This window comes from Paroedura picta, chromosome 1 (assembly GCF_049243985.1).
Source record: "Paroedura picta isolate Pp20150507F chromosome 1, Ppicta_v3.0, whole genome shotgun sequence".
NCBI lineage: Eukaryota > Metazoa > Chordata > Lepidosauria > Squamata > Gekkonidae > Paroedura > Paroedura picta.
The window spans coordinates 40,673,547-40,734,494 of NC_135369.1; the positions used below are offsets into that span (position 1 = coordinate 40,673,547).

Consider the following 60,948-nt stretch of genomic DNA (forward strand, 5'->3'; position numbering starts at 1 on the left):
AAGCATAGATCATTTATTATCTAAAAATTAAATAATAATAATAATAATAACAACAACAACAATAACAACAACAACAATCAAAAAAGAAGCAGAACCACATATGTTGCAGAAGAAAAATCATACATGGCTCAGAATCCCAGATGTAAGGGTAGCTCCTTCCCTTCCTTCAATAAAAGTTGGCCATTTGGTAAGCTTTGGAAAAGCTCTAATTTTTCACAGTCCTTTTGTGAACTCCTGGCACAAAAATGTAGAAATGCACCTTATTTTGAATGGGTAATTGTATTCTCATTGGCAGAAAGAACAGATATATGAGTAATAATGAAGCCCTTTGGGAAAGAGAAATGCAGCACCAGCTACAGCAAGGTTATGAGTCTGCATATTTTAAAGTTATTTATTTGAGGCTTAAAACCATTTGAAGGTGAAAGGAGTGCCTTCAATTAACTTTTTTGAACTATTATTATGGTTCCAGATTCTAGATTTACAGCCATTTGTCATCTTTATATGAATCTTTCAAAAGCTTGTCACTGTAGTGACTTGGGAAGATCTTAAAATTACTTGGAGGAAGTGTTTATGAGTAAGAAGGGCATGGTCTCCTGTGTTCTGAGCCTTGTTCAGACTCAATACCACAATGTTTGTAGAAACTTAACTTGTGGAACTGAAATATGGTCTGATGCAAAGATTCTAAAAGGCATTTGGATGAAATCTACTGAATTTTAACTTTTGTTTGGAATCTGGATGCTGCAGAACATCGTAACTGTGATCAGATATCAAGAAGCCAGAGAGTTTTGCAATGAGAACAAATCTCATTTATTCTCAGGCTCATGCACTCCATCAAGTGGTACAGTTAGGTAATTTCAGACTTTGGTCTTATGTGCCCTCCCCTTTCGTAATGAATGGAGAATTCCTGCTGTATGGTGTCTTTTTGTCTCCCACGTCCTCCCAGACAGCTATGCCTCTTTGCACCCTTGGGTCCCCTGGCCTACTGAAAGCAGACGTTTAGATGAATCTGTTTTTCTGATATCATAGTCTCTAACTGCAGCATATGTGTCCCCGGTCACTTTCAAAATGAAGTCATACGGTTGCCACGGGAAGCCAGGGCACATTAACTAGTGCCCTTTTGTGTAGTCTTTCAAGACTCCTCATATAATAACAATGAGTAATGACCCATGTTTGTTGGGAAATAATCTACCCTTTCAGAATCTTCCTCACAATGTACATTTCTCTGGAAAACTACACAGGATGAGCCACTTTCCCCTCTCCTGATCATTGTTCGCAGGTCTAAGTAACATTTGCCACCCGTGTTAACTCAGTCATTTGGAACCAGGCATATCTCCCTTCCCCACTACATCACCAAGATGCATTCACCACGAGCACTCCTCAGACAAGCAGATCTGAACTCTCTCATGACAGTTTGGATTCTGACTTGTCTACCACTCTTAGATGTCCACCCATCATCCAGCAATCCCAATTTCACCAATGAGCAGCTGGAACCTGAAGTATGGCCCAAGTATGGGGAGGGGGGGGGAAGAGGGGGACAAGCAGTCCCTTAAGTAAACTGGGCCCAGATCACATATAGCCTTAAAGGTTAAAATCAGCACCTTGAATCTGATTTGGTACCCCACTGACAACCAATACAGCTACTGCAACACCATCTGGATGTGGGACTTCCAAGGTGTTCTCGCAAGGACCCTAGCAGCTGCATTTTGCACCAGCTGAAACTTCTGGGTCAAAGCCAGGGAAGGCCCGCTTACAGTGAGTTATAGGAATCCAGCATGGAGATGACTGTTGTATGGATCACCATGGCCAGGTATTCCAGGGACAGGTAGGGTGCTGGTAGACTCACCTGGAATAGATGGAAAAATGCCACTTGGGATACTCTAGTGACCTGAGCCTCTGTAGTAAGGAGGCATCCAGGATCACACCCAGATTCCTGGCTGAGTACAAGGTCTTTAGTTGCACTCGATCCAGGCTGGGCAAACACACTTCCTGATCTGGATCTTTCCTACCAAATCGCAGGAGGGGTTGAGTTTCAGACGGCTTTGCCATTGTTCTGCTCCCCTACATGAAATTGATCCTCCGTCTCTTTCTACATGCACTAACCTTTTAGCTTCACTGGATCTGCTCCCATCTGGTCTGTGTTACAGCCAGATGGGCTTCTCCCATAGCAACTGTAACTGGCTATGGATGCTTTCCCTTCCTGGCCTGAAAATCTTTCAGGAGAGGGGTGACTTTTTCCACATGTGGTGGGAATGTAAGAAGGCAATATTGGGAGAATATACTTGAGGAATTTTTTTAAATGTTAAAATCTAATTTTGAAAAGAACAAGAGCCATTTTGTTGATTTTTTTGGAGGCCAGGGTCCATAAGGATCTTAGAGTTTTATTTATGTACACGATTTCCGCAGCTAAAATTGTTTTTGCTTCTAAATGGAGGAGCCGTGATATTCCCTCAACCGAAGAGTGGTTAAGGAAATTGGTGGACTATGCTGAAGTCGCCAAATTGCCTGCCATTTGGAAAGATCCAGATCTTGGAAAATATGTTAAGCAATGGGCATTGTTTTGGAACTATATGAAAAAAGAACTATCCGGACTTTGCGAAGATTTGTAAAATTTAACATAGTAACAGCATTTTTTAAGTATAATGTTATGTCACAGATCTAGGCTTTACTATTTCATGTGTTAGGGTTAGGAGAGAAGTCTTGAATATATATTTGTATTTATTTGTGATTGAGTGTTAGGTCAGTGAATTGATGAATTAGTAATGGGTATGGATATATTTTTTGATATCGCAATAAAATATTTGAATTGCCAAAAAAAAGAAAAGAAAAAAAAGAAAAGAATCTTTCCCTGTCTACCCTTTGCATCTTCTGGTCACTTTTTTTGGCAAGCTCTACATCCCATCTCCTCTCTTGGGGTTGATTTCTGCAGACTAAGCACATGGGAAGAACACAATTTGAGTCAAAAATATCTTTCATTGGGTAATAGCTTTAAAGTGATATAACTGAATACTAGGACTGTGCAAAAGTGAATGCCTTATTGGATAGCTCCAAGTAAATTGCTGCCGTATTGTTGCCATGGAATAGTTCAGCCTTACTGTCTTGTATTGCCATCATTTTGCTCCCCTTTGCTATTCTGTAGCTTGGCTGGGTCAATAAGGTTATTTTCTGATTAAGTATTTCCCCGTCTTTCTCTTCACTTCCATGGGACTCTTATTAAACCTATTCTGGAACTGTGGATACAATTGCTAGCTTAGCTCAGCTCCACCGCATAGCCTGCAGTGCTGCAAGTTCTTTTCAGATTTCTAGTGAGAGCAAGATCAACCACATAGAATCATAGAATCATAGGAAGGGCCTTCCAGGGTTATCTAGTCCAAACCCCTGCACAGTGCAGGAACTCACAACTACCTGCCCACCCAGCCACATGCATCAGGCACAACAACTTATACATCCTCCTCCTCATCGTTATTACTATTTTATACCCCACCCTTCCCTACTGGCTGAGGGTGGGTAACAACAGAAAAATATACAAATAATTTAATTTACATAATTAAAAACAGTTATTATACAAATGTAAGTAAAAGATATATTATTAAAAGCTAATAGACCTAAAAGACCTTACCGAGGGGGCACTAATTTCTATTGGCCGGATTGATGTTTTGTGGCTAGGATTTCTCAAACAGGAAGGCTAGTGTTTCCTCATTGTTACTTTCCTGGCTTCAACCATAGGTCTGGAGATGGGATCAGATTCAAGGTTTTGGTATTAACCTGCAAAGCCTTAAATGTTCTGGGACCAGTGTATTTATAGGTCCAGCTTTTCCACTACACCCTCCCCCCCCCCAAGGATGTTAAGATCATCTAACCCAAACCTGCTTAGAATCCCCAACCCAAAGGATGTGAGGCTGGCCTCACCCAGGGCCAGGTCCTTTTCAGCCTTGGTCCTTGTCTGGTAGAATGTTCTGCCAAGAGAGAGATGGGCCCTGTAAGACACCATCTGTGGCAGGAGAGGAGCCTTCATGCATCACTTCTCACCTTTCGGATCTGCAGAGAGCAAGAGGCCAGGAGCACCTTAAAGGCAAACAGAATTGGTGGAAGGGAGCCTTGATGTTTTCACATACATTCTGTGTAGGAATTGGAGTCTTGCAACTTTTTTCTGTCGTTTGAGACAGGCCTATTTTAATAAACAGCTGCTAGCATAATTTATTTACATGTTCATATAGACCTGTTTGATCAGGCTAACAATGTGTGGTTGAGGTGCTTTTGAGGGATATTGCTTTTTTTTCCTGTTGTTCTTCTGAATCACTGTGGTGGGCTGTTTAAAATGTTCATAGCACTTCCTCCAATGCCACTCCCCCCTCACTCTTTTTCACCACAAGATCTTCTGTGGACTTTTTGGGGGAATGTTCTAAATTCAGTGCTATAGCGCTAAACCAATATAACATTTCAGTGATACAGTGGCACCATTGAGATGCCTTGAGTCTATTGAGTGCTATATTGATTTAGTGCTATAATGCTCAACGTAGAATATTCAACACACAAACATGGTGAAAAAGGTCCAGGGAGGGGAGCAGCATTGTTTCATGTTGTTGTTGTTGTTGTTATGTGCGAAGTCGTGTCCGACCCATCGCGACCCCATGGACAATGATCCTCCAGGCCTTCCTGTCCGCTACCATTCCCCAGAGTCCATTTAGGTTTGCACCTACTGCTTCAGTGACTCCATCCAGCCACCTCATTCTCTGTCGTCCCCTTCTTCTTTTGCCCTCAATCGCTCCCAGCATTAGGCTCTTCTCCAGGGAGTCCTTCCTTCTCATGAGGTGGCCAAAGTATTTGAGTTTCATCTTCAGGATCTGGCCTTCTAAAGAGCAGTCAGGGCTGATCTCCTCTAGGACTGACCGGTTTGTTCGCCTTGCAGTCCAAGGGACTCGCAAGAGTCTTCTCCAGCACCAGAGTTCAAAAGCCTCAATTCTTTGACGCTCGGCCTTCCTTATGGTCCAACTTTCGCAGCCATACATTGCAACTGGGAAGACCATAGCCTTGACTAAACGCACTTTTGTTGACAGGGTGATGTCTCTGCTTTTTAGGATGCTGTCTAGATTTGCCATAGCTTTCCTCCCCAGCAGCAAGCGTCTTTTAATTTCTTTGCTGCAGTCCCCATCTGCAGTGATCTTGGAGCCCAGGAAAATAAAATCTGTCACTATCTCAATTTCTTCCCCATCTATTTGCCAGGAATTGAGAGGGCCGGATGCCATGATCTTTGTTTTCTTGATGTTGAGTTTCAAGCCAACTTTTGCACTCTCCTCCTTCACCCGCATCAACAGGCTCTTTAGTTCCTCTTCACTTTCTGCCATTAGAGTGGTATCATCTGCATATCTGAGGTTGTTGATATTTCTCCCTGCAATTTTGATCCCAATTTGTGACTCCTCTAATCCCGCATTTCTCATTTTTTCATAGACAGGTCATTAACAGAAGGAAATTCACCGTATGAAGGAAATTCACTGTCCCTGTATTGTTTTACTCAAAAGTGGGCCAACAACAAATAACAAATAACATCTGTGAAAATATTGTATCTCTTGAGAATCTTGCCTCACTGGCAGCTAAATTTTGTTTGAAGTAAAATGGCATATAGCAGCTTTTTCTTCCAACTTCCTTTCCAATCTGGTCTGTCAGTGTTCCAAGGGCTCTGATTGGTTGTCACTGGCTCAGTGAACATTTCAACCAGGTTTAAAGGGGATGGGTAGCTTTCAGGAAATGGGCAGGACTTAGAACTTGTCCATCACAACTTGCTATACAATAGACTCAAAAGATTCCCTGCAATCCATTTCTCTGAGCACAACTAAATGTGAGGCTATCCCCATGTTCACTACAGGGATGTGTCTCCATTTCCTTATGTTCAGAAAAGCTATTGAAGACTGCTGCAGGGGCCCTGATTCTGGTTGTGATCACTGCAGGGTAGAGAAACACCTGCCTTTCCCCTGTGCTATTTTTACAACCCAAAATGGTGCTCGGTATGTGTTTGAGTCAGCAAATACACTCCTGAAACTTTTTGAAGTTGTAAAAATGGTATGGGGGAAAGGAGCCCGTTCTCCCTATACCATAGTGGTCCCAAAGCCACATTTGATGTGGTTGATCATGAGTTGTTAGCTCACCAGATCACTGGGATGGGGATTAGGAGGATGGCCTTACAGTGGCTAGTCTCCTTCCTCCAGAACTGGGCATAGAGGGTAGCAGTGGGAAAAGAGTTACCATGCCTCTTTGCATTCCCTTGTGGAGTGCAAAAGGAGCAATATTCTCCCCCAAACATGCACCCTCTGGCCCAGCTGGTCTGGGGCTTTGGGCTGAGTTGTCACCAGTATGCGGATGACATCCAGCTCCAGCTCCAGATGGATGGCCAGCCAGATTCTCAACTGGAAACTTTTGCCAGAGATTTCAAAGCATTGTCTAGATGGCTCAGGCAGAGTTGCCTGAAACTCAACCCCTCCAAGACAGAGGTCCTCTGGCGGGGTGGACAGAGGCAGAACCAGGAAGTACACTTACCCTCCCTGGATGGGGTGCAGCTTATGGCTATAGTGCCCACCAGGAATGTGAGGGTGATCTTTGATGCCTCCCTATCTACAGAGGCTTAGATCACAAAAGTAGCCCGAGTGGCATTTTATCATCTGTGCCAAGTGAGGCTACTAGCAGAACACCTGGCCACCGTGATCCATGCAACGGTCACTTCCAGACTAGACTTCTGACTAATTATCTCTAATTGGTCCAGAATGCAGCTGTTAGGGTCCTCGTGAGGTTATTTTGGAGGGCCCATATCCAGCCTATGTTGAGGTGGCTGCACTGCTTATCAGTTAGCTTCTGGATCAGGTTTAAGGTTTTAGTTCTGACCTTCAAGGCCATCCATCACCTGGGCCCACATACCTGAGGGACCGCTTGTCTCCTTATGCCCCCCGTAGAGCTCTCTACTCTGTGGGCTTGAATCTGCCAGTGGTCCTACTTCCCCAGGAGGCATGCTTGGCCTTGACCAGGGCCAGGGCCTTTTTGGAAGAGCTGAGGGCCCTGATGGAACTATCACAGATGGAGCTCTTCTGCCAGGGATTTAGTTGAGACCAGGCTAGGAAGATTGGGTCCCTTCCCATATAGGCCCTATGTGCCGGTCACCTGGGCAGGAGTAACACCCCAGGATGGTGATTGGGGGCCATGGCTGTGATTGGGTGCATGAGGAAGGAAGGGGAGGATTAATTAGTTTTTTATGGCCAATTGTATAGGATTTAGTATTTTTTTATCTGTTTTTATATGGTTTTATCATTTCATTGTAAACCACCATGAGCTGGCAGGGCCCAGAAGTGGTGGTCAATAAATACAATCATAAATAAATAATTAATAAATAAATAAATTGGAAGGAAATCCTTGATGTGAAACAAGGGACAGCATCATGTCTAACTGTCCCCTATTTGTACATATGTATAATGCTCTCACATGTGATTATCCCACCTCAGGGACCAATTTGGGTAACAAATTCTAGTTTTAAAATAATATATAATCTGGAGCTCCAAAACTGGGAATGATTTCTCAGAATTATAGAAGTTTTATGTTCCTTCAATTCCTTATGTCTTATGTTCCTTCAGTGATGTCATACTAGTCTCTACATGATCCACGTTTGCCTGAGTTCACCATGGGAGAAATCTGAAAAAAATCAATGAATATATCAGGGAAATGGCTCTGCAGCAGTATTTAACAAAAGAAAGTTATTAAAGCCAGCTTGATGTAGTGGTTAGGAGCACTGATTTCTAATCTGGTGAGCCGGATTTGATTCCCTGCTCCTTCTCCACATGCAGCTAGCTGGGTGACCTTGGGCTCGCCACAGCACTGATAAAGCAGAACAGTAATAAAGCAGTAATATCAGGGCTCTCTCAGCCTCACCTACCTTACAGGGTATCTGTTGTGGGGAGAGGAAAGGGAAGGCAAATGTAAGCCACTTTGAAACTCCTTTGAAATGTTGGAAGGGAAGGGAGCATGTGAAGGGTGGGCGCTACTCAAACAAGAGCTATTGCATGCTCAATCAATGACTATTCCAGAAATACGAAAACACTGCAGGAGCTCTAAGAAGCCTATTTGGATGAACAGAGAACTTCAAGAGGAACTAAGAAAGAAAAGGAAAATGTTCAGGAAATGGAGGAAAGGACAGAGCTCTAAAGAAGAGTACCTACAGGTTACTAGGCACTGTAGATCAATCATCAGAAAGGCCAAAGCTGAGAGAGAGCTAAGATTGGCCAGGGAAGCCCATTGTAATAAGAAAAGACTTTTCAGTTACGTGAGGAGCAAACGTAAAGTAAAGGAGGCAATAGGCCCGCTGTTGGGTGCGGATGGACAAACTCTAACGAAAGATGCAGAGAAAGCAGAAAGGCTTAGTGCTTATTTTACATCTGTTTTTTCCCACAGGTCAAAGTGTTTAGGCACATCTAGAGATGGCTGTAGCCAGATAGTGTCTGGGTGGCAGGTTAACATGGATAGAGAGGTTGTCGAGAGGCATTTAGCTGCACTGGATGAGTTCAAATCCCCTGGTCCAGATGAAATGCACCCGAGAGTACTCAAAGAACTTTCCAGAGAACTTGCACAGCCCTTGTCCATCATCTTCGGAACCTCTTTAAGGACTGGAGATGTCCCGGAGGACTGGAAAAGAGCAAACATTATTCCGATCTTCAAAAAAGGGAGGAAGGATGACCCGGGAAACTACAGACCAGTGAGTCTGACCTCTGTTGTGGGGAAGATAATGGAGCAGATATTAAAGGGAGCGATCTGCAAACATCTGGAGGACAATTTGGTGATCCAAGGAAGTCAGCATGGATTTGTCTCCAACAGGTCCTGCCAGACCAACCTAGTTTCCTTTTTTGACCAAGTAACGGGTTTGCTGGATCGGGGAAATTTGGTTGATGTCATTTACTTGGATTTTAGTAAAGCTTTTGACAAGGTTCCCCATGATGTTCTGATGGATAAGTTGAAGGACTGCAATCTGGATTTTCAGATCGTTAGGTGGATAGGGAATTGGTTAGAGAACCGCACTCAAAGAATTGTTGTCAATGGTGTTTCATCAGACTGGAGAGAAGTGAGTAGCGGGGTACCTCAGGGTTCGGTGCTCGGCCCGGTACTTTTTAACATATTTATTAATGATCTAGATGAGGGGGTGGAGGGACTACTCATCAAGTTTGCAGATGACACCAAATTGGGAGGACTGGCAAATACTCCGGAAGATAGAGACAAAGTTCAACGAGATCTGAACACAATGGAAAAATGGGCAAATGAGAACAAGATGCAATTTAATAAAGATAAGTGTAAAGTTCTGCATCTGGGTCAGAAAAATGAAAAGCATGCCTACTGGATGGGGGATACGCTTCTAGGTAACACTGTGTGTGAACGAGACCTTGGGGTACTTGTGGATTGTAAACTAAACATGAGCAGGCAGTGTGATGCAGCGGTAAAAAAGGCAAATAACATTTTGGGCTGTATCAATAGAGGCATCACATCAAAATCACAAGATGTCATAGTCCCATTGTATACGGCACTGGTCAGACCACACCTGGAGTACTGTGTGCAGTTCTGGAGGCCTCACTTCAAGAAGGACATCGATAAAATTGAAAGGGTACAGAGGAGAGCGATGAAGATGATCTGGGGCCAAGGGACCAAGCCCTATGAAGATAGGTTGAGGGACTTGGGAATGTTCAGCCTGGAGAAAAGGAGGTTGAGAGGGGACATGATAGCCCTCTTTAAGTATTTGAAAGGTTGTCACTTGGAGGAGGGCAGGATGCTGTTTCTGCTGGCTGCAGAGGAGAGGACACGCAGTAATGGGTTTAAACTTCAAGTACAACGATATAGGCTAGATATCAGGAAAAGGTTTTTCACAGTCAGAGTAGTTCAGCAGTGGAATAGGCTGCCTAAGGAGGTGGTGAGCGCTCCCTCACTGGAAGTCTTCAAGCAAAGGTTGGATAAACACTTTTCTTGGATGCTTTAGGATGCTTTGGGCTGATCCTGTGTTGAGCAGGGGGTTGGACTAGATGGCCTGTATGGCCCCTTCCAACTCTATGATTCTATGATTCTATGATTCCTTCTGGTAGAGAAAAGCGGCACCAACTCTTCTTCTTCTAAAGAGGAACATATTTTCAAAATTAAGGGATTTGTCAGGAAATTTTTTGCTCTCCCTCTCAGCACTCATTACAACCCAACTAAATGGGAGAACACTCAGCACAACCCTATATTTATCTGCCATATTCTCATAACCAAGATGTGAGGACTCTGTGAGGACTGCTCTTGATCTTCCTGTTAACTAAAGCCAGTTCTGCAGTACTTTCTCTTATCAGAATGTTTCATTATGAGCAATTCCAACTGTCAGCCATCATTTGTGTGAGGAGCAGGCATTGAATGAGGCTGTTGGGTTCACCGGAGTTCCAGTCCCTGCACATCTGTCTTCAGAGACAACTCCTAATCTGGTATGGTCTACTGCCTTTACCTTTCTGAGTTCCTCTGATTGGTCATTGAGAGAATAAATCTTTGAGGAGCTTACAGAAATGCAAAAAATAAAACAAAAAACAAAATTTCCTGCAGTAAGGTGTATATGGTTCCAGCTCAATTCCTTTTGTCAGAGTCTTAAAAAATCAAGATATTATTCAGCAAGTGATCCCTCCCCCAACCCTTCACAGCCAGATCATTTGTTTTTTTTAGTTCCTGTTTTGAAAGTCAGCATGGGATTAATTTTGAGATATGGATAAAAAAGTACAAAGAGGGTAGTTGAGAGGGCAGCTGCAGGCAGGAAGGAGCTTCATCATTTGCAGCTGCATTCAAGACACAATGTTGAGGTTACTTTATTGATAAATTTCAGGCCTGTGCACTTTGAAAATGAGATTGGTTCAAAATGTATTATGGGCTCAAGCACTAATGGCAAATCTGATTAAGGGAGATCTCTTGGAGTAAAACATGGCAACTCTATATGGGCATTAGGGAAGGCATAAATGACAAGCAGAGAACACTAGCCCTTATTTCTTCCACAATCTGAAAGTCTTTATAAAACAAAGATTTCCTTTCATCATCAGGTTCTCTTTGAATCAAATTGACTCTGCAGAAAAGAATGCGAGAGAGGAAAAGGTGGAAAGATGTGTTGAAAGACTGGACAAGAATCTCTACTTTTCTCAAAAATCCAGGACACTTCCGCACATCAAAAAAAAATACCATTACGTCAGCGAAATGGCATAACGCTAAAAAAAATAATAACATGCCTCCGGCCATTCCTCACCTTCTGGCTATTTGCTGCTTTCTCGTGCTTAGAATCATAGAATCATAGAGCTGGAAGGGGCCATATAGGCCATCTAGTCCAACCCCCTGCTCAATGCAGGATCAGCCCAAAGCATCCTAAAGCTTCTTAGCACTCTGGTGGAAGAGAGCAACATGCCTTACATGCAACTCTCCTCTGCCTGTCAGTCAAGCCAGGCAGCCAATCACCTTTTTCCATGTTTTAAAGGGGCTGCAGTACAAGCTATTTTTTTTAAAGTAAAACGTCTCTGCTGAGATGCCTATGCATCTGATCATAGATGCATAGTGCTTTTTTAATGCCACTCGTTTTGGAGTCACGAGCCTTGAATCTTTTAAAAATTAATTTTGAGTCTGATTTTTTTTGGGTGGGGGGACTTTAGAGAGACATGCTATGTCTTTTAACTGGAGGGGGGGGGTGTTGCTTTGCCTGAATGATTTAACATTTATTTGTTGTTCCAGGCAGTTAGCTTCAAAAAAATTTTTTTAATTTTTTAATTTAATTCTCCCTGGAAGAGGGGAGAGGGAGGAGGGTCTGAGGGCAGGAATTGGAGGTGCAGATAGTGCTACTTCAGCTCCACACATTTCCTTGATGTGTGGCTTGCTGCTTGCTCTCCTCTAGGTCATGCTACATAGTTTGGAGAATCCACTTTATGTGATTCCCAGCTAGCACTTTAAAATGGAAGATGTAGCTACTGGTTTGCTGCTTGGATGCTGGATGTTGACAATGTTGTGGAAAACACCAAAAATATGGTGTCTGCAGAAGGAAAGGCACTGTCACAACCAATAACAGGAATTTGTTTCACAGGGGGCAACTCTGCATCACAGTCACATACTGCAAAGGGAACTAGGGGACCTCTAATACAGAAATCAGCCAAGACAAGGCAAAATTGAAATTTAATAAATAATAATAATAATTATTATTATTGTTCTGCACTTTCACCAGACTACAATCCCTAGGATTCCTTGAGTGAATGCCATGACAGTTAAAATACAAAATGGACATAGTGTAGACTGGCCCAGAATATGTTAGCTGTTGAACCATAACTTTATGTGCAAGCTAACAAGCCTCTGGCCTCAGTAAATTTAGCCATTTCTTTATCTTTCACACTGTTTCACTTTTATCACCTTTAAATCCCCTATTTTACAAGCTTGCTTGCCACAAAATAATTATGTGAAATGAGAATAACAGGGGCAGTTAATTTCACATTTCTATAGCAACCATAAAGTGGATTCATTCTTTGCCCAGCGAAGTCTGAGGAGACATCACAGAGCAACAAAAGAGACGGGTTTTCAAATGACAGCTCACTCACTGTATACAATCAGGGCAAATTCTTCAAAAGAGCTCAGTGCCCTCTTTTGCTTTTTGTCATTGTCAGAAATACCAGATCTTATCTCATCCATCATTCTCTAGATCTGAGGGCTGAAATGGGTTTTTTATTGAGTTAGAACAGGACTATCAAACTCACAGACCTGGGCTAACAGCATAAGATCAGGCCAGAGCTCCACCTAGATGAAATGCCAACCCAAACATGATGTCAGATGACCTCCCCTTGCTCTATTTCCTAAATTGCATGACAATTGAACTCCTGATCAAATTGTCTCATTGACTGTTGAAGTTCATTCAAAGTGACTTCACACCTGTGCAATAGCCACTGGCCCTACGGCAGCCCACTGACACCTATTCCTATGCAGGTGGACTAGCTGGGGTTTAGGCCAACAGGGCTTCTGACTGGCTGCTGTAAAACAGGTGGGCTATGTGGTTTTAAAAAGTTGTTTCAGCAATTGCCAAATTGGTGCTGGGAAATTCATGGAGATTTGGGGGTGGAGCCTGAGGAATGGGTTTGGCGAAGGAAGGGACCTCAGCAAAGTATAATGCTTGAGAGTCTAAAGCAACTTTTTCTTGCAGGGAAACTGATCTCTGTAGCCTAGAGATTAGTAGTGATTCTGGGGGATCACCAGGAGCCTCCAGGAGATTGGCAGGCCTAGGAACAGCTGCAGCCACACTTCAAAGATCTCCACAGCATAAGGTAATCTGCTGCTGTCCTTGGACATCGCTTCCCTTTCCAGCTGTTCAGGGGGGAGGGAGAAAGAAATGCCCACTGCCACATGAGCAAGCATAGCTGTGATCTTGCTGATCACTGCTCAAGCCTGGGGCTATAGCAAGTAGGGCAGCCAACCTCCAGCTGGGTCCTGGAAACCACTTAGAATTACAATTGATCTCCAGACTGCTAGGAGCAGATAGCCTTGAGAAAAATTATTTATTTATTTGCTTGTTTGTTTGTTTGTTTATTTATTGCATTTGTATACCACCCTCAAGAGCCTCTTGTGGCACAGAGTGGTAAGCGGCAGAAATGCTGTCTGAAGCTGTCTGCCCCTGAGGTTGGGAGCTCAATCCCAGCAGCCGGCTCAAGGTTGACTCAGCTTTCCATCCTTCCGAGGTCGGTAAAATGAGTACCCAGCTTGCTGGGGGGTAAACGGTCATGACTGGGGAAGGGAATGGCAAACCACCCTGTATTGAGTCTGCCATGAAAACACTGGAAGGCGTCGTCCCAAGGGTCAGACATGATTCGGTGCTTGCACAGGGGATACCTTTACCTTTACCTTTATACCACCCTCGAGAGCCTCTTGTGGTGCAGGGTGGTAAGGCAGCAGAAATGCTGTCTGAAGCTGTCTGCCCATGAGGCTGGGAGTTCAATCCCAGCAGCCGGCTCAAGGTTGACTCAGCCTTCCATCCTTCTGAGGTTGGTAAAATGAGTACCCAGCTTGCTGGTGGGTAAACGGTAATGACTGGGGAAGGTACTGGCAAACCACCCCGTATTGAGTCTGCCATGAAAACGCTACAGGGCCTCACCCCAAGGGTCAGACATGACCCGGTGTTTGCACAGGGGATACCTTTACCTTTTCCTTTATACCACCTCATGTAAGGCTCAGGGTGGTTCACATACAATGTAACAGCACAATACATTGAACTCACTAATCATAATGAATGAATAGTAACAACAATAATAACAATGAACAGAGAAAACCTTTACCCTATAACAGTCTAACAGACTCATGGTTGGTACAATCAGTCACATGAGTTCAGGGAGGGAAGATCGGGTACCAGTAGCTGTTTTTTTAGTTTTGGTAGACCTCAACCAAATGCCTTGTAGAGGAGCTCCCTTTTGCAGGCCGTGCAAAACTGTTTTGGCTCCATCAGGGCCCTGGTCTTTTCTGGGAGCGCATTCCACCAGGTGGGAGCCAGGACAGAAAAGGCTCTGGCCCTGTTTGAGGTCAAACAGACTTCCTTGGGGCCAGGGATGGCGGAGCATAGAGCTCTTTGAGGGACATAGGCAGAGAGGCTGTCCTTCAGGTACACTGGGCCCAGTCCACATATGGCCTTGAAGGTAATTACCAAGACCTTAAGCCTGATCCAGAATTTAACTGGTAGCCAGCACAGTTGTTGGAGGATGGGCCAGATATGGGACCTCCATGGTGTTGTTGTGAGGACCCTGGCTGCTGCATTCTGGACCAGTTGCAGTTTCTGGATCAGGGTAGGTCTGTATAGAGCAAGTTGCAGAAGTCTTGCCTAGAGGTGACTGTTGCGTGGATCACTGTGGCTAGGTGTTCCAGGGCCAAGTAGGGTGCTAGTAGTTTGGCTTGGCTACTCTTGTGACCTGGGCCTCCATGGAAAGGGAAGCATCTAGTATCACACCTAGGTTCCTTGTGGAGTGGGTCACTGAAAGTTGCACTCCATCCAGGTTAGGCAGATGCGCTTCCTCACGTGAACCCTTCTTGGACCCTTCTTGTTCAGCCACAGGACCTCCATCTTTGAAGGGTTGAGCTTCACATGACTCTGCTTGAGCCATCTCATCACTGCTTCCAGGTAGCTGGCTAATACTTCTGCGGGAGAGTCAGGGTGGTCATCCATCAGAACAAAGAGCAGTCACCCACATGTTGGTGACAACCCAGCCTGAATCTCCACGTCAGTTGGGCAAGAAGGTGCATAAATATGTTGAACAGGATTGGAGAGAGGACCGCTGTTTTGGAGGGAAATGCTATAGCATTATACCACAACTTTCCCAAATGTCCCGGACTTTCACAATATGGAGTTGGCAACCCTTCAAGCAAGTCAGTGGGCCTGAAAGTGGAAAGGAGAGAAAAGCCCTGCTCTTCCTGCCAGTTTCCTGTCCTTCCAAGCTCCACTTCAACCTGGAATCAGATTAAATTTGATGCCATCTGCACTTAATGAAAAGCTCTTCCCTTCCCACTAGGGCTGCTAGCTCTGGGTTGGGAAATAGCTGGAGACTTTGGGGGTGAGGCTGGAAGTGGGCAGAATTTAGAACAGGATGGGACTTCAGTGGAGTATAATGCTATGGAGTCCACCCTCCAAAGCAGCCATTTTCTCCAGGGGAACTGAGTTCTTTATTCTGAAGATGAGCTATAATTCCAGGGAATCCCCACATCCTTCCTTGGGACTGGCATCCCTACTTCCCACCCAAACTGCTGCTGGGAACTATGCACTCTGCAAGCCTTTCTCTCCATGGCCAGAGCCTGAGAGCCTCCTCTTGGCCTGGCCTTGGTGATGTAGTCTGGGCTGAGAATAAGCTGAGTGGCACATGCAGTGGCACATCCAGCCCAAACCTGCTGGCTTCCTTTCATCCCAGTGTCTGCAGCTGCTGCTATAGCCCAGTATCAAAGCAAGCCTTCTGGCCTAAATGGAGGAGCACGAGCATTCCTACCTAAGCCATCTGGTTTCCTGTCCTCCCAAGAGCTGCAAGAGCCCAGAAAAACAACAAGCCTGCTGATGCACATGGAGAATGAAGAACCTTCCTCATCCTTTCCAAGCCTTCTGCTTTTTTCTCATCGTGAGCTAGGGTTGCTAAGCACAGCACAACAACTGACAGGAGTCCAAGAGGGAAGGGACATGTGGGATGCATCGTCACTTCTAATGAAAACCTGAAAATGGTTCCATGCTGCTCTGGCAGTGTCCTGGACGCCTGAACTTTGTGGTAACAACAGAGTTTCTGGTGATTCTTAGAATGACCAAAACAAAAAGGAGAGAATATCCTGACCCAAACAAAAGTCAAGAACCTCAAAAGGTAAAAAATAAGCCAATGCAGGGTAGAACACAATTTTTAAAATATAGTACTAATATTTAGTTAAATTAAAAACCCAAGGCTCATAGCATAACATCAAAAAATCAATGCATACATGCATTGACCAATGCTTTATGTAGCATCCTTTGTGTGAAGGTTGGCTACTACAGGACATTTAACTGGACACTGAAAGTATTTACCTTGGCCAGTGCCTGCTGGTGGACCACCTACCCAATGCCCTGCCAGATGCCCTGCCGATCCTGCTCAAAGAAATCTGCATTGGAGCTGAGGCTAGCTCAGCCCTGAGCTGCCAGCCTGCTGCTTCCTCTCCACTCCTGCAAGCTGGCATATAGCCTTCTCCTTCAATGATCACATTGCTCAGGGGGGGAGGAAGCTGAATTATCTGCTACCAGAACTCCTGGACCTGGCCTGGCAATAGGGGAAACTTCAGCACTTGTGCCCAGTTGTAGCTCTGGGTCTGTCTGCACTTCCTGAGTCTGGTCCTGAAGCAACTCTGGGGGGCTCGAGGTCCTGATTCTGCAAGTACAGTCTAGGTTCCAGGTTGAATCCTACAAATACTCACACTGTATGGCCCTTTCCAACTCTTTGATTCTATGATTGTATGATCTTCTCCTCACACGCAGGTTCCCTCTTTATATTTGTGTGTAATATGGCTTCCTTCCCTCACCCCCCACTTCAAGGTCCCTCCCTTGTGTTGCTTTTATTTTCTCTTTCAATTTTACTTGCTATGTGTATTTTTAAAATTTCTCCTTCTGCTACCCTTCACTTTGGTTTCCTTTGTAGGCATATTTTGTTTTCTCTCTGCCCCACTTTCACTACATCTTTTTAAAAAATCCCCTTCTCTCCTGTACTTGAGGTTCTGTGTGTGTGTGTGTGTGTGTGTATGTGTGTGAGAGAGACAGAGATTACACTTCCTCTGCCTCTGTTTTTATTCCCCTGCCTTTTCATCCTATTTGGGCTTTCTCTGTGTTTTATTTTTCTCTCTTCTCTTGGTTTTCTTTGGTCTGTTTCTTTTAAATTTCTCTCCCCCCTCCACCCCTATCCATTATATGCCATTGTCAAATATTTTTATGGGGTTTTACTGTATCTTGTCTGTCATATTGTATCATGGCATGCATCTGGTTGGCATTTTTGATATTCATGATACAGTGCTGACAGCGGATTTATGTAAAGTAGTTTACCTGTGCAAATAGCAGACTGCTGCACTAAAAACACAGTGGGGCTTGCTAAACACTAAAATGCATAATATCGTTATCTCACCGGAACAGTTGAAGTCATCAGACCGTTCCGATTCAAATGTATTTTTATAATTCGGGTGGAAGTTGACAATAACATGACTACATCAAATTCCAAAAATAATTTCTGTTCCTATCTTTCTCTCCCGCGGTATGCATTGCAAAAGGTCCTCTTCTCACCAGCACCAAGTAATAAGTAATCCACGACTTGCATAGATGCCCATTGCATTAAAAAGAACATTCTATGCCCTCATGCTTATCTCTCTCTAGCATTTATTGAGTGGTGATTAAAACATTGTATCTATGAGGAAGCAACATGAAACTATGAGCAAAACCCAAAGAGCTGGGGATGGGGAAGATGTATGGGGAAGAAATTTATGGGCGAAGGGGCCATCCTTCATAGTGGAAAGTTCATCTTAAAGAAAGACAAATGCTGTCTTGGAAATGTTTTTGGGGAGAATAGCGATTGAGGGAATGGTTTAAAATTGCATAATGTTCCCCATTGGAAAGAGAAATGCTGAATACTCGAAATCTCAACCAGGGATGGGAATTACCATTGGCAAGCAAGATCTTGCAACCAGCAGTACTTACCAGTTCCAGAGACCCTCCCCAGTGATACATTGAGGTTTCTGGTGACTCACTGATGTTACTCACCGAGTGCCTGAAAACCAATTATTAAGTTGGGGTCCATACAGTTCTTACTATTTTAATGTTAGGCTTAAATAGTTCAACCCAAAAGAAACTTCTTTCATTAAAGCATTAAAAAGAAAAATGTTTTCAAAGCTTTAGGCTTCACATCCCAGTGTCTCTCTCTGACCGATTATGCATGGGGCGGAATGCCCAGGTTGGCGGAGACGGGGCTGCGGGGCTAATCCCTGATTATGCCTGATATCACCGCCATCCCAGGTGCTGCCCAGCCCTGGCCGGACTCAGACCCTTGGATGGCCTGCAGTAAGGGAACGCGGATTCTTTCACGTTCCCTGAGATTCCATGGGCACTATCAGGGGCTAGGTCAGGCCAGCACTGTGCATAATCAGAATCCTCCTCTGACCACATGCCCCTGTCAGCTCCACGGTGTCAGGGATCTGACCGGGGTATTCCCCCACCCCCACCTTGGTGGGAGAGTGGCATGCCACTCCCCTCCATCATGCAGTGGGGGTCCCATGCCCCTCACTCCCCCCCTGCTGTCGCCACATGCACTGGGCAGTACACTGGAGGATTCCCTCCCCCGTGTGTACAGGGGGAGCGGCGGGGCATGCCACCCCAACGTAACGACCTGGCAGAAGCCCGACATGGCTGCTGCCATGCATAATGGGTCTCTCTCTTTGCCTCTCATGTGAATTTCATTCCACACAGATGATACCCCCATTTATTTTGTTTGCATGCAGCATTGAAATCCTCCTCCTCCTCCTTCTCCTCCACATCCTTTTGGTCAGAGGACATTGTTATTTGTCTCCTCTCCAATCCCCCTTTCAAGTCAATACCAGCAGGGAACTAAACTAAACTCCCCTCCCCCATCTTTTTCTTTTTAATTTAGTAATCTGATACCTGGATGGTTTCATATGTAAACTCATGCCGCATGTCAAAAAGAATAAAATTTAGAAACAAGAGTAAAATGGAGCTTGTACACGGCTGAAGGGGAAAGATGGCAGAAAATACAGAGTAAGTGGACAATAGTGTCACTAGGAGACTAACCTTCAAGGGGTGGAAAAAAGACAAGAGCAAAATTTGAGGAAATCTCGGATTTTTAATTACATTCATCCTGGAAGTGAAACAAGAAGAAAATCAGTACAAAAGCATTCTCAGAAAACCTGTGGAAACAGCAATCAGGAAGTGAACTGATCACTGAAGGGAAGATAATCAATGCAAAATGACAAAGAAAACCTGTTGGATGTGCATGGTGAAAGCAAGGGAAGACACCCGTGCATAATAGGCTCTTGTTCACAAGAGCCAATGTGTGGAATTTACATCACAATTTGGTAATTCAAGGCATGTTTAAACTTTGTCTCAAGAGCTAGAATGTATTAATTTAGGTAGATGGATCACACCATGTGTTCCTCACTCTTTGTTGCACTGGTATAGGATAAGCCATTAATTTTCCTATTATTGTTTTCCAAAGCATCTCAATTTTCTGAACAAAGCCCCCATTTTCATTTCTGTTTAGTTCTAATAAATAGAATGAAATACGCCTTAGAGGACCAGAAATTCTTTACTGAAGCTGTCATCCTCAATATTTCTTCACATTGTCAGGCAATTTTTTCTTTAGAATTGCTCATTTTGTTGTCTTAATTTCTTACTAGGTTTATTCCGTTGTTTTAAAAATATTGTGGTAAGGATTAGTGGAGAGTCTCATGGATACCTAAACATTCTTTAGACAGGGGAGCTTGAAATTCTCCTTGTTTGAATTTCTTCCTAGATGTTGCAGTTTCAAGTAACCTGGTATTAACCAGTGTGGTTAATGCATTGTTATGTTTTTATTTCCCAACTAGCTTCAAAGCCCATTCCTAAGAACAGGCCCTGAAAGGGTCCCCTCCGCTGGCCCCTGGCCAGGCAGCTTAAGGTGGCTTTGGGCCGCAGCTCACAGCCAAATCAAGTGGGTCAGGCAGAGGCTGGGCAGCTCATTAGCAGGACCGAGACAGAGCTCCTTAGCAGGCAGTCAGCAGGCCAGAGGCGCTCCTGAGCAGGCCCAGCCAGCAGGCCAGGAGACCCTCGCTAGCAAGCCCTCCACCATGACCCCTTGCCCAGGGCCCGCTCACCTGCTGCTGGCTCCAGGCACTGAGGCATCTGAGAGCAAAGAGGCTGAGGCTAGAGTCCAGGGCCGGAGGGCGGGAGCCGCAGGGGCAGGGCCAATCAGGACAAAGCTGGCTGTGCCCTGATTGGCCCTATTCCAACTTGGACAGCTGGACACGTCCCACCCCCCGGCTGTTTCAGAAATATATAGAGGAACAACAATGCATAAGGATGTTGTGAGGCAAGTTTGCCACGGTCTTCAGTTTCTTAAGTTCAGTTGCATAATTTCCCTTTCTACATCATCTGTGTCCACGTGTGCTGAGGAATGCATAAAAGCAGTTCTGATGGAATGAGATGGACACTTGCACAAAAATATTTTAGAATCAGATCCACCATAGGACAGCCACAGATAGAAGGATTTCTGCCTACAGAGCACATTTGTGCCACCATCCCTCACAAAGGCTGTTCCCAAGGAGCAGCATTTCTGAGCATTGGCTGCAATGAGTTTGGGAGGCAGAAAGTTCTATTTTGCAAGACGAAATCCTTCCACCAGTGCAAATACTCCAGTAGATACAAGTCTTTGTCTTTAGTTTACAGACCAGCAGGAGAAAATGTGTTCAGTAACAGAACACTAACAGCAATTAGGAAGAAAATAAGGTCTCACCAGTAACTAGGCAGGGAAGGGGGGTGGGGGGACAAGGTGAGAAGGTTTATTTGACCTTTTAGATAAACTGTTCTCTTTTTTACCTTGTTCCCCCTTTTCCTCTTCCATTAATAAAACACTACACACTCATACACACACAAAACAGATACATGTGTATGATCACACCCCAATGGGTTTGCAGTGTTTTTGTCAGTGCACATATGTGTATTGGGAATACAGCTGAAGATGCAAATGAATTGAACCCTGTGGCAAATTGTCTTTCTTCCATTCATTGTAGATATTCTCCTAGTGACATAAGAATTAAGAAGGAGTGAAATGCTATCCCAAGTGGAAGTCTGCAACTAGAAAGGACAGGTCTCAGACCCATGCGATTTATAATCTGGTTGGTGGAGAGAGAACGGAAGGATGGATAAGGATAATCAACCATCCATTCACATAGGCAGAAGTACTTATATGTACTTCAATGCTGTCTTGGCTGGGAAACAAGACTGTGGGGTTAAGCAAGATGTTTATGGAAAAAAGCATCTCCTTGTCCTCAATTAAATGGAGTCATCTTGCCCTCAATTAACTGGAGTGGTAAAATACTACTACCTCAGGGAAAATATTTTTGTTACTTGTTGTTGGTGACAGATGGAGGGTAGGGGTAGGAAAGAAATGGTGCATTCTGTGCGGTGTGTGAACTGAAAATGCAAGTCTGTATTCTTTTGGGCATCAGTTAAAAAGCTCGGTCTTTTGGGCATTCTTTACTTACACTGTTATAGGATTGCCAGCTTTTAAGATGGTCCATCTAGCTGTCTGTTTAATATCAGCTTGCTCTCTGCAACAAATATCTGGTGATGTTATTTCCTCCCCTGCAATGAAAATTTGGTGGATTGTCCTTTCCCATGCATTAAGTCTCCATTAAAGTGACAGGACTTTTTTCTCCTGGCCAGTTGGCAACCCTTGTTATGAAGTATTGGTATGCTGTTATTACATTCTAAGAAAATAGCTTAGGGAACAAATGAGGAATTGGGGGGGGGGCAATCTGGAAATTTTCCTCATTTACTTGAGAGCTAGCTTGGTGTAATTGCTAAGCATGGTAGCATTTAATATGAATGGGTGTAATTCTCCACTTTTCCTCTGCATGCAGCCAACTGGGTGACCTTGGTCTAGTCACAGTTCTCAGAGCTCTCTCAGCCTCACCTACCTCACAGGGTGTCTTTTATGGGGAGAGGAAATGTAAGAGACTGTAAGCCACTTTGAAACTCCTTCAGATAGTAAAGAGCAGGGTGCAAAACAGCCACTTCTACTATTTCTCAGACATTCTCAGGACTTGGGCAAGCTTATCTCTCATTCTGTCCACTCCTTCAGCTGACTCTCAGCTGCTCTCAACATTTCATGGTTCTAGAATAACCATTCTCAACTTTTTGATCATTGAGAAATCCCTGAAACATTCTTCAAGCTTCGGGAAACCCCAGAAGTGGCACAATCATGCAGAATGTGGCTGGGAAAGATAGCTGAGTACACTCCCACCTGGGGCCCCTCCCCTTCCCACCATCATTGGCCATTTTGGAGGGGAGGTGGGTTGACATGACCATATATGAATATACTCTAGAACAGGGTTTCCTGAAGCCAGGTAAATATTTAACAAATTTAAAAAACAAAACAAACAATTATCTCCCACCCATTTTGGAAGCTGTTCCAGGGATGTCAAGAAAACCTGGGGCTTCAGGAAACCCTGTTCTAGAGCATATTCAGTCTTTATCAGGCCTTTTTTTTGTGTGGGGGGAGGTCTTTTGGTTAATTTACAGAATCATATTTTTTCAGCACTGCTAAAAAATCCTCCAAGGGGGTATATGTCATGTCTATGCATGGCCCCAACATGTGGCTTTTTTCTTCTCCACAGTGACTAGTTAATTAATTAGTGTAGTGATATTTTAGGCCCGCCCACAATCAGGTCCATAAGGATCTGCAATGTGTATTTAGCCCCAGGTTATAACTCGGCATTGTCAGCAACATCTTTATCAGTTTCATGATTATAATTTGTTTTTAAATCCATAATTTTGTATTGTGTGCCAGAGTTAAAAAAAAAACACAAGATGCAAAAATAAGATGCTTCTGCACAATAATTGGCATCAAACATTGCAATTATACATAATCTGAATTAAAATTTTATAGCTTTATAATTACCTGCAACAAGTGAGAATTACAGCTTGTCATTTCAATATACGATGAATTATTTAATGGCTGGATCCAGTTCTGCATTCAGTAGTGTTTAATTACCTGCAAAAACAGAAGAAAGAAAGAGGGAGTAAGTCCTTTAAAAAAAATAAATACACTTACTGTCAAGGTTAGATTGTTTATTATGCTTTTTTTGCCTCTTAAATTAAAAAAGTGTCTAACCATCCAATCTTAAAATTATGGGTTATACACATAATTAAATTTATGATCTATATCCAAGGAATTTTGTAGCACAAAATACGTTCCCATGAATTATTTAAAATAAAGCTCTATTCCAAGCAGTTTCCAGAGAGCTGGAGTAAATCTCTCAGGAGTTGAGGTTATAAACCAGTTATACATCCACTGCAGCTATTTCATTTTGTAGGATCCTAGTGTGGTTATTATAACCAGAAAAGTAAAGGCCTTTGAGATGGGACTTCTCTAAGAGCTAAAATGTTTGTAGTACAATGACTCACAGAGTGAACTAAGAATCAGGAAGTTCCTAGTTTAATTGTTTTACTCCTGTTATGACATGACAAAATGGCTTTAAACTAGTCACTGGTGTGACCTTCCTAGAACAAGCCCAGTGACTCAGACTCCTTTAGGAGAAGACCCTGACAAACCAAGGCTGCTGGTTAAGGAGAACTGGTGGGACCAGCAAGGGCCCGAAATGACAGTATGGTTGTCAACCTCCAGGTCACATCTGGAGATCCCCTGCTATTCCAAGTGATCTCTATTACAAGTGATCTCCAGGCAACCAAGATCAGTTCCCCTGAGAAAATGGTCTTAGACCCAGCAGAATTACCTTCTCTCTCCAAACCCCATCCTCCTCCTCAGGCTCCACTCCCAAAATCCCCATGTACTTCCTAATCTATAGCTGGCCACCCTACATGGTAGAGGCACCTGAGACAGCCACCATGCCTCCACTGTGCATGTCTCAAACTCAGGTTCATAGGTGCTTGGGACTTGTCTCCTCTCTGCAAGAATGGTGGTGACAGAAGTCTCTGGCTGAAGTGGCTCAGAATGCCAGACTGGTGGTAACCAACCCCATCCCAGAGCCAGGCAATGAGGTTGATACTTCCAGTTAGGGTTCTCCTCCAAGTTCTGGTTTGGGAAATACCTGGAGACCTTGGGGTAGAGGCAGGATCTGGGATGGGGAAGGACCTCAATAGAGTATAATGCTATGGAATCCATCCTCCAAAGCATCCATTTTTCTCCAAGGAAGCTGATCTCTGTCACCTGGAGATGAACTGTGAAAGCAGGGGATCCCTGGGTACCAGCAGGAGACTGTCATCCCTGCATTCTAGCAGTGTAGTTATTTGATTATCTCCCAGACTATTTCATAGAATCGTAGAATCATAGAGTTGGAAGGGGCCATACAGGCCATCTAATCCAACCCCCTGCTCAACGCAGGATCAGCCCTAAGCATCCTAAAGCATCCAAGAAAAGTGTGTATCCAACCTTTGCTTGAAGACTGCCAGTGAGGGGGAGCTCACCACCTCCTTAGACAGCCTATTCCACTGCTGAACTACTCTGACTGTGAAAATTTTTTTCCTGATATCTAGCCTATATCGTTGTACCTGTAGTATAAACCCATTACTGCGTGTCCTTTCCTCTGCAGCCAATGGGAACAGCATCCTGCCCTCCTCCAAATGACAACCTTTCAAATACTTAAAGAGGGCTATCATGTCCCCTCTCAACCTCCTTTTCTCCAGGCTGAACATTCCCAAGTCCCTCAACCTATCTTCATAGGGCTTGGTCCCTTGGCCCTAGATCATCCTCATTGCTCTCCTCTGTACCCTTTCAATTTTATCTACATCCTTCTTGAAGTGAGGCCTCCCGAACTGCACACAGTACTCCAGGTGTGGTCTGACCAGTGCCGTATACAATGGGACTATGACATCTTGTGATTTTGATGTGATGCCTCTGTTGATACAGCCCAAAATGGCATTTGCCTTTTTTACCGCTACATCACACTGCCTGCTCATGTTTAGTTTACAATCCACAAGTACCCCAAGGTCTCGTTCACACACAGTGCTACCTAGAAGCGTATCCCCCATCCAGTAGGCATGCTTTTCATTTTTCTGACCCAGATGCAGAACTTTACACTTATCTTTATTAAATTGCATCTTGTTCTCATTTGCCCATTTTTCCATTGTGTTCAGATCTCGTTGAACTCTGTCTCTATCTTCCGGAGTATTTGCCAGTCCTCCCAATTTGGTGTCATCTGCAAACTTGATGAGTAGTCCCTCCACCCCCTCATCTAGATCATTAATAAATATGTTAAAAAGTACCAGGCCGAGCACCGAGCCCTGCGGTACCCCGCTACTCACCTCTCTCCAGTCTGATGAAACACCATTGACAACAACTCTTTGAGTGCGGTTCTCTAACCAATTCCCTATCCACCTAACTATCTGAAAATCCAGATTGCAGTCCTTCAACTTATCCATCAGAACATCATGGGGAACCTTATTAAAATCCAAGTAAATGACATCAACCGAATTTCCACGATCCAGCAAACCTGTTACTTGGTCAAAAAAGGAAACCAGGTTGGTCTGGCAGGACCTGTTGAAGACAAATCCATGCTGACTTCCTTGGATCACCAAATTGTCCTCCAGATGTTTGCAGATCGCTCCGTTTAATATCTGCTCCATTATCTTCCCCACAACAGATTCACTGGTCTGTAGTCCCTTCCCCCAAGCAGCTAGCATAGGGGAAACAACACTAAGCAATCAACACAGGTGTGTTGTGATAACTGTGTGTGTTAAGCGCTGTCAAGTCACTTCTAACTCATGGTGATCCTATGAAATAATGGCCTCAAAAACACCCTTTCTAACAGCCTTTCTTAGGTCTTTCTGAGGGCTATGTCTTTCTTTTTTGTTGAGTCTGTCTCATTTCCATCTTTTCCTGCTACCTCCAACTTTTTCTAGCATTGTTGTCTTTTCCTTTGAGTCAGAATGATAGCCTCAGTTTAGTCATTTTAACTTCTAGGGAAAGTTCAGGCTTGATTTGATCTATAACCTGCTCATGTGTCATTTTGGTGGTCCATGGAATATGTAAAACTCTCCTTCAACCCTATATTTCTGAGAAATCCACTTTCTTCAATCAGCTTTCTTCATTGTCCAAGTTTTACTCCCATACGTAGTGATGAGGAATACCGTACTATGGCATGAATTATCTTGATCTTGGTTGCCACTCAAGTTATAAGGATTACTATGTGAAGCAATCTGAATATGCAGGAAAGAGCTATAAGTATTGTAATCATGTTATTCTTGCTTCACAGAAAATGGCCTTCCCATGGCCAGCTCCAGCAGTGTGAGGGTGACCCCCTTGAGTACAATTTTAAGAACTTTTTTGGGACCAATCCCAATTGAATAAAGTTGAGAAGGCTTCTGTGTACCCCTACTTAGGATTGCTGTCTAAGACAGCATCAGATCTGTCTGGGATTGGAAAGATGGCACATACATGGTAGTTGCCAGAGGGAAGAAAGGAGTGCAATATGACCCTAAGTATTTTAAAAATTCCTTGTTGTAAGCACTGGAATATTTTCCAGCTCTGTTTTCCACTTACCTATTTCAATAGAACTTTTGTCCATGGAAATCAATGGATATTAATAATTAGTAATTACCCATTAGTTTCCCATGGTGAGGGGGAAAACACTCTGGGCATGTTCATAGGTTCTCTTGTTATTATTACTGGATTTGTAAATGCTTCCCAAATGTGTCAGTTGCTCAGGGATCTTGGAGAGGGGGTCCTACCCTTAATTCGAAACCTTCCTGCAGTCTCTTCCATTTATTATCTGCTGTTCTTCATTGTTTGTTGGACAACCAGACAGCACTCACCAAGAAAGGCGTAATGCTCTTGAATTGCTCAACAGGTGATGTCTGGAGAAGGAAAACATGAACCGTGGGTTGTTTTGGAAACTGGAGGCACTAGACACTTCACCATATGTTTGTTTCTCTGGGCTTCTAGGCACATCTTGGTCTGATTCCGTGCCATTTGGGAAGCCAGCTGTTACATAACTCCATGGCACCCTGCCTGTAGAGTGTCTACTGTATGCCAATGCCAGAGGGACCCTCTAATATCTAGCCTACAAATGTTGTATCATCAACATGAGCTTGCCCACTGTTGTTCACACTGGACAAGTATGCCCTTAACTTCCTCTGTGTGGGTCAAGGCAGTAGTGATGGAGCAGCAGAAGCACCCTGCTTCATTTTATTCTTCCTGGGAGAGGCATTTGAACAACAGATCAGCTGCTGCTGAAAACAGACTTCTGACCCAGTTCTTTCAAAAATGAAAACCATGTCACAAAATATCCTTTGTTTCTGGCACTTCAGTATACTGAGCATCACAGTGCCACAAGACAGCAGAGTTACAGTCACACACCTGACAAATCCTGTTTTTCTGCCTAATAAGGATGCTTGAAATGGAAGGAAAGTGAAGCAGAGAGAGGGGGGATTTATTTCTAAGTTAGTGGGAGAAGGCAAGGATGTCTGTCTATCAATCAATCAGTGCCACAATGCATTTGGAAGTGACCATTGTGTTGAAAATCAGAAACCTACTTGGAATGCCATGTAAGCCCCAACATTCTAAAAGGGTCACTAAACTGGGATGTGAACTTGATACATAAAATTGCCAGGAAATAAAATCCAAATTATATTATGAAGGTATCAAGGGTAAACACGTGGTCATATGGCTGAGTTTGAGCATATGATTTGCTCATATTCACATCAGCTAAAAAGAGAGAGAGAGGGTTGGAAGGGTCTAGAGCCTTGGAAATTTGTTCCCATTTAGTGTAGAATGATAATCCATCACTATAGAATATGCTTAATGACTGAAGACCCAGATTATGCCCAGTGGAATGTATTCACTTACTTTGTCCCATATATGTGAGTGGTTTTCATTTACAGCAAAGCACATTGGGGATAATGGTGTGAAGAGGACAAGAAAGCCTACTGGATAAGGTCCTCACTGTGCTACATATTAGGCAGAGGCTGATGTTTTTGATGGTAAGCAAGTGGATGGGAAATCCTTTGTGAAATAAGACTTTGCCACTCAATTATCCCTGCACTCAAATGACTATCTAAACATCATTTTCTGAAGCTGTCTGTTCTACAACACTGGACAGCTAAATAATGCCTTTGCTCTAATATGCCCATTCAGCCTTCTAACTGTTTGTATCTGCTTGGAATAGTGAGTTGTTGTAATGAAATTTGGTATGTATGTTCAGGACATATTTCTACATTTTAAAGTTCAGTCCCATATCATGATTGAGAGGAAGATAATGAAAAATACGTTGAAATGTGATATGTGCCTTGAACACTAAGATATCAAGTGATGTGTGCACGTCTTGGTCACAATATAATACTTTAAGATTGAATTGCAGTACAAATGTTGTACTGATTTCCAAGAGACCCTGTCTTTGTGTACAGTACTATCAAGTCACAGACAATTTATGGGAAATATATGGAGCTTTCAAGATAAGAGATGAACAGAGGTGGTTTGCCATTGCCCGTCTCTGCATAGCAACCCTAGACTTGGTGGTCTCCTGTACACATACTTCCAAAGCTAGGGCCAATCCTGCCTAGCTTCTGAAATCTGGTGAGGCTTGGGTAGACTGAGCCACCAGGTTACCATTCTTCAAGTGGCGCCTGGAGATTTCCTTGATTTACAACTGATCTTTAGATGACAGAAAATGGTTGCCTTGGTGGGTGGATTCTATGGCATTGGGGTATGAGAGAAAGAGTAAAAATGGGAAAGCAACAGCATGGTAGAGGTAGAAGGCTAGATAGGACTATGAAACTGAGGACAGGGCCATTAAATAATCTAAATTAGGAAAACCCTTAAAATAGGTATTAACATCTGCAGATAATGGCAAGCAATGAAGGGGTGCATTGATAGATTGTTTCATGATAACAGCAACAGTGGGAGTGGGCTGAACATGGGGGAAGGCCCTGTAGGCCGGGGATTTCAGCAATCTGAGGAAATGGCAGATACATTGGTGGGAGGAGGCTGGACAATAGAGGGGATATGAAATGCAAACATCCAGACAGTGGGTAGACATGGGCTCTCTGGACCCACCTGAAATACTGACGTCTCAACATGACTTGATTAAAGAGGCAGCGGTATATAAATAAAAATATAAATAAACAAACAAACTATAGAACTGAGGCCCTGCCCTTCCCCAAATCCCACCTTTCCCTTGCTATAACCTTTAATCTCCAGGACTTCCACACCCTGGAATTGTCAACTCTAGGTCCAAAGGTCTCTGAAAACAGATAATTATGTTGTAAAGCATTATCTCCCATCACCACTGACATATCACAATGAAGCTTGGTAGGTACCTTTACAACACAGTGCTCTGCTTGCACTTTGAATGCCCAGATGCCTTACTTGTGCTTTCAAGTAAAGTACCAAGATAACTGTAATGCAGAATTTAACTCAGAGAGAGAGAGAGAGAGATATCAGAATGTTCAGTATGTATGTCCTGTGTTGCAGATTGAAATGTGAGGCAACAAATATATAAAGTCATCTGTAGACATTGTACTGGCCTTCCTTCATGTGAAAGGGAAGCATGTTAAATGAGTGTTCCTGAAGAATATAATTCATGTGAATGAATGCTGTACCTGCATGGAAAATCTGCATGGAAATTCACATGTTTCACAATAATGTAAATCATGCTCTTGAAATGCACAGCTTGCAGGCTCCCTGCCCTCTTTCATAAATGGGATGCCAGAATATCTCTGAAAGAAGGCTACGCTGTAATATCCTATCTCTCTTGCATAGTGTGAGATCACAGAAACGTAGGGCACAACAAGACATGATAACAATCCCTGACATCCATTGATCTGTAAACTGGTTAATTGGTCATACCCACAGCTGCAGTTCATGCTGGAGCCACATAGGAAAGGGAGAGGGGTCCCCTATTGGCATTTTAAAGGAAGCAGCTAGGTTTTTACGGGATGTGTCTTTTCTCTTTTCTAAATATTAATAACGGTACAAAGAGCTTGATTTCACTTAGTAAATCTGAATGGGGGCTGACTGGTTAAATCTAATTTCCTCTACCTTGACTCTGGTCCTGACCTAGATAGCCCAGGCAAGCCCAATCCCATCCGATCCTGGAAACTAAGCATGGTGGGAGATCTCCAAGGATCCAGATGGAGCTCCATGATGGAGCAGAGGCAGGAAATGACAAAACCACCTCTGAACATCCCTAGCCTGGCTGCCAGACAATCCGCAGCTCTCTTGGCTATGCTATACACATGCTACATGATAAATACCTTGATTCTACTTGTGGCCATGTGCATTCACAATTTACCTTTTCCAGATTGATGGAGATCTGTGGGTTTTGTCATATTTCCTTGTGTTCTTGGTATGTGAAGTTCATACCAAGCTCCACCCCTCCCATATCTGTTTTCTATGCAGCCTCATTTTGTGAAAGGAGCCTCTTCAACCATGTGACTTATGAATATAAATATGCACTTGTCAACATGTTTGGATATTCCAGACTCTGGTAACTGATGCAGCTGTACTCACAATATGAATGCTTTGCCTTTGTGTGATCATTGAGAAATCCACTTAAATGAAACCTTTCTTGTAGTAGGTTGGCCGTGAGATGGTGACATCCTACTGCAAATCACTGGAAATGTTTTCAATTAAATAGCTCTTTGTTTTGAAAACAGATAACAGGGCTCCAAACGATAATCCTTGGATACAGTATTTCAGAAACTCAAAGAGGTGGATTTAAGCTTCAGCTACTCATTTAAAGTTTCCACCTTCTGTCAAATTTGTGGCTGACATGGACGTATCTGGATCAAAGGCAGACTAAAAAAGGCTGTCAGAAGGTGTCATTCATTCATTCATTCATATATCAACCTCATATACCACAGGGCAGTTTGCAATGTGACTTGGTAGCTAAAAAGGCAAATGGGATTTTGGGCTGTATTAAGAGAAGTGTAGTGTCCAGATCACGCGAGATGGTATTACCGCTTCACTCTGGTAAAACTTCACTTGGAGTACCATGTTCAGTTTTCGCGACCACAACTGAAGAAAGATGTAGAAAAACTGGAGTGTGTCCAGAGGAGGGCTATGAAGATGGTGAGGGATCTGGAGAACAAGTTGTATGAGGGAGCTTGGTCTGTTTAGCCAGGAGAGAAGAGGTGATATGATAACCATCTTCAAATACTTGAAGGGCTGTCATATAGAAGATGGAGCAGAGTTGTTTTCTGTTGCCCCAGAGGGGCAGACAAGAACCAATGTGTTTAAATTAATTCCAAAGAATTTCCAGCTAAACATTGGCCTGGCGGAATAGGTCCATCTTGCAAGCCCTCTGGAACTGTTCAAAGTCCCACGGGGCTCTGATATCATTCAGGAGAGGGTTCCACCAGGCTGGGCCCAGGGCTGAAAAACAAACAAACAAACTGGCCCTGGTAGATGCCAGTCTAATCTCCTTGGGGCCAGGTGTCCTGAGCAAGTTTTGTTCTTAAGGATCTTAAGGATCTTTGGGGGACATACAGGGAGAGTCAGTGGCACAGGTATGGGGATTTCAGAGCATTTAGAAGGTTTGAGAGTATCAGCATAAAAAAACTATACCATTAAAAAATGCACATGCAATTTTATACTCTCCCGCCCCCATGGCAAGAACAATGGGGAGGGGGGAGAGAGAGAATGAGAAAGGGATCGCAACTGATGCTGCCACAGCCATTTAAATGGCCTTTCTATTTTACAGTTTCTAGGAACTTCCTGGCCTCTGGAAAGTTTTTTAAATTTTCTTTTAAATAGGTTACAGAGTTAGTAAAGAAAGGATTTATTTCTTTTCAGAATTCTTTTTCTGACAGTCTCAATTCTTATTTGGGTAGATTTCTGATGGGCTTGAGACTTATGCCAGCCACGGTGATTGGATCCCAAGGATTGTGTCTTCACAATACAGAATAAAAATACAGAACATGGATGCCATGCTAATAGGGAGAGGTTTGCTTCATAACACAGCCCCCCCTTTTTCCCCATTCATGCCCTCCCACCAGAAAACAAAAACAGGAATGTGTTTTAGATAGGGTTGCGGGCCACTCCCAATAGTACTGTGCACACTAAAGAGAACATGACAGTACATTTTATTTCCAGAGAGACATGGGCACATTGGTTTGTGTTCTCATAGCAATGCAGACTTTTAAAAAGCCTTTTAAAAACCTGGTGTTCTGGAAATGGAGAGGGGAGGGTGGATGCATGGGTGGGGTGGGGAAACCGCTAGCAAGACTGTCACGCATTTCTTCATCCAGGCAAGCTTGCACCCATTTTTGCCTCATTGTGCGCTGCGACCAGAAAGGGAAAGTGGATTCTCCCACTCTCCTTTATCGCAGGACAATGGGGACAAAAACCTGCATCAAGCCCTGGTTGCTGCCAAAATCATCTGGAAGCAGCATTAAAACCCACTGACAATAAGAGGCTGGACAGGGGCAAATGCCTCTTGAGGAAATGGTCCATGTTTGTCTCAACCCCAAGTTGAGGTTGACTAGAGCAAAGCCACTCAAAGGCTTCTGTCATATATGAAGGGGACAAAATATCATAAAGGCCTTATAAAAAGGAAGCTTAATCCTGCAACAACATATTTTATACTTCTTCTGTCATCCCTTAGTATAAGAAATGCATAGGTGTGATCTGGGTCAGGAAGCTCCATCCATTTGTCAAACAGAAAGAAGAGCTTTGGAGGTGACCCACAAATAGGATGTGTGACATCTTTCTGTTGAAAGTGAGGTCCCACACAATGCAACCCGTGCTGGGTATAAAAAGTTCAATAAAAAGTTAACCGAATGAGTATTATGTCACTGTCACTACTTGTGCCTGCTTTGCTCAAATCAATCACCAACCAACAATAGCAAGTGGACTTGTGCTTGGGGTGGGAGGTAGCTGCTGAAAACTCTCAAGGGCTCTCACCTGAGCTCAGTTCCATAGAATGGTAAGTAATACTCTTTCCACATTTCCAGAGGTAAGTTGAAGATGCTTTGTGAGTGGCCTGCACCACTGGGAAAACTTTTAAGGGATCCCATCATGAACTAATGGCATCTTTAGCTGAGATTCCTCAGTAACTTTGTTCAGGAGAGAAACTATTTTCCTTTCCCTAGAGGAAAACTATATCCTCAGGAGGGAAACTATATCCCAAGACCATCTGAGGACTTATTCAGCTGAATGTCCCCCCCCCCCCCGACCCCTGAGTCCTCTAGTTTAGTCCCCTCTAGGAGGCATTTGGGCTTATTGCAGCTCCAATGTTCTGGTTTAATTTAATTTGGGGGGGAAGAAAATGTGGCCCATTCCACACAATGGGCAATGTTGCTAAATCTGAGCACTATTGAAAAGTGCTGCAATCAATAGCAGCAGGTCTCAATAACGCACACAGCCATTTTTCTCGGGGGAAAGGCTCTCCCACTAGCGCTGTTCTCATAATGCACAAGTTTCCGGTCTCGCCTAAATCGCAACAAAGGAAGCAATATTTTTCCGCACTTCCTCCCGCCCCTGGCCGTCAGTTTAACAGAACAGCTGTTGTGTTCATGCTTCCCTTTAAAAACTGTTTTTTTAAAAACCAGAAAACACCTGTAGCAACGCATATTTGTTCATTCGATGTATCAGAAAGACCTTTTTCACTGGCATAGGAGCTGGCACTTAATCATTTACACGCTCTTAAAGTTTAAAAAAATCCCCCCCCGGGGGGGGAATTTCTGGCTGAAATTACGGGCAGTGTCAAACAGGGGGCTGTATTGTGCTTGGAAACTTTACAGACAATTGGTTGTGGAGGGATTTCAGCCAAAGAAGCATCACTTATTTGTTGCTTTTGCCGGTTTAAGGGGGGGGGAAATGGTGATCATGATGCCGGAAGCTTGGGTGCAAGAGCTTAGGGAGGGACATGCTTGCTACCACTATATTGAGAATGCACGTCTTTTTCGGATGTGTTGCAGGTTGTTCTCAAGAGTCTAGCAGTACAACAAAGCAATTTTTGCGGGAGTGTTGCAGATTGTGTACGAAGTTGTGTGTAATGTTAAAAAATAGCGTTACACAATGGTAAGACTTCAGCAACATTAACGCTGTGCAGAATGGCCCTGTGTATTGCCTGTCTTTCTACTTGGCAAAGATCTGATTGAAACCTTCAAACATGGGAAGCTCAACTGTCAAACATATTCACAGAGAAATTTGCAGCAGTCCGAAAAGGAGCTCAGGGAGCAGAAGAAAAAAGTCTTCTTCCTGCACCTCCTACTGAGTAAGCAGCTGGTAGACTGTGGACAGAATGGATGAAGAGAAGAGCTGGGTTTTTTTATACCAGCTTTTTGCTACCTGAAGGAGAGCCAAAGCAACTTACAAACTCCTTGCCCTTTCTCTTCCCATAACAGGCACCCTGTGAGGGAGCTGGGGCTGAAAGAGCAATGAGAGAATTGTGACTGGACCCAGCTGGCTGCATGTAGAGGAGTGGGAAATCAAATCTGGCTCTCTAGATTAGAGGCCACTGTTCTTAACTGCTGTACCTAGCTGGCCTTCAGTTAATGCCCAGACCTTTGTGCTATTTAGAGGAGCTAAAACCTTTTGCAGGTTTGCAGAAATCTCTCCTTTAGAGTCCTTAGAATATGAAGCTGGATATTAAAGCTGTGTTTTCCTTGGGTTGCTGCAGCATCTCATCGTCAATCTGTTCCTCAGTCCCAAGGAAACAACAGATCACTGTCATGATCCATTGGTTGGGTTTATTGTTTTGGCCAAGAGCACTGCAGAAATATCGGTAAGACCCAAGATTTAGATATTATCTCATGAAACACAAATGATTTTGGGTGGTCAGAGGAATAGCTACCACACATTTTTAGCTTTAGGGTGAGAGACCGTCCAGTAGTTGTGGCCTCTCGCATTTATCATTTCAAGGACATCCCCCCTGAACCTTTCTAGTTGAGGAAATAAGGCTTGCTTGTCAACAGTTTTCTACTTCCCAGTTGGCCCATCTCCATCCCACCCCAAACTGCTATCATCACCCAAACACCAGATATGTGGCACAGAAGGCAGGAAAGGACAGTGAGCTCTGTACTTTAAGACAATCCAGCATTATTCTCTCTGTATTGTATGAGGGCTGAGGAGGAACTGCAGCGTGACTGACTTGCCAAAGTCAGGTAGTGAATTGGTATCTATACTTTCCATTGCATGAAAGGCAAGCTGAGTGAAATGACCTGCTGGTCTCCATCACTGGACACAAGCTCAGGGACTACTGAGAGGCTGCCTTCCCTCACTCCCCAGGTGAAGGCCAAGGTGGAGGCCAAGCATATTTCCAACCGCACACCTTTCCCCCCATTTTATCTGCACAGAAACATGATCAGTAGCGCAAAGTCTGAGTTCAGGGGCATCTTTAAGACCAGCAATATTTTATTCAAGGCATGCATGCACACTTCTTCAGGTACAGTGAACAGAATATATAGGACAGGGGTGTGTGTGTGTGTGGGGGGGTAGTTGCTAGGAAGGGCTAGTTATGTATTTATTAGTTCAGTTTCTAGGCTGTCCCTCTCCAAAATGGTCTCAGGGTAGCTTACAACAATCTCACAGATAGTAAAGGTCTCAACCAAATGCCCTTTGGAAGTTCTGTGAAGGCCTGGATCTCTACTGGTAGCTTATTCCAAGCATGCTTCTCTGGATCTGGGAACCACCAGCAAGTTGGAACTTGCTGAGCAAAGTGCTCTTTAGGGAGGTATATGGAGAGGTGGTCCCTCAGGTACACAGGTCCCAGATAGTGTAAGACTTTAAAGATTAAAACCAGCACCTTTAACCTGATCCAGAACTCAACTGGCAACCAGTGGAGCTGCTGGACAACAGGTAGAATGTGGGCTCTCCATGGAGCCCTTGTGAGCAGCCTGGCAGCCACATTCTGTACCAGTTGTAATTTCCAGGTCAGGGATAAGGGAAGGCCCATGTAGAGCAAGTTACAGTGATCTAGCCTGAAGGCGACTGTCACAGGGATCACTGTGGCTAGGTGTTCTAGAGTAGTGGTCCCCAACCTTTTTACCACCAGGGACCGGTCAACACTTGACAATTTTACTGAGGCCCGGGGGGGAGGGGTAGTGTTCTGCCGAGGGACGTCACTGCCACCTGAGCCCCTGCTCCACTCGCTTTCCTGCCAGCGCCCCTGACTTTCTGCCATCCGCTGGGGGGCACTGCCAGCAGCAGCTGTGCAGTGCCACACCGAGGGGGAGCCCCAGCCATGGTGGCCGATGGAGAGCAACAAAGGTGAGACGGCATCAGAGTGGCAGGGCAGCCCCCAAGGCAGCAGCCAGGGAGGAGGACGAGGAGGAGCCGCGGCCCGGTACCGACTGATCCACGGACCAGTCCCAGTCCCCAGACCGGGGGTTGGGGACCACTGTTCTAGAGCCAGGTAGGATGCTAATAGCTTTGCCTTGCATAGACATAAAATGCCTGGCAAACTACTCTAGTCACCCATAGTCAGAGAGGCATCAAAGTTTACCCCCAGATTCCTGACAGTATGTGCAGCCTGCAGCTGCACCCTGTCAAACAGGGGAGACATGCTTCCTTCTCTGGTCTTTTTCTCCCCACCCACAGGACCTCCATGTTCAAGGGGTTAAGCTTCAGGAAGCTTTGCCGGAGCCACTCTGCCATGGCTTCCAGACACCTGGCCAAGGATTTTGGGTGGAGGCTGGATTAAACTTTAAAAAATTCTCACCCTCTCTCTACTTATATGCAGTGGTTGAGGTAATTCTGTTTCATTGTATTCGAAGAAACAAAAGCATTGTTGGTCTTAAAGGTGCCACTGGCCTCAAACTTCAAACTGCTGCTTCAGACCAACACTGCCACCCACTGAAACCTGATCAGTGAAAGTGATCTGTTCAGGATCCCATGTGGCCAAAAGACTTTCACTTTCCCCTCACATTTCCATTTCTTGAGAGGCTCCCTTCAAGTGCTGTGGTGCAGCTTGGCAGGAGAAGAGGGGGAAGCCCCTTTAAAGGTACAGTGAGGGTGAATGGCAGCAAGCTGCCACCTGCCATTTTAACAGTGGGACTTCGCTCTGCTCTCTGTCCAGGGTGTCCACACAGCCACGCCACAGAGCCTTCTTTGAAAGAGAGGAAAAGGGGTTATTGGCTTAAGGAGAAGTTGTACACAAATGAGCATGGTATCCTGTGGGCCCCTATAGGGTGGGGGCTTCTTGCTTTCCATACATGAAATCCACATGTAGAAGAGCTTTGGGAATGGTGCAAGCAAAAGATAAAGAACAAATAAATAGAAGAAACAGAAGAATATAATATCAGTTAATTAAAACATCTGGTTTAAACTTCATGGTGAAGGCCATATGCTCCACTGCAGTCAAATATCTGGTGACCACCACCCACTCAAAATGAAAAAACAGATCTCCCCCATGAATGTCTCTGTCTCTGTCTCTGTCTCTGTCTCTGTCTCTGTCTCTGTCTCTGTCTCTGTCTCTGTCTCTGTCTCTGTCTCTGTCTCTGTCATGGTTCCATTTCAGGGGGTGTGTGCTGTCTTTTAAACTTGAGCTTTGCCATTGAAAATAGTCATCTGGCATCATATAACATGGCATGAAATATGGCACTTAACCCTTGGCTTGGCTGTTGGCCATTTGCACTCATCTCTTTTTGATATTTATAGCGCTTATTTCAAAGATTGATGGTAGCTGAGAGTAGGCGCTGAAGCCACTGATCAGAAGGGTCCGATGATGTCTTTTGACAGTTGACACAGTGACAAGAACGCATTGCCTGTGTTTAAACTACCTTGCTGAAATAAATCACCCTCAAAGCCCGATTTCACACCTGGCCCCTTTCTCCCCTCCAGTGCTGCTTTCTAAACAACATTTACCTTCCTCCGCTGAATAGTGTGTGACTTCCTTTGAGCGTTAGCAGTTCATCCTCTGCAGAGTCTTTTCCCAGGCAGGCTACATAAGCCGTAAGTCTCAGGGAATTAAAGACTTAATGGACTGGTTGTCCTCAGCTTTGCTAGTCACTGAATACAAAAGAGGATCTCTTTCTTAAAAAAAAACACACACACACACATCCCCTTAAACGGCTTTAAGAGCAATAAAACCAATCTAGAGGAAAGAGTAAAAAAAACCCACTATGGGAAGTTATTCCATCCAGACATTTTCTTGGCATGCTTCTTTTTAGCTGCCTGGCAAAAGGAAAGGTGTTAGGCATCTGAGAACTAAAGGAAATTTCTACATTTAGAACATAAAGCTGAACTGGGATTGTAAATTTAACTGCTTATGGGGAAAAAATCCTCTTTTGTAGAAAACTAGCATGTCAAAGAAAATGCTTTTCATTCAGTAATGGTAATTTTCTGTGGAGAGTTTCCACACACACACACACACGCACACACACACACAAGGAGCCCTTGAATCTCACAACTGTCAACGTCCAGCCTGAAGAGATGGGATCCAGGACAAAGCTTTGCCTTGCTGATGATACAAATTGACCCTCCTGTGGCAGATTCAAGAGGGCTTTTCTACATAGGTAATAGGGTGCAAGATAATGCACAAGCGGGGGTAGGGGTGGGATTGGGGGTTTAGCCCCACCAAAGATTAAACAAAAGAAATAATACAAAAAGCAACTCATTGAATCAATGAAAACCTAGTAACAATGGTATGAGACAGAAAAATAATAGAAAAAGAGTTTAAAAATTCAAGAGTGAGGAAGAACTTCGTGAAGGTTCTAGAATGTATTGTAACCCCCATTTTAAAAATCCTGTGCACGGGCCAGATAGAGTTGCACTGTACACAATGGTACACAAACTTACTTGTGTTGGGACTGTGGTCTACTACTTTGTTAGTGGGATCCTGATGTAAGTGGGATCCTTTTAAGAAGTTTCTGTATCCCTTAATAGGTCATGTAATGCTTCAGCTCTGTCTGGTGGTTCCAGGTTTCTAAAAACCTAATGCATTAGTTAATGAATGTTTCGTTTTGTTGGTTTTACTGATTCACACTGTGTAATCCACCTGGGTGAGAAAGTTGGACTATAAATAACATAAATGATAGAATAATAGAACAAATTATTTGGGAAGGACCTTTTTCTGTGTCCTAAAGTCCTTGGCATGAGCTAGTGGTGAATCAATAGTCTGATCTGCTAATCTAGTGAGTCATTTATAAACAGAAGACGCCAAAGGTTGTCTTGAGTTGCCCTCAGGCCTTCTTCTCATATTTTTCTAAAGTCTCTTCAGCTTGTCAACATTTGGCTTGAATTGTGGCATGATTTGAAGGAGGAACCCAAATGTCCAGTGAGTTATTGTCTGGAAGGAAGTGTCTGTGTGGAACGCTCAGGAGACTACAAAAGTCACCCAAAGTTCCTTTGGGTTTCACACACCAGACTCTTGTCTGATTTATTTATACAGTTTGCAGCAGCAAATGTTACAGCATCTTTATTAACCAGACTTGGATGAAACTTCGTGGAGGTTCGAGACGGAAGGTGTGTGCAAAACACAGAAATAGCTGCCAATAGTATGTTCTCTTGGCGTAAGAAGGCTGTCAGATTATTCTGACACAGTAGCCATTTCCCTACCGCGCTGAATCTTTTCTTCAAACAAATGCCAACAAGCACATTGAAGTTCTTTTCCGCCTCTCCCCTGCCTCACAAATCCGCTAGACAATGCGCTTCTATCTCTTTGGTCGCCTGGCATTTTTGCAGAGCTGCAGGATAAATCCCCATCTGGTTCTTGTTGATTTGTACCCCGTCCTATTTATTGGAAATGGCTTGGCATTTAGATGCTTCCATTGGTGCTAATATGCGCCACGTCAGGCTGCATCGGATGATCTTACATCAGATAACGCCATGCAACTTGACGTGACCTGACATAGCACAATGCATGTGTCTCCTTAGATCAGAAACGTACAGTCGCTTCATAAAGGGTAATTAGGCACACAATACAAGCACTTCTCTGCTGTTTCTCTTCAGAAAGCAGGTAGCATGCACTAAGTGGCACATGGTTCATTTGGACTTTTCCCTTCTTCTTTACTAGACCACTGCTGCCTTGATCTTGGAGACTTATGTAACTGGAACAACTTTTCCACGTCAACCAATATTCTGTTCCCAATTATTCCACCTTGTAAGCACAGCTGCCACCACAATTCTTTATCTTTAGAAGTGGAATGTAAATATGAAAGCCTGACATTCTGGGGGAGGGAGAACTGAGAACTTGGATGTCCGAATACTGGCAATGCTTCAGGATCATCTTAAACCAAGGATTCCAACAGCAATAACAGGGTCCAGTAGCACCTTAGGGACCAGCCAAATTCATGGGGTATAGGCTTTTTGAAGGGAGCCCTGAAAATTGTGTTGATCTCTAAGGTACAAACTTGAATTTAACTGTCTAGCTGCAGATCAACATGGCCACCCATTTATAGATGGTTTGAGTTCCTAAAACCACCTTACTGTTACTTGAATGATGTTACCTGTACTATTTTGTTGTTTCCTGTAAACCTGAGCCTTCGGGGAGGGTGGTATAGAAATACAATAAATAAATAAATACATACATACATACATACATACATACATACATACATACATACATACATACATACATACATACATACATACATAAAAGTTATAAGCAGAATGTCTAGGCAATTCAATGGAAGTATTAGACACAATGGGCTCTTTCTGTCCAGTGTGGTGGCCCAGTAATTGTGTCAAAAGGCTTGGATAAAAATTTCATGAAGAAATCGGTGGGGAAATTAAACATTAAGTTCCCCCTGTGTTCCAAATATATGTTGTTAAGTATCTTTCATCCAAATTTGGCTAGGAATGCCAGATAATTTTTCTTTCATGCAATTACAGCAGCCAGACTCTCAGTGGCACAAAAAAGGAAACAACAAGATCTGCCTGGTGTGAATACATGGTTAGATAAGATCAGGAGTTTGCAACTATGGCAAAACTGACTAATTTAGTGAGCAGAAGATCACCAGAAGAATCCTATGGACACTGGCATTGTTTTTTTGGAATTTCAAAGTAAATAACATACTTTTCCTGTTTGTTGCATCAATATGGCCATTGATATTCATAGAATCATAGAATCATAGAATAATAGAGTTAGAAGGGACCTCATGGGTCATCTAGTCCAACCCCCTGCACTATGCATTCACAGAATCAGCCTTTCTGTCAGATGGCTATCTAGCCTCTGTTCAAAAATTTTCAAAGATGGAGAACCCACCACCTCCCAAGGAAGCCTGTTCCACTGAGAAACTGCTCTGTCAGGAACTTCTTCCAAATGTTGAGACGGAATTTCTGTTGAATAAATTTCATCCCATTCGCTCTGGTCCGTATTATTGTTCTTGTAAGAAATATTAAGGGAGAGACTCACTGGTGTGAGAGAAACATATATTTAAAAACACCATCCTAAAGTTAGATGCAATTCTGAAGTCTGTAATTGTAAAGTCTGCAATTTAATAAAGATAAGTGTAAATTCTGCATCTGGGTCAGAAAAATGAAACGGATGCTTACTGGATGGGGGATATGCTTCTAGGTAACACTGTGTGTGAACGAGACCTTGGGGTACTTGTGGATTGTAAACGAAACATGAGCAGGCAGTGTGATGCAGCGGTAAAAAAGGCGTAATGCCATTTTGGGCTGTATCAACAGGGGCATCATATCAAAATCACAAAATGTCATAGTCCCATTGTTCAGAGGCAGTTTACCTCTCCATGGCAGATTATCATTCCATTTGGTTGGAGGGCTGCCTGGGAGCCTGAGGAAGGCCACTTTGGAGAACAGGACCTTGAATGAGAGACCTTTGGCTGAATGATACCGTGGGGATCTTCCTGTGAAAGCCAAAGGGCAGGGAATAATTCTATCCACAGGTAAAAACAGAATTCAGGGATCTCCCTCCCTCCCTACCCCCACCCCCCACTAATTTTAAAAGTATACTCTTTGGTACTGAGGGGTGCAGAGAGCATTCCTGGAAGCTTAGAAAAAAGGTTGAGGTAGGATCTTAAAAGGAGCTGGAAGCTGATGGGGAGATGGATCAGTTAACATGAAATGCTTCTTGAATATCATACCAGGTGCTCTACCTCTCTCTTGGGACATTAACATATTACCCACGTTATAAAATCATGTTTGTTTCTCCTGTTTTTTACACATAATCAGCTTCCCTTGGACATGTCAGCAGGGAGATGGGGGGCAATAAATTCCATCATGAAAACCACACTCCGACCCCCCTCAGACCTGATGGAGCGAGCTTTGACACTGAAATGCTCTTCCCCCAAAAATCTTGTTGAACCCGGTTAAGTCCTCCTGCAATACTGGAATGGAGCAATACAACTTCTTGCCGTGACATGGGTGCGTAAAACCTAAAACCTGCGTACAAACGTTTAAACCCCAAAATAGGAAAAGTTCCAATAATCCAAAATAAATCAGGAGAGAAACTACAGGTGGAAGGACACAAAGTTTATTGCATAGAGTTGCCTTTTGATCATGTATAAGGCTGAATTAGAATTAGAACGGTTTGTTTTAATGAAGAGCAGAACCATTGAACCCCATGGGTGACGTCTGCCAGGGGAAATGTGGCACGGAGACACAGGGAGATTTCTCGAGACATCCTCTGGATCCTTTTCGTGTGCCTGCCTCTCCAAAAGACCAGCTGGATGCATTCCTGCAATGCAAAAACAAGGCGGTAAGCAGGGATCGTGGACTCCCCTCCGCCGGCATCCTCCAGGGGCTTCCACAGCCTTCGGTTAGCCAACATCCACCGGGGTCCGTCAGCCGGCCTCCACGGACTTCCACCTGCGAATGGCCACTGGTTCGCATTCACCCACACATTCACGCCAGTGCGCCGCGCTGAGGGCGGGAAGCCACACAGCAACGGACACACCCCCATTCACTCACACATTCACACACACATTCATGCCAGTGCGCCGCGCTGAGGGCGGGTAGCCACACAGCAACGGACACACCCCCATTCACGCACACATTCACTCACACATTCACACCAGTGCCCCATGCTGACGGCGGAAAGCCCCTCAGTTATGGGACACCCCATTCACACACACATTCACACACAAACACTCCCCAGCTGCATTCGCCAATTTCCGCCCCCTTCCAACCAGCCGAGTTCTGCCAGCTTCCGTCAGCTAACGTCATCAGGCGCTTCGGACCGTGGCACTCCGCCAGCATCGAGTTGCCAGTTACCACTGCTTACACTACAAGTTGCCCCACATAGTGGGACAACTTGCCTTTGGTCGCCTCTGCCCTCCGCAGGATCAGCCTCCTCCTGTCAGCATCCCCTCTGCGGGCCGCCTGGATCTGGGTCCCTGCCTGTGTCTGGGGGAGAAACAGAGCGAGACTCAGGACTTGAAGGCCTGCCTGAGGACTCTGGGGCTGTTGGACTGTGGCCAGCGGGACGGGCCTCCCAGGCTCCCTTCCCTGCTCCTTGGGAGGGAGAGCCCCACCAGCCATTCAGGGAGAGCAGCAAATTCTTCCGCCCGGTTCCCTCGGTTTCCATGGCGTCCCAGCCTTCTTCCGGGGCGCTCGGGGTGGATCTTTTGGGTCTCAAGTCCTCGACCTCCTACGTACAGGCCCCTTCCACCCCAGGCTGGCCTGCCTGCCCCTGAGCTGGCCATCCTCTGCAGCCGGTCCTGTCCCCATGGTCACGAGGCCTCCTTGGAGGAATGGCCCTGTGATGTCACACAAGGGCATGGTAATGAGCCCCTCCCCCTCCTGCCTCTGCCTCAGGATCTTCGGCTGTGTCCTTGTGTCAGGGAGGCCACGGGAGGTCAGAGTTCGCCTCACCTACCCAGCTCTTATGTCACCTGGTGCCCAAACTGAGTTCGTCCCACCCTGAATGGGAGAAGGAAAAATGCACCCTCCTCTCACCTTCCCATCAGACATATCCCGGTCAGCTCACAAGCAGCCTTGCAGAAATCTCCAGGGCTCACCTGGAGGCTGAGAAACCGATGACCTCTCAGCGCTAGGATTAGCCAACTGCGATGCAAAACACTGAGTTGAGGCTTCCAAACAAGCCATGAGAACTGGTCCTGCCAATTAAAAACAACAGCTGAAAACCATCCAGCTTGAATTGGTATTTGGATGGACCTCCTCAGCAGCCAATCGCTGCACTCAATTTATAACATGTAGAATATGTCAAATGCCTACCAAATCCAGAGGTAAAGAAGTCAAACATTCTGATATTATATGTACATGTAGAGGGGGCATAAATAACCCTCTTTCAAAAGCTACAAAAGAGAATTCCATTGAGAAAACGTATCATGCATGATTTTTTCAGTCCAAAGGAAAACCATGTGAATTCTATAAGTAGAGGTTTACTCAAAAGTAGCAAAAGAACCATCCTAAAGTTAGATGCAATTCTGAAGTCTGTAATTGTAAAGTCTGCAATTTAATAAAGATAAGTGTAAAGTTCTGCATCTGGGTCAGAAAAATGAAAAGTATGGCTACTGGATGGGGGATACGCTCCTAGGTAACACTGTGTGTGAACGAGACCTTGGGGTACTTGTGGATTGTAAACTGAACATGAGCAGGCAGTGTGATGCAGCGGTAAAAAAGGTGAATGCCATCTTGGGCTGTATCAACAGGGGCATCACATCAAAATTACAAAACATCATAGTCCCATTGTGTATGGCACTGGTCAGACCACACCTGGAGTACTGTGTGCAGTTCTGGAGGCCTCACTTCAAGAAGGACGTCGATAAAATTGAAAGGGTACAGAGGAGAGCGACGAAGATGATCTGGGGCCAAGGGACCAAGCCCTATGAAGATAGGTTGAGGGACTTGGGAATGTTCAGCCTGGAGAAAAGGAGGTTGAGAGGGGACATGATAGCCCTCTTTAAGTATTTGAAAGGTTGTCACTTGGAGGAGGGCAGGATGCTGTTCCCGTTGGCTGCAGAGGAGAGGACGCGCAGTTATGGGTTTAAACTACAAGTACAACGATATAAGCTAGATATCAGGAAAACTCTTTTGTGTTCTCCAGCGGCCGCCATGGCTGGGGCTCACCCTTGGCGTGGAACTGCACAGCTGCTGCTGGCAGCACCCCCCAGCAGAGGGTGGGAAGCCAGGGGCGCCAGCAAGAAAGCATGTGGATCAGAGACTAAGGCGGCAGCGACGTCCCTTGGAAAAAGACTACCCCCCCCCTACCAGGCCTCAGTAAAATTGTCAAGCGTTGACCGGTCACCGGTGATAAGGACGTTGGGAATCACTGATTTAGACTGTTCTGAAGAAATTTGACTGGGGGTTGGTGAGGCCCAGCAGTGGTCATTAGTGATGGTTCAATGGAACTCCCAAGTTCAGAGGCAGTTTACCTCTCCATGGCAGATTATCATTCCGTTGGGTTGGAGGGCTGCCTGGGAGCCTGAGGATGGCCACTTTGGAAAACAGGACCTTGAATGAGAGATCTTTGGCTGAATGATACCGTGGGGATCTTCTTGTGAAAGCCACAGGGCAGGGAATAATTCTATCCACAGGTAAAAACAGAATTCAGGGATCTCCCTCCCTCCCTACCCCCACCCCCCACTAATTTTAAAAGTATACTCTTTGGTACTGAGGGGTGCAGAGAGCATTCCTGGAAGCTTAGAAAAAAGAAGGTTGAGGTAGGATCTTAAAAGGAGCTGGAAGCTGATGGGGAGATGGATCAGTTAACATGAAATGCTTCTTGAATATCATACCAGGTGCTCTACCTCTCTCTTGGGACATTAACTTGTTACCCACGTTATAAAATCATGTTTGTTTCTCCTGTTTTTTACACATAATCAGCTTCCCTTGGACATGTCAGCAGGGAGATGGGGGGCAATAAATTCCATCATGAAAACCACACTCCGACCCCCCTCAGACCTGATGGAGCGAGCTTTGACACTGAAATGCTCTTCCCCCAAAAATCTTGTTGAACCCGGTTAAGTCCTCCTGCAATACTGGAATGGAGCAATACAACTTCTTGCCGTGACATGGGTGCGTAAAACCTAAAACCTGCGTACAAACGTTTAAACCCCAAAATAGGAAAAGTTCCAATAATCCAAAATAAATCAGGAGAGAAACTACAGGTGGAAGGACACAAAGTTTATTGCATAGAGTTGCCTTTTGATCATGTATAAGGCTGAATTAGAATTAGAACGGTTTGTTTTAATGAAGAGCAGAACCATTGAACCCCACGGGTGACGTCTGCCAGGGGAAATGTGGCACGGAGACACAGGGAGATTTCTCGAGACATCCTCTGGATCCTTTTCGTGTGCCTGCCTCTCCAAAAGACCAGCTGGATGCATTCCTGCAATGCAAAAACAAGGCGGTAAGCAGGGATCGTGGACTCCCCTCCGCCGGCATCCTCCAGGGGCTTCCACAGCCTTCGGTTAGCCAACATCCACCGGGGTCCGTCAGCCGGCCTCCACGGACTTCCACCTGCGAATGGCCACTGGTTCGCATTCACCCACACATTCACGCCAGTGCGCCGCGCTGAGGGCGGGAAGCCACACAGCAACGGACACACCCCCATTCACTCACACATTCACACACACATTCATGCCAGTGCGCCGCGCTGAGGGCGGGTAGCCACACAGCAACGGACACACCCCCATTCACGCACACATTCACTCACACATTCACACCAGTGCCCCATGCTGACGGCGGAAAGCCCCTCAGTTATGGGACACCCCATTCACACACACATTCACACACAAACACTCCCCAGCTGCATTCGCCAATTTCCGCCCCCTTCCAACCAGCCGAGTTCTGCCAGCTTCCGTCAGCTAACGTCATCAGGCGCTTCGGACCGTGGCACTCCGCCAGCATCGAGTTGCCAGTTACCACTGCTTACACTACAAGTTGCCCCACATAGTGGGACAACTTGCCTTTGGTCGCCTCTGCCCTCCGCAGGATCAGCCTCCTCCTGTCAGCATCCCCTCTGCGGGCCGCCTGGATCTGGGTCCCTGCCTGTGTCTGGGGGAGAAACAGAGCGAGACTCAGGACTTGAAGGCCTGCCTGAGGACTCTGGGGCTGTTGGACTGTGGCCAGCGGGACGGTCCTCCCAGGCTCCCTTCCCTGCTCCTTGGGAGGGAGAGCCCCACCAGCCATTCAGGGAGAGCAGCAAATTCTTCCGCCCGGTTCCCTCGGTTTCCATGGCGTCCCAGCCTTCTTCCGGGGCGCTCGGGGTGGATCTTTTGGGTCTCAAGTCCTCGACCTCCTACGTACAGGCCCCTTCCACCCCAGGCTGGCCTGCCTGCCCCTGAGCTGGCCATCCTCTGCAGCCGGTCCTGTCCCCATGGTCACGAGGCCTCCTTGGAGGAATGGCCCTGTGATGTCACACAAGGGCATGGTAATGAGCCCCTCCCCCTCCTGCCTCTGCCTCAGGATCTTCGGCTGTGTCCTTGTGTCAGGGAGGCCACGGGAGGTCAGAGTTCGCCTCACCTACCCAGCTCTTATGTCACCTGGTGCCCAAACTGAGTTCGTCCCACCCTGAATGGGAGAAGGAAAAATGCACCCTCCTCTCACCTTCCCATCAGACATATCCCGGTCAGCTCACAAGCAGCCTTGCAGAAATCTCCAGGGCTCACCTGGAGGCTGAGAAACCGATGACCTCTCAGCGCTAGGATTAGCCAACTGCGATGCAAAACACTGAGTTGAGGCTTCCAAACAAGCCATGAGAACTGGTCCTGCCAATTAAAAACAACAGCTGAAAACCATCCAGCTTGAATTGGTATTTGGATGGACCTCCTCAGCAGCCAATCGCTGCACTCAATTTATAACATGTAGAATATGTCAAATGCCTACCAAATCCAGAGGTAAAGAAGTCAAACATTCTGATATTATATGTACATGTAGAGGGGGCATAAATAACCCTCTTTCAAAAGCTACAAAAGAGAATTCCATTGAGAAAACGTATCATGCATGATTTTTTCAGTCCAAAGGAAAACCATGTGAATTCTATAAGTAGAGGTTTACTCAAAAGTAGCAAAAGAACCATCCTAAAGTTAGATGCAATTCTGAAGTCTGTAATTGTAAAGTCTGCAATTTAATAAAGATAAGTGTAAAGTTCTGCATCTGGGTCAGAAAAATGAAAAGTATGGCTACTGGATGGGGGATACGCTCCTAGGTAACACTGTGTGTGAACGAGACCTTGGGGTACTTGTGGATTGTAAACTGAACATGAGCAGGCAGTGTGATGCAGCGGTAAAAAAGGTGAATGCCATCTTGGGCTGTATCAACAGGGGCATCACATCAAAATTACAAAACATCATAGTCCCATTGTGTATGGCACTGGTCAGACCACACCTGGAGTACTGTGTGCAGTTCTGGAGGCCTCACTTCAAGAAGGACGTCGATAAAATTGAAAGGGTACAGAGGAGAGCGACGAAGATGATCTGGGGCCAAGGGACCAAGCCCTATGAAGATAGGTTGAGGGACTTGGGAATGTTCAGCCTGGAGAAAAGGAGGTTGAGAGGGGACATGATAGCCCTCTTTAAGTATTTGAAAGGTTGTCACTTGGAGGAGGGCAGGATGCTGTTCCCGTTGGCTGCAGAGGAGAGGACGCGCAGTTATGGGTTTAAACTACAAGTACAACGATATAAGCTAGATATCAGGAAAACTCTTTTGTGTTCTCCAGCGGCCGCCATGGCTGGGGCTCACCCTTGGCGTGGAACTGCACAGCTGCTGCTGGCAGCACCCCCCAGCAGACGGTGGGAAGCCAGGGGCGCCAGCAAGAAAGCATGTGGATCAGAGACTAAGGCGGCAGCGACGTCCCTTGGAAAAAGACTACCCCTCCCTACCAGGCCTCAGTAAAATTGTCAAGCGTTGACCGGTCACCGGTGATAAGGACGTTGGGAATCACTGATTTAGACTGTTCTGAAGAAATTTGACTGGGGGTTGGTGAGGCCCAGCAGTGGTCATTAGTGATGGTTCAATGGAACTCCCAAGTTCAGAGGCAGTTTACCTCTCCATGGCAGATTATCATTCCGTTGGGTTGGAGGGCTGCCTGGGAGCCTGAGGATGGCCACTTTGGAAAACAGGACCTAGAATGAGAGACCTTTGGCTGAATGATACCGTGGGGATCTTCTTGTGAAAGCCACAGGGCAGGGAATAATTCTATCCACAGGTAAAAACAGAATTCAGGGATCTCCCTCCCTCCCTACCCCCACCCCCCACTAATTTTAAAAGTATACTCTTTGGTACTGAGGGGTGCAGAGAGCATTCCTGGAAGCTTAGAAAAAAGGTTGAGGTAGGATCTTAAAAGGAGCTGGAAGCTGATGGGGAGATGGATCAGTTAACATGAAATGCTTCTTGAATATCATACCAGGTGCTCTACCTCTCTCTTGGGACATTAACATATTACCCACGTTATAAAATCATGTTTGTTTCTCCTGTTTTTTACACATAATCAGCTTCCCTTGGACATGTCAGCAGGGAGATGGGGGGCAATAAATTCCATCATCAAAACCACACTCCGACCCCCCTCAGACCTGATGGAGCGAGCTTTGACACTGAAATGCTCTTCCCCCCAAAATCTTGTTGAACCCGGTTAAGTCCTCCTGCAATACTGGAATGGAGCAATACAACTTCTTGCCGTGACATGGGTGCGTAAAACCTAAAACCTGCGTACAAACGTTTAAACCCCAAAATAGGAAAAGTTCCAATAATCCAAAATAAATCAGGAGAGAAACTACAGGTGGAAGGACACAAAGTTTATTGCATAGAGTTGCCTTTTGATCATGTATAAGGCTGAATTAGAATTAGAACGGTTTGTTTTAATGAAGAGCAGAACCATTGAACCCCATGGGTGACGTCTGCCAGGGGAAATGTGGCACGGAGACACAGGGAGATTTCTCGAGACATCCTCTGGATCCTTTTCGTGTGCCTGCCTCTCCAAAAGACCAGCTGGATGCATTCCTGCAATGCAAAAACAAGGCGGTAAGCAGGGATCGTGGACTCCCCTCCGCCGGCATCCTCCAGGGGCTTCCACAGCCTTCGGTTAGCCAACATCCACCGGGGTCCGTCAGCCGGCCTCCACGGACTTCCACCTGCGAATGGCCACTGGTTCGCATTCACCCACACATTCACGCCAGTGCGCCGCGCTGAGGGCGGGAAGCCACACAGCAACGGACACACCCCCATTCACTCACACATTCACACACACATTCATGCCAGTGCGCCGCGCTGAGGGCGGGTAGCCACACAGCAACGGACACACCCCCATTCACGCACACATTCACTCACACATTCACACCAGTGCCCCATGCTGACGGCGGAAAGCCCCTCAGTTATGGGACACCCCATTCACACACACATTCACACACAAACACTCCCCAGCTGCATTCGCCAATTTCCGCCCCCTTCCAACCAGCCGAGTTCTGCCAGCTTCCGTCAGCTAACGTCATCAGGCGCTTCGGACCGTGGCACTCCGCCAGCATCGAGTTGCCAGTTACCACTGCTTACACTACAAGTTGCCCCACATAGTGGGACAACTTGCCTTTGGTCGCCTCTGCCCTCCGCAGGATCAGCCTCCTCCTGTCAGCATCCCCTCTGCGGGCCGCCTGGATCTGGGTCCCTGCCTGTGTCTGGGGGAGAAACAGAGCGAGACTCAGGACTTGAAGGCCTGCCTGAGGACTCTGGGGCTGTTGGACTGTGGCCAGCGGGACGGTCCTCCCAGGCTCCCTTCCCTGCTCCTTGGGAGGGAGAGCCCCACCAGCCATTCAGGGAGAGCAGCAAACTCTTCCGCCCGGTTCCCTCGGTTTCCATGGCGTCCCAGCCTTCTTCGGGGGCGCTCGGGGTGGATCTTTTGGGTCTCGAGTCCTCGAACTCCTACTTACAGGCCTCTTCCACCCCAGGCTGGCCTGCCTGCCCCTGAGCTGGCCATCCTCTGCAGCCGGTCCTGTCCCCATGGTCACGAGGCCTCCTTGGAGGAGTGGCCCTGTGATGTCACACAAAGGCATGGTAATGAGCCCCTCCCCCTCCTGCCTCTGCCTCAGGATCTTCGGCTGTGTCCTTGTGTCAGGGAGGCCACGGGAGGTCAGAGTTTGCCTCACCTACCCAGCTCTTATGTCACCCGGTGCCCAAACTGAGTTCGTCCCACCCTGAATGGGAGAAAGAAAAATGCACCCTCCTCTCACCTTCCCATCAGACATTTCCCGGTCAGCTCACAAGCAACCTTGCAGAAATCTCCAGGGCTCACCTGGAGGCTGAGAAACCGATGACCTCTCAGCGCTAGGATTAGCCAACTGCAAAACACTGAGTTGAGGCTTCCAAACAAGCCACGAGAACTGGTCCTGCCAATTAAAAACAACAGCTGAAAACCAGCCAGCTTGAATTGGTATTTGGATGGACCTCCTCAGCAGCCAATCTATGCACTCAATTTATAACATGTAGAATATGTCAAATGCCTACCAGGTCCAGAGGCAAAGAAGTCAAACATTCTGATATTATATGTACATGTAGAGGGGGCATAAATAACCCTCTTTCAAAAGCTACAAAAGAGAATTCCATTGAGAAAACATATTATGCATGATTTTTTCAGTCCAAAGGAAAACCATGTGAATTCTATAAGTAGAGGATTACTCAAAAGTAACAAAAGAACCATCCTAAAGTTAGATGCAATTCTGAAGTCTGTAATTGTAAAGTCTGCAATTTAATAAAGATAAGTGTAAAGTTCTGCATCTGGATCAGAAAAATGAAAAGTATGCCTACTGGATGGGGGATACGCTCCTAGGTAACACTGTGTGTGAACGAGACCTTGGGGTACTTGTGGATTGTAAACTAAATATGAGCAGGCAGTGTGATGCAGCGCTAAAAAAGGCGAATGCCATTTTGGGCTGTATCAACAGGGGCATCATATCAAAATCACAAAATGTCATAGTCCCATTGTATACGGCACGGGTCAGACCACACCTGGAGTATGTGTGCAGTTCTGGAGGCCTCACTTCAAGAAGGACGTAGATAAAATTGAAAGGGTACAGAGGAGAGCGACGAAGATCATCTGGGACCAAGCCCTATGAATATAGGATGAGGGACTTGGGAATGTTCAGCCTGGAGAAAAGGAGGTTGAGAGGGGACATGATAGCCCTCTTTATTTATTTATTTATTTATTCATTTATTTATTTATTTATATGCTGCCCTCCGCGGGGGCTAAGATTAAAAGGTTGTCACTTGGAGGAGGGCAGGATGCTGTTCCCGTTGGCTGCAGAGGGGAGGACGCGCAGTAATGGGTTTAAACTACAACGATATAGGCTAGATATCAGGAAAACTCTTTTCACAGTCAGAGTAGTTCCACAGTGGAATACGCTGCCTAAGGAGGTGGTGAGCTCCCCCTCACTGGCAGTCTTCAAGCCAAGGTTGGATACACACTTTTCTTGGATGCTTTGGATGCTTAGGGCTGATCCTGTGTTGAGCAGGGGGTTGGACTAGATGGCCTGTATGGCCCCTTCCAACTCTATGATTCTATGATTCTATGATTCTAATTACTTCCAGGGAGACTGGTCGACTCCACGAAGACGGTCTGGGAATTGAATTCCGGTTTCCCCAAATTGGCAGGAAGAAGAAGAAGAAGAAGAAGAAGAAGAAGAAGAAGAAGAAGAAGAAGAAGAAGAAGAAGAAGAAGAAGAAGAAGAAGAAGAAGAAGAAGAGTTGGTTCTTATATGCCGCTTTTCCCTACCCGAAGGAGGCTCAAAGCGGCTTACAGTCGCCTTCCCATTCCTCTCCCCACAACAGACACCCTGTGGGGTGGGTGAGGCTGAGAGAGCCCTGATATCACTGCTCGGTCTGAACAGTTTTATCAGTGCCGTGGCGAGCCCAAGGTCACCCAGCTGGCTGCATGTGGGGGAGTGCAGAATCGAACCCGGCATGCCAGATTAGAAGTCCGCACTCCTAACCACTACACCAAACTGGCTCCCACTGTAAGATTGCAGTGGGAATCCCCGCAGAATTTGCCTTTAATCTATATTTTGTTCTTCTGCTCAGTTTGACTTTCAGGGTTCTTGCCACCCATTTCAAACCAAGATAGGCAGCAAACAGAGCGGACACTGCCTGGGAGTGCAAAAGAGACAAAGCACAAGCTCCTGGCTGTTATTTTATGGCAGGAGGGTTTGTGTGCGAGGGGATTGGCAAAGGAAGGCGTCCACCACATGCTGGAGAGCAAGTGGACAGGAACCAAGATGTCCCTCCCAGTACTTTAGACCAGTGGTCCCCATCCCCCGGTCTGGAGACCGGGACTCGTCCGTGGATCAGTCAGTACCGGGCTGCAGCTCCTCCTCGTCCTCCTCCCCAGCTGCTGCCACAGGGCAGGGAATTATTCTATCTACAGGTAAAAACAGAATTCTGTAACTTTAAGAAAAACCAACTGAGCCTAAACCACCAGGACTGATTATGCACTTGCTTTGTTTTTTCCACTGTGGATCCTTCTGAATCCAGATTGATTTCAACTCTGTCTCCCCCCCCCCCAATTAAAACAGAAAAGTGTTCTGCATGAGGTTAGGGAGGCTCAGAAGGGGAGGGGGGAGCCAAGCCCCTTTCTTTCTTTCTTTCTTTCTTTCTTTCTTTCTTTCTTTCTTTCTTTCTTTCTTTCTTTCTTTCTTTCAAAGGAGGGTGAAAAAAACCACGAGGCAAATCTCTACCCACAGAAGTTACTGTGTTCAGTAAGCAGAAGTTACTGCTTCTGTAGCTTCTGGGGAGAGAAAATTATTGCTTCCCCTTTAAGAAAAGTTTACAGCCTGGTGCTACTCTACCACGTGAGTCAGCCCTGACCAATCAGGGCTTCTCTATCATGGCAAACATGCTTTCTCAATTTGATTCTGAAAATATTGAGGATTATTTCCACTCCTAAATATCACGGGGAAAAGATAGGGTCACTCTGGATCAATCATGTTTGTTGCAGATGGAAAGTTTAAATCAGACAAAATCAAAATGGAAATTGCATTCTGTGTAGATGGCAGGGACTGAATTGACCTGGGATTGGAATAAAAGCTCCATGCAGCTTACACCCAGGCTAGAATTGGAAGATTCAGACTGGAGAAAACTGGAGAAAACTGAAATTCCTTTTAATTGTTGTGGCTCTTGATTAAGGGTCTAAATACTATATCCATTTTAAGAGGTATTTTCCCCTTGTTTATGCTGTAAAAACACCTGTGGGAATTAGTCTACTTGCTTTCTGGAATGTAGCTCTTTTTTATCTGGTAAAGTGGCCATGGTTCTCAGACTGTTTGGCTTTGGAAATCATTGTATAACAAAATTGTAGGCTGCTTTTGGTGAAAACCAAAATGTTTGCTACATGGTGTGAATTGTTTAGCCACACCTTAGCCCTGCCTATTGTCTGATATATTTACTTGCCATTTTACATGCCTTATGGGAGGAGTTTAAGTGGTGTAAAAAGTTATATAATGTTTACTGAATTTGTTTTTAATAACTTAAGCCTTTCAATAAGTGTTTTTATTTTGGCATTACCCAAATAAATTTCCAACCTCATGCCACATCGTGGAGTAATTTTGGACTGATTATGTGATGGGGCAGAGTGAACATGATGCAGTTGCTGGAGAGAATCCTCAGAAGAACATTCATCTGTCAATTTTAAAAAGGCAAGCAGTAGTGATGAACCTTAAAGGATCATATCACTTGTTGGTTATTCAGCTTGTAATTCTGGTCCACATCTTCCATCTCTGTTGGCTGATGTCTTGTTTTATACCATGGCAGAAAAGTGGTGTGTGTGTGTGTGATAGTCCAACTGTATTTAGCATGCCTTTCACCGTTTGTTTTCAAATGCTCACTTTGCATGGCTAATGTACTCTTTTCATCTGTTTCCGTGTAATCCACCAAGTGCTCAGTACTTAATTAGAAAAAGTTACTTTGGCGTGCCTGAATGACTACCTTTGAAACTTAATCAGATGAATTAATTTTAGATTTCTATACTTTTCTTAATGGTTACTTACTTACCAAGCAATCAATTTATTTAAAAGGTTCAGACAAGACACAGATTGATATCATTGTCTAATGGAAAACTCTAAGAAATATTTCTCCTGGAAAACTTCCCATTGAGATGACTTCTCCCAAAGAAAACAGTCTTCCTTTTCCTGAACACTTTGGTTTGGATTTTGTAAGGGTTTTCTCATAAAAATAGAACAGAATACATCTCTAATTCAGAAACTACTGGGAAGCAAAAGATGTTCCATGTGGGATCGTATCCAAGGTCCACCTAGTCCAGTATCCTGATTCACAGTACAGCAAACCGGATGCCTCTGGAAATCCCACAAGCAGAGTATAGAGGTTGAAGTGTCACCCTGATATTGCCTCCCCATCTTGTTTCAGAAAGGTATCTGGGGATAAGGTCTCGGAGGCTCAGATTGCAGAAGGCATTGTTTCAGTTGGGTGAGTGAGTGAGTTGGGTAGGCATGTTGGTTTGCAGTCAAAGAGCAAGATTTGTGTAAAGTAGGCAGCACATTAAAGACAAACTAAATCTCCAGGGTAGAAGCTTTCAAAAGGTGGGTGTCTAATGAAGGGGACTTTAACTCCAAGAAAATATACCCTGGAAATCTTGAATAATAGGAAACGTTTCGTGAAGTACTTTGAATATTTGAAGAGCTGTTTAAAGGCTATGTTTTACTATGACATGACTTTCTAAAGTATTACACAGTTTCATGGAAAATATTTTTTTCAATTTTTATTTAATATTGCATATTCTTCCTTTCCACTAAGGGAAAGACTGCTCAGGGCAGACTTCACCCTTGTGTCATCACTACCTGTTTAGGAAGTTAGGTTGAGAGAATCATAGTATCATAGAGGCCACCTAGTCCAACCCAGTGCTCAGTGTAGGATCAGCCTACAGCAGGTGTGGCCAAATTGCGGCTCTCCAGATGCCCATGGACTACAATTGCACTTGCTGGTAGGGGGCAGGGCTCTTGGGAATTGTAGTCCATGGAACTCTGGAGAGCCACAGTTTGGCCTAAAGCATCCTTGATAAGAATCTGTCTAGCTGCTGCTTAAAGACTGCTAGTGAGGGGGCGCTCACCACCTCCTTTAGGCAGCTGAGTGAGTGACTTGGTTCAGACATAAATGAAAACCATGATCACTTTTAAATACAGTTGGTTTGTAGAACCAGGAGGTTCACAGGTGTTACCATAAATGTACTTCCACATGTGTCCTGTGACAAATGTATATACAGCTGTGGGGAATAGGCTAGTGAGAGGTGGTAAAATAGCAAAATGGATCATTCTCCAATGTTTATGAGGTGATTGTACATTTAAGAACTCAAGGCAGACAACACTTATCTTTATACAGCTGTCGCTGCATAAACATAAAAGACTAAGGGGTAAGTGGAAGCACCTTCCGATTGGCCCCTCAACAGGACATACAGCAGTTCTAGCCAGTCAGGTGAAGGCCCAAGTGGAAGGCGCGAAGCCCTCACCAGCACAAGCCAGAGCTCTGCCCAGAAGCCAAACCAACTGCCGTAAGTACACAGTCAGTCCGGCTGCTCGACTCACCGCCAGGGAGTATAATGATGATTGAAAAGACTAATGAAGGTTGGGTGGTCCCCCTGAACTCTGAAGGACTTCAACAATAAGCTCTCAAAACTTCTTAAATCAACAGAATTGTTTCAGTGGTTTTATTCAATGGAGTGTGGATCAGGCTATTGACAGCATTGACCAGCCCTTTAAAATCTGTAGTATTTGTTATTTGTTAGTACTCGGGAAATTATCATTTTAAAAGTATCAGAGGTAGAGCAGATTTCCTCAGGTATTTATTTCCTTTAAAAGTTAAGCAATTGGAATTGATTGCCAATTACCTGTGTCTGCTCAATTGACTTCATTATGCATATTAAAGTAATGTGAAATACTAAATGATAAATATACTTTCCCTAGAGAGATGCCCACCTAATTCACTTTCCACATTTGATAAATATGTCCTTCCTGTTTTGACATTTTGTTCCCTTGAGTTATAGAACTGTATTTAGCAAAAAAAATGCTGGATTTCCATTGATATGAGTATTTATTTGTGAAACTATAGGAGAGAAAATATACATCAGAAGATTTTATTGTATGCATCATAAGTGCTAATTAAACTTTATGGTGAATGTGCACATCACTGCCATACATACACTAAATGGTTTGAGCAAATCTTGCCTATACCCCAGATGACACTTCTTGTTTCACTCTTATCTTCTATGGAATTAAAGGTATTTATGAATATGAGTTATTAACTGTGCTCTCTACAAAGTACTCAAAACACTTTGCTTAGTGCCTAATATACAAAGAAAAGTTGATAAAATTAAAATTAGCCATCTTGAACACCAGCAATTATACTACACTGAGGTCTTGCTGCCTCCCAAATCCCTCTATATCCAGGCCCACCCTCAAATCTTCAGAAATTTCCTAACCCAAAGTTTGCAAAATCTACCCCTTATTCCTTCACCTTCTGCTTGCTGGTTGAAACCAGGACGTGAATTTTTATCTGAAGAAGAGTTGGTTTTTATACTCCATTTTTCACTATCTGAAGGAGTCTCAACATGGCTTACAAATCACCTTCCTCTACTGACAACATACAGTTTTTGAATAGGCATGTGTACAAAAAAAATCATATTGTTTTAGATTCAGTCCAAAACAATTTGGACCAAATTCAAATTGCATAATTATCCCTTCACTTTTACAGATTCGGCCAAATCCAAAAACTTGTATTTGTGTGTATGTGTGTGTGTTTCCCCCCCCCCCCCCCCCATTCCCAGGCAGCATACATCATCTCCACCACCTGAGAAGGGGGGAAAGAACACGTACTAAAGAGCAGAAAATGACTGGTGTGCTGCTCCCTTTAAATCACTCCCCAAACCTGGAGTGGGATTTAAAGGGAGAGGGTGGTATACCTGTCATTATCAGCTTTTTGGCATGCTGCTTTCACTTTAAATGCATCCCCAAACTTTGCAGGTAGCTTTGCAGGTAGCTTTAAACCGAGTGGCCTGCTAAACATCTGATAAAGACAGGCACACTACTCCCTTTAAATCTTTCCCCAAGCATGGAAAGGAATTTAAAGGGAACAGAGTGCCTTTCCTTATCAGGTGTTTGGTCGGTGCTCACCCCCCACACCTTCTCAGGAGCTACCTGAGAAAGCAGAAGGGATGCATTTAAAGGTTCAAATTGTGGCCAAATCATGACCACAGCTGTTTCAGACCACTGAAATGAAGGGGATGGGTGGTTCAGTTCAGATAGGTCCAAAAAGTGCTCAGATATGTCCAAAAGGTACTTGATTGGATGCAGCCTCTTCTAAAAGTACAATTATTGGTAGATCTTATTTGGCTCTAAAGTTATAATCCTAAAGATGCTTACTAGGTAGTAAATTGCACTGAGCTCAGTGGGATTTACCTCTGAATATATGTACAAAGGATTGCAGTGAAAGTGTCCCACACCAGTAACCTAGCTAGTCTATGGCAACTGTAACTACCTTGTTTTGTCTTTTTCTCTTACATACATCCATTAAGAAACTGTGGCAATGCCTTGTCCATTATTCAAGGAGGATATCTGGTTTCTGCTGTCACTTGTATTTAATGTCAGAAGCATTAAACAGCTTAAACAACATCACATGAACTATCTTTATCCATTGTCTGGCATATGTAGAGAATAATATTTCTATGTAAATCCAGTATAATCCCTTCCTTTCTTCATCTTGCCATGCTATTCCCACCTTACTTTTTGCCTGCTGGTGAACTGCCCCTTCTCAACCTCAATGATCTTTCTAACTGAACTTTATTCTCTCTTCTTTCCTTTCTGCCCCACTTCTACCACTTATTTATCTGCTTTTAAAGGGTTTTCCTTGAATCCAACCGAAGCCGCCTGCAGTCACCCTTTGCCATTATTTCTTTAAGAGATTTATTTAGACATTCTTGGATTGGGGAACATTTGTTCTTATTATCAGCCATTCCCACAGTAATAGAGAACCAAAACAAGTTGTGAGTGCAGAACAGTCACGTGAAGCTGCTTTATAAAGAGTCCGACTATTGGTCTACCAAAGTCAGAATGGTCTGTTCTGAGAATTCTCCAGGGTCCCCAACAGAGGACTTTCACATCACCAGCTACTCGACCTGTAGCTTTTTGCTAGAGATTCCAAGGATTCAACCTGGCATGTTCTGTATGCAGAACCGTTACTTTCCTAATGAGCCAGAGCTCCAGTTACAGAAAAGTTAGCAGCAATTCACTACCCAACACATGTTCAGTGGTCTCATTCAGAAGCAGAGCTCCAAAGTGGAGCTTTAGAAAAGTCAGTGATACTCGTATCCTGATTCATTGTGAAGAATTTTATACAAACATAGTGCATTACAATCAGCCCATGGTTACCCACTCCACCCCCGCCAACTGGCTGGTGATCCCTGACCCCAAAGAAGCATGCTGGTCTTCAAATAGGGCCAGAGCTTTCTCTGTCCTGGCTCCCACCTGGTGGAACGAGCTCCCTGAAGTGATCACGGCCCTACCTGAACCCCCACAATTCTGCAGAGCCTGAAAAAGGGAGCTTCTTCACCAGGCATTTGAATGAATTCAACCAACCCAACAACATCCACAGTTCCCCCCTTAGACACCTCCTCCATGACTTGAACCAGACTGACCTCCTTGGGGGTTTGTCTAAGTTGTAGTTGTTGTTATCACTGGCCAAAGCCATTGGAGTTATGTTGATTTAGATCCACTGTTGGATTGTTGCTGATGTGACTATGTTATATGTTCAGACTGTTCCATGTATTACCCCTGCAATGTTGTCTGTGAACCACCCTGAGCCATATGGGAGGGTGGTATAGAAATCTAATAAATAATAAATAAATGATTGAATGGAAGTTGCCTGCTTCCCCCCCCCCCACACACACACACACACCGTGGGCTATGTATCATCACAAAATGCCATCCATGGGTGATAGAGAACCCTGAGGAACTACATGATGGGAGTCTGCTGGAGGAAGGAGGAATCAATCGATATTGCCAATTGGGTCTGGATCCAACCCAGAAGTTTTACTGCAGACATCCTGGGATTTATGCTTTCCCTTCACCAATCTGTGAACATTCTGTGACATCAGAAATTTTACATATTGACTGGATTGGAAACAAATTGGTGGTGGATGAGATTTAACAGAGGGTTCACTGGCAACCAGCAGGCAGGCAATTTTTAGCCTACAATGAATGTGAGAAAATTGTACAATAGCATTTCACCTAACAGACACATCAAGCATTTTTCTATTTTATTGCCCCACGCTGTCCCATGTCCACAGATCCCTTCAGTTTAGAGCATGCAGCAATGATCACAGTGTCTGTTAGGTTCAATTAAAACAGCAGCTGTGTTCCAAAATAAACATGAAGAGGGTATTTTACATTATAATGCTTTAGTATGAAATTGCTACAGAAGCACAGATGGTCATTATCAAGGCCATTGGAAAATTATGGCTTTCTGAATTTTTACCAGTGTCTGTGTGACTTTCACATCACGTCATGCCTGTTTGTGCTCTCCATCATCAATTAAGGCCCTCTGCCTCTTTTGTCTTTTCTTAGGAGATTTATTTGGTTTTATAATCTATTTTCTCTTGTTTATATCCTCTGCATTCCTCATAGAAAAAAAAAAACAAGCTGGTTTTCCTTCCAGAGGAATATGCAAGACATTTCTTTCCATTCTATTGGAGGGTCTGGAAGTCCCTATTAACCTCTCTGCTGTTATCAGCCAAACCCCTCCTCACACTGAGACAGATATACAGAAACACTGTTATTTAACCCTGCATCAAATATTAATTTGTAGCACACTGCCTGTCTAAATTGACCTTGGAATAAAATCTGTACATCTAAAATTGCCC

At 44.7% G+C, this 60,948-nt stretch overlaps 3 long non-coding RNA genes across 4 annotated transcripts; all 3 read right to left on the reverse strand.

Moving 5' to 3' along the window:
* Nucleotides 1-42,617: 42,617 nt before the first annotated feature.
* LOC143835835 (uncharacterized) lies at nt 42,618-43,850 on the reverse strand. The gene is made up of 3 exons (XR_013230364.1): nt 43,743-43,850; nt 43,403-43,490; nt 42,618-42,822 (listed from the first exon to the last, which is right to left on the reverse strand). It is a non-coding gene; the product is annotated as an uncharacterized LOC143835835 (long non-coding RNA).
* Nucleotides 43,851-46,217: 2,367 nt separating this feature from the next.
* LOC143835871 (uncharacterized) lies at nt 46,218-47,464 on the reverse strand. Its single transcript, XR_013230379.1, has 3 exons — nt 47,358-47,464; nt 47,018-47,105; nt 46,218-46,437 (listed from the first exon to the last, which is right to left on the reverse strand). It is a non-coding gene; the product is annotated as an uncharacterized LOC143835871 (long non-coding RNA).
* Nucleotides 47,465-49,828: 2,364 nt separating this feature from the next.
* Nucleotides 49,829-51,164, reverse strand: LOC143835901 (uncharacterized). Of its 2 annotated transcripts, XR_013230414.1 has the most exons (3): nt 50,969-51,164; nt 50,629-50,716; nt 49,829-50,048 (listed from the first exon to the last, which is right to left on the reverse strand). It is a non-coding gene; the product is annotated as an uncharacterized LOC143835901 (long non-coding RNA). The 2 variants fall into 2 exon arrangements; XR_013230405.1 differs by lacking the exon at nt 50,969-51,164 and having other exon boundaries at nt 50,629-50,961.
* Between the last annotated feature and the right edge of the window lie 9,784 nt (nt 51,165-60,948).